Source organism: Pongo pygmaeus, chromosome 4 (genome assembly GCF_028885625.2).
Source record: "Pongo pygmaeus isolate AG05252 chromosome 4, NHGRI_mPonPyg2-v2.0_pri, whole genome shotgun sequence".
Taxonomy (NCBI): domain Eukaryota; kingdom Metazoa; phylum Chordata; class Mammalia; order Primates; family Hominidae; genus Pongo; species Pongo pygmaeus.
In genome coordinates, this window is record NC_072377.2 from 139,115,705 (window position 1) to 139,168,485 (window position 52,781).

Sequence of the window (52,781 nt, forward strand, 5' to 3'; positions counted from 1 at the left end):
CAGAAAGTGAGACCAAGCACCCAAGCCAGAATCTAACACTTCAGCACAATTGGTTAAATCTCTGGTGATAACCAATCATTTCCCTTATGTAAGGTTTTGTGTGTAAGAGACAGAGAGAAAAGAGACAATCTTGTGAGCAGGGACATTGCCCCTTATTTTGTCCAGCCCAGCACTGTCATAAGGAGTGGGCAAAAAGGCCACCCAGTCCCAGGTCATCAGAAGGGTCAAGATATCACTTTTCCAAGGAGGAAGGCAGATTGAGTAAATCCAAGAGGGGCTCCACTGCCACCCGACTGCCAGAGGATTCAAGGGACTCATGATTCTGAGCCTGGCCCTAAATAGAAGCTGGGGTGGGAAAGAACTCAGAGTGTTCTCTAAATAGCTTCATGCCCTTGCCATCTGCTGCCAGGCAGTCAGGAAAGAAATCATCACATGGTTTCCTTCAGAAACTGTAAGAGTTGTGTTCTCATACAATGGAGCCCCCAGTCACAAACAAGCTCCCACCTACTTTTCCTCTCTGGGACCCAGAACGGGGCTAGAGCTCACCTGTTCTGTCCATCACCCAAAGAAGGGCTCCTGGACTCTCAGTTCTCAAAACTGAAGTCCTGGAATGGAAGAAAGTCAACTTGCTTCTCTCCAGACTGCAATCAATCTGGTTTGGTTTCTGATTAGTAAATCAGGAGATGGATCTAGTGACTTCAACTCAAACCCAGGGTCTTGGAGAGAACCCCAAGAATGGTGCTGTTACTTTGTAATGTTTACCGTCTCTCCAGCTTCTGAGATGTTACTAATCACACATGAAACAAGACTACAATACCATCAACTTTTGCATTAAATTCCTTTTTTTTTTTTTTTTTTTTTGAGACGGAGTCTCACTCTGTCACCCAGGCCTAAATTCCTTTAACTCAAAAAACCAGGGAACAGGCTGGGCATGGCGGCTCATGCCTGTAATCCCAGCACTCTGGGAGGCTGAGGCAGGTGGATTGCTTGAGGTCAGAAGTTCGAGACCAGCTTGGCCAACATAGTGAAACCCTGTCTCTACTAAAAAAAAAAAAAAAAAAAAAAAAAAATTCAAAAATTAGCCAGTTGTGGTGGTGCACGCCTGTAGTCCCAGCTACTTGGGAGGCTGAGGCACAAGAATTGCTTGGACCCAGGATGCAGCAAGCCAAGGTTGCACCACTGCACTCCAGCCTAGGTGACAGAGCAAGACTGTCTCAAAAAATGAATAAATAAGTTCCTTTAACTCAAGAAACCAGGGAACAGGCGGGGCACAGTGGCTCACACCTGTAATTCCAGCACTCTGGGAGGCCAAGGCAGGTAGATCACTTAAGTCAGGAGTTCAAGACCAGTCTGGCCAACAGGGCAAAACCCCGTCTCTACTAACAATACAAAAATTAGCCAGGCATGGTGGTGTACGCCTATAGTCTCAGCTACTCAGGAGGTTGAGGCAGGAGGATCACTTGAGCCTGGGAAGCAGAGGTGCGGGGAGTCAAGATCCCACCACTACACCACAGCCTGGGCGACAGAGTGAGACTCTCAAAAAAACAAAAACAACATACACACACACGCACACACACACAAACCAGGGAACAAAAATCTCTGTTTTATGCCGCTCCCCCCATGCCCCAGCAAGTTGCTTCTCTCTCTTCCATCCTTACCTAACGTCCAGTGCTCTTTCCCCATGACATCCATATGACATGCTTCATGCAAAGTTTTTTGACTAAAGGAATCTGTTACCCATTATCCCAAACCTCTTCAACACAATCAAGCAAAAAAACTATTCAGTTTCTTTTTATAACGTTGTCAGCTTGTTTGTAGTAGTATATTGCCATCACTGAAGTCACAGTGACCTTAATACACATCTTAGGCCAGGTGCCATGGCTCATGCTGTAATTCTAGCACTTTGGGAGGCCAAGGCAGAAGGACTGCTTGGGGCTAGGAGTTTGAAACAAGCCTGGGCAGCACAGCGAGACCCTGTCTCAACAACAAAAAAAATAAAAATATTAACCAGATGTGATGGTGTGTGCCTATAGTCCCAGCTACTTAGGAGGTTGAGGTGGGCTGATCCCTTTACTCCAGGAGGTTGAGGCTACAGTTAGCTATGATTGCAGCTGCACTCCAGAGACTCTCTGGGTGACAGAGAGTCTGTCTTGGAAAAAAAAAAAAAATCTCAGATTGTTCTCCATAATGCCCTCAGAATAAAAATCCACATTCCAAGGCAAGGCTTAATTTGTTTACTAAGTAGTAGCAAGAAAAGTATTGAGCCTTGATGTCTAATTTTAAATAAATTAAGAGGCTTTATAAACATAGGTCTTGACTTTTGTCAATTAGCTAAACCCCCAGTTGAACCCTGTATAAGAGACTCTGCAGAAATAGAGCCTATTTTAGGATCTTTTTGTTTTAGAATCTTTGTTTTTAATCAACAGGCTACTAAACTTTTGTCCCTACCTTTCAATTAGGAGGATGGTGGTCACCACCCAGAGGGCTTCATTTCCATTGTTTCCTAGGAATTGTCCCTATTCCCAACAAAGTGCCTTTCAACTCTGCTGGTAGCTGTGACACCTACATTACTTGTACACTATTAGTTACAAATGTCCGACAGTCTAGTTGATACAAACATCAGATAGTCTAGTTGAAATTATGTATGTATCTAAATTCAATAAAATGAGCTAAATTAACTGGACCTTATTTTCTTTATTCTTTTTTTTTTTTTTCTGAGAGAGGGTCTCACTCTGTCTCCCAGGCTGGAGTGCAATGGCACAATCACCATTCATTGTGGCCTTGACCTCCCTGGGCTCAAGTGATCCTCCCAACTCAGCCTCTGGAGTAGCTAAGATTACAGGTACATGTTACCATGCCCAGCTAATTTTTGTGTTCTTTGTAGAGACGAGATCTTGCTATGTTGCCCAGGCTGGTCTCAAACTCTTGGGCTCAAGCAAGGATCCACCTGCCTTGGCTTCCCAAAAGTGCTGAGATCACAGGTGTGAGCCACTATGCCCAGAGATTTTTTTTTTTTTTTTTTTTTTTGAGACAGAGTTTCTCTCTGTCACCCAGGCTGCAGTGCAGTGGCGTGATCTTGGCTCACTACAACCTCTGCCCCTGGGGTTCAAGTGATTCTCCTGCCTCAGCCTCCCAAGTAGCTGGGATTACAGGCACGTGCCACCACACCTGACTAATTTTTGTATTTTTAGTAGAGATGGGGTTTCACCATGTTGGTCAGGCTGGTCTCAAACTCCTGACTTCAGGTGATCCACCTGCCTCAGCCTCCCAAAGTGCTGGGATTACAGGCGTGAGCCACTGCGCCTGGCCCCAGAGATTTTTTTTAAGCATTGGTCCCTTCAGTGCATTCACTATTTCTATCTACTTGTTAGTTTCTTTTTTTCTTTTTTTTTTTTTTTGAGACAGGGTCTCACTGTGTTGCCCAGGCTGGAGTGCAGTGGCACAATCACAGCTTACTGCAGCCTCGAACTCCTGAGCTCAAGCAGTCCTCCCACCTCAGCTTCTGAATAGGACTACAGGTATGTGCCACTATGCCCAGCTAATTTTTTTTTATAGAAGCAGGGTCTTGCTATGTTGACAAGGCTGATCTTGAACTCCTGGCCTCAAGCAGTCCTCCTGCCTCGGCCTCCCAAAGTGCTGGAATTGCAGGTATGAGCCATTGCTCCCAGCCTCTACTTGTTAGTTTCAACTCAACAAATAATGTAAGGGTCCATAGGTAAAATTCTTTTTTTTTTTTTTTTTTGGAGACGGAGTTTCACTCTTGTTGCCCAGAGTAGAGTGCAATGGCGCGATCTCGGTTCACTGCAACCTCCACCTCCTGGGTTCAAGCAATTCTCCTGCCTCAGCCTCCTGAGTAGCTGGGATTACAGGCATGTGCCACCATGCCTGGCTAATTTTGAATTTGTAGTAGAGACGGGGTTTCTCCATGTTGGTCAGGCTGGTCTTGAACTCCCAACCTCAGCTGATCCGCCCGCCTCGGCTTCCCAAAGTGCTGGGATTACAAGGTGTGAGCCACCGTGCCCGGCTCCATAGGTAAATATTCTGATAGGCCCAACTGTAATAGAGTTGTGATGGATTATACTGAAGAGCTAGCACAAAGCTTGTTGTCATTGCTGTACATTGTCAGTGGGAAGGTTAAAGGGATGGCTATAGAAAGGTTTTATATTTGGATTTAAATCTCTAACTTGATAATCCTTACCAAAATCATTACTTCTTTTTTGTTTCACTGATTGGCTAAGGATCATTTATTATTAGCAATATTGTTATATCAATATTTCTCCTAAATGAAAAATTCAGACTTCGGCATCAGAAAAAGCTGAGAGATCAGGTGCGGTGGCTGATGCCTGTAATCCCAGCACTTTGGGAGGCTAAAATGGGAGGATACCTTCAGCCAGGAGTTCAAGACCAGCCTGAGCAACATAATGAGACACTGTCCCCACAAAAAAAAAGAAAAAAAAAAGAAAAGAAAGGGAAGAAAGGGAAAGGAAGGGGAAAGGGAAGGAAAGGAAAAAGAAAAGAAAAGAAGGCTGGGTGCAGTGGCTCATGCCTGTAATCTCAGCACTTTGGGAGGCCGAGGAGGGCAGATCACCTGAAGTCAGGACTTCGAGACCAGCCTGGCCAACATGGTGAAACCCCATCTCTACTAAAAATACAAAAAATTAGCCGAGCATGGTGGCACGTGCTTATAATCCCAGCTACTCAGGAGGCTGAGACAGGAGAACCACTTGAAGCTGGGAGGCAGACGTTGCAGTGAGCAGAGATCATGTCACTACACTCCAGCCTGGGCAACAAGAGCAAAACTCCATCTCAAAAAAAAAAAAAAAAAAAAAGGCCGGATGCGATGGCTCACACCTGTAATCCTAGCACTTTGGACTTTGGGAGGCCGAGGTGGGTGGATCACGAGGCCAAGAGATCGAGACCATCCTGGCCAACATGGTGAAACCCCGTCTCTACTAAAAATATAAAAATTAGCTGGGCGTGGTGGCATGTGCCTGTAGTCCCAGCTACTCGGGAGGCTGAGGCAGTGAGCCTTGAACCTGGGAGGCGGACATTGCAGTGAGCCAAGATTGTGCCACTGCACTCCAGCCTGGGCAACAAGAGCGAAACTTCATCTCAAAACAAAAGAAAGAGAGAAAGAGGGAGGGAGAGAGAGAGAAGAAAGAAAAAAGAGAGAGAGAGTATGTAAAAAAGAAAAGAAAAAAACTGAGAGGCTTGTTAAAGAGTCAGATTCCTGCCTCCCACTTCCACCCCCAGATCTACTGAATCACAATCTCTGGTAGGAATTTTTTTAAGCGTGTGTGTGTGTGTGTGTTTTAAAGCTCTCCAGGAGATTCTGTGCATACTAGAGAAACTTAATATAGATAAAATGGTTGTCTTATTTTTCACATTTCAACTGAGTCGACATTGTGTACTACTTCAGTTTGTCCATAAGTTGTTTTCAGTTTTACCACACAAATTAGGCCTTGGTACTTGAGCAAAGGTACCTTAGAATCCTTGCACTAAGAAAAAGTTCTACAATCTTTGCAATTTTCAAAGTCCAAGAAATTTCTAATGAACAAAATGAAAATTATGGTTGAATAATAAAAATGGAACTTGACACTAGAGTTCTTCAAGACCAGATTAGTATTTTATTTTTCCCTTCCTAACACTCAAATTCATGGCAGGTGAAAAGATAATAGAACATAATCAAAATAACACATAAACACAATTCAAAAACGTTTAACCATTTTTATAGCTCTTTGTTGTAAAACACACAAAGTTAAACAGAAACATCTTTATATAAATTATCCTTAATAATCTGTATACACTGTAAAACAATTGAAAATTCACACAAGATCCTAGTGCAAGCAGTGGTGTACAAAAGTGCAAACAAGGTTAGTGATTAACAACGTACCATCAATTTTCCACTTCAACATACTTTACATTCAGCCAAATACTGAAGGTTTCACCATGGAAAAACACTTTTATCACTTTTAAAGTAACTTGACTATGTTCACCCTGAGTGCTCTTGCCTCAGTATGGCAACTGATTATGAGTTCAGGTTAGGAGCAACACCAGGGAATACAGAAACCCATGTTAAGTTGGCCATTCTGACATGAATCTATACTTGAAAATGAAAACAATCCCAAAGAAAACCTGTATGTCAAAAACAGAACTGTTCCTGCCTTTCACCCCCAAAATATTTAAAACTAAATCTAAGCCACTATTTAAAATGCATGCTGGCCGAGTGCAGTGGTTCACGCCTATAATCTAGCACTTTGGGAGGCTGAGGCAGGCGGATCATGTGAGGTCAGAAGTTCGACAAGCCTGGACAACATGGTGAAACCCTGTCTCTACTAACAATACAAATATTAGCCAGCTGTGGTGGCGGATGCCTGTAATCCCAGCTACTTGGGAGACTGAGGCAGGAGAATCACTTGAAGCTGGGAGGTGGAGGTTGCAGTGAGTGGAGATCACACCACTGCACTCCAGCCTGGGTGACAAAGCAAGACTCCATCTCAAACAAACAAACAAACAAGTATGCTGAAGAAGAATCCATCTACTCCAGTGTAGCTTTTCCAAAAATAGTTCTGTGTAAACTCAGTTTTCTATTTCTGCCCTAAAATCTATCTGGGGCAGGGGACACACCTGAAACAAAGTTGGCTTTGGATAACTTCACTTACTTTCCTTTGAATACTTTGGATTCTGTTTAAAAGTATGATGAAAGCTGTGAACGACAATTAGTGCCGTTAAATATAATAGATACTTAATGCTCTAAATTATAAGGACAAAAATTAATTGGTTCAGAACTGCATCTTTAATAGACTCTGTGGCTTCCCTTGACACTGGAGGATCTTTAAAATCCAGGTGTTGGGTGGGGATTTGTGAGAGGGAATGGTAACGGGTTCAGAAGTGGAAACATGGTTTTAACAAAATTCCAGTCACTTTATACAGAGGCAGAGTCACATATCCCAAGAGCTGGTTCTTCTTTTATTTGGTTAAAAAGCACTAACTTGAATTTCAAAAGAAGGATAATAATGGAAATGACCAGAAGCATCAACATGTAGTTTTAGGCTGGGCACAGTGGCTCGTGTGTATAATCCCAGCACTTTGGGAGGCCGAGGCGAGTGGATCACTTGAGGTCAGGAGCTGGAGACCAGCCTGGCCAAATGATGAAACCCTGTCTCTACTAAAAATACAAAAATTAAGTGGGCATGGTGGGGTGCACCTGTAATCCCAGCTACTCGGGATGGTGAGGCACAAGAATTTCTTGAACCCGGGAAGCAGAGGTTGCAGTGAGCCAAGATCGCACCACTGCACTCCAGCCTGGGCAACAGAGTGAGACTTCATCTCAAAAAAAAAAAAAAAAAAAGAAAGAAAAGAAAAAACAAACATGCAGTTTTGATAATTTAGTCCTTAATTGAAGCACACTGTTTTTCTAAACTCTTATATTTATAGCAAAGCCTCTGGCTTTTAATGTAGGCTATCTTTTATTCACTATTAATTTTGCATTAAGAAACTTATGTTTGCTAATTTCTATTTTTTCATTGTTTCTTGAAGATTTTTTAATGCTTCAACTTTTTACATATGTTTAAAATGATTTAAACAATATGCTCCAAATTAAATGAACAGAAGGAATTTTGAGAGATTTCCCTTTATGTAGCTATTCTCAGTGCACTCTGGTCAAATTTTACTTGGCAATAAATCCTTGCAAACTTCAGTCATTTAAGTGACTAACAAGACTGAAATACCACATTGAGTCACATACCAAATACAGTTTCAGAAAATGTAAACCTTTCCCCTGAAACTCTCCAATCATGTTAACTAGAACTATACTGTTTCTAATGATGGAACCTGTGAAATGCTGGGTTTTGAATGTAGTTAATAAAATAATTTTCTAGAATGCAAGAAACACTTTTATCACAGTTATCACCCTATTTTAATGATTTATAAGTAGTTTATGTGCTTTCCATCACTATAAAGTATGAGCCAGTTGAAAATTGGCTGGGCACGGTGGCTCATGCCTGTAATCCCAGCACTTTGGAAGGCTGAGGCGGGCAGATCACGAGGTCAGGAGTTCGAGACTAGCCTGGCCAACATAGTGAAACCCCATCTCTACTAAAAATACAAAAATTAGCCAGGCACGGTGGCACGCGCCTGTAGTCCCAGCTACTCAGGAGGCTGAGGTAGGAGAATCACTTGAACCCAGGAGGTGGAGGTTGCAGTAAGCAGAGATTGTGCCACTGCACTCTAGCCTGGGCAACAAAGCAAGACTCCGTCTCAAAAAAAACAAAAAACAAAACAAAAAAACAAACAAAAACAAAAGATGAGCCGGTTGAAAACTAAGAAAAGAAACAATGTTCTGCTTTTATGCTATAAACCACAAAAAATTTGTATATGGATCCAGGTACACAAAACTAAAATTTAGGTCTACACAGGCAGTATCTGTGTTCATATATCTTTGGCACTCATACAAAGATACTGGTTTAAACCAACAGTGAATAATTTTTTTTCATATACTTTAGGAAATGTCTGTTCTCCAATTAAAAAATGCTATAATCTCCATTCTAAAAATTCACTGAGATAAACTGAAATCTATCAATTTAACCAGCTGTGATCCAAAAGTGTAATTAACAGCAGTCAGTGAAACAGGTATGGGATAAGAATCTCTTTAAAAGTGTAAAAGTGGGTTGAGACCTTATATTTTTACATTTCAGACTTCAGATTTTAAAAAATCTTTTGGACAGTGCCTGATTTGTATGTATACCACAGTGTTAACTACGCCCTAGCATCTTGCAGTGTGGGACACACAATTAGCCTATGTCCCCAGTACTAGTATTTACCTGGGAAATACTCCATGGATGCACACATTCACACAGGCACATGCAGAATTGTCTTTCCTCTGTGCTTCTACTGTTTCTTGCCATCCTCTTAATTTGATCTCTTGAAAAAGAGCAGTACCCAGTGCATATACTCTGGAGAGGTTCTCAAAGCTGGACAGTAAGTCCTCTGGCTCAGGAACTCTGCCCCCTAAAGCTGGGAGGAAAGCTTGGTTGCTCCTAAACATGGCTTCCTTTCTAGAGGCTCGGGCCATAAAAATCTTCTATCTTTGGGAAAATATCCACAGTTTAGCTGTGGTCCACAAAGTGACTTTGTTTCTTTGATCCTAGTGTTACAATTAGAATGAGGGTTCTGGAGCAAGATATATTACACCAGAAAGCATTTTTCCTGGCTAGAAAAACCAGTATGTTTTTTTCCTTTATACCAATTTACAACACAAATAATTAGCTTCTTCATTATCATAATAGATACTCTAGGAAATACTTGAAGAAAGGCAGTTCCCTGAAGGTACTGAAGACAGATAACATGAACAAGAGGCAGTTATTTTTAATAAGGCTTAGTTCTATTTAGTCAGAACTTAAGGAGTACTTTAAACCTATCTGGAAGAAGAAATCAATAGGCTGCAATGTCATGTTCTACTTTTCCCGTAGTGTTACTGATGTTTCCAGGAAGGGAGGGAGCACTTTTGTTTTCATTTAGAAAGAAGATGAAAGTGAAAACAGAATAGTCAGATTACTGAAACCAAATGTCATCTTAAGAAGTGACCTTGTCAGCTTAGCTAAATAGTAATTCCTTCCAGTCATATTCCTCAATACTTATCTGCTTCATAGGTTATATTATCAATGACAAAAAGGACTGTAACTCTGACATGGACAATGGCTACAGAAAACACTAATTTTTGATATTAAAATTATTCTTGATGGAATTGGTTAAATATACTATAAAACTTGGCTTATAATCAAGATAAATCTTAAACTTGAGGGTCTTTAAAAATACATTTTTGGCACTTACCTTTCATCTTATATTACTAATGATGGGAATCTCAAACATATAAAAAAAGAATTCAGTTTCTTAGGAAATTATAATGATTTTGAAAAACTAAAATTTTCTTAGCAAGCCTAGCAATGAGGCTTGCAGGCCCTATCACATGGCAAGCATAATATCTAAAAACAAAAGTCAGGTCAGGCATGGTAGCTCACGCCTGTAATCCCAGAACTTTGGGAGGCCAGGGTGGGCAGATCACTTGAGGTCAGGAGTTTGAGACCAGCCTGGGCAACATGGTGAAACCCCGTCTCTAAAACAAAATGAAACAGAGCAAAAAAAAAAAAAAAAAAAGCCAAACAAACAAAAAGTCTTTGTTGTATGAAGTAAGAACTACCTGAGAGCAAATAAGAAAAAAGAAAATTGGAAACAAGCACTTGTTTTCTTCTACCAGGATATAAAATATGCCAAAGAATACAAAAGAGCTATAGGATAGGAACAAAATCTCCACATATCTCAGACTGACACAGAACAAGCTGTTTTATTCCTCAGATATACACGTCTCTACAATGAAACTGCACACAAGGTCCTACTTATTGCTTGCCCCAGAGAGTACTGTTAAATGTAAAGAGACTAGGAATATATCTAAATGTGGAGAGACTGGTGCCTGTCATTGTTTTTGGGGAAGAGGCACAGATTACCCCATTGGGCACCAATAAGACTGGAGCACTTCAGAATTAGACAACTGGGATGGAACTATAGAGCCTACCAAACTGAGAATCAACCTTGTATACCATAAACGTGCTTTTCTTCAGAAGGCCAATCCCACAGGGACTAGGACACAGACCCCATCAGCAATGGTAGTGGCAGCATTACTAATAAAAATACACATGATTCAGGGATACATGGTATCAGGTGCAACTGACCACAACCGTCTCAGGGTAAATACCTAAGCCTTGAGAGGCTATTCTAAATATTCTAAATATTCTGAAGGAATCTCCTTTCCCAACAACCACTTCATATGCCTAATATTAAATACTCAAATTTTCAGGGTATACTAGCTAGATAAGACACATTTAAATGAAACATTTGCCCAACAAGGATGCCAAACATTAGAGTTTGTTTATTGCATGACGTTTGTATAAGAAAAAATGTTATTGAAAACTGTAAGGCATCATGCAATCATTGAATAAGCTAATTATTAACTGTACACTTAAGATAGGTGGACATATAATCTAAAATTTAAAAACTAGTTCCAGAAAAGTACATAAAAAATTTAACATGATGAGCTTTTAAATATGGTTTATAGTTTCATGTTGTTAAAAAGTGCTTCAAATGTACTGCTGGAAAGTTGCTCTTTAGAAATGGCGCTGGGGTGATGTCAGATTATAAACTGTAAAAACCAATTACTTTTATGGAATTAGAGAGCTAACATTGTGATACTCAAACTTACTTGAATCAGTTTTCAATTCTCACTCAAATTAAGTTGATTTAATATTAATAATCTAAAAAACATCGTTTTATAACCAGCAAAAGTCTATTGAATTCAAGTTATGCATGTTGAGCAATAAAATCTCTGAGTAAGCCTGAACGTTGAGACCTGGAACCAATGTGAGTTTGTGTTAATCAATGTACTGTGCCATCCAGCGGAAGCCTTCTCCGTAACCTTGTCTTTTGAGCACACTACACATGAAAACTTCTAAGGGTCGGGCATTCAGTTCTTTCAGAGATACACTCCCCTAGAATAGAAGAGAGACATTTTGTTGGAATTTTATGAAATTAATAAAGCCCCACATCCCAGCAGAATTATAGGTTCTATTTTAGAACAAAGAATGGCTGTGATAAATCCATGACTGTGATAAAGTCGTGGCTGCTTGGCATCCAAGCCCCATAAACACACAAGAAGCCTCCTTCTCTCACTCTACCTTAGGACAGGATGGCCACTCAGTGGGAAAGAGATTAGCTTGCAAGATACCCAAGAATAAAAATAATCTGATTTAGAAAAAAATCCAAACTGGCTTCACTAATATTAAAGACAAACATTCCCTGAGAAGGTTTATGACCAAACAAAGCATTTCCTAAAATTAATATCAAGCTAATTTATAAAAAAGAAGACAGAAAACAGACCAAAGTCTACTTTGTCTGACTTAAGAGCCTCCTGCGGAATGGGCGTGGTGGCTCATGCCTGTAATCTCAGCACTCTGGGAGGCAAAGGCGGGTGGATCACCTGAGGTCAGGAGTTCGAGACCAGACTGACCAACATGGAGAAACCCCATCTCTACTAAAAATACAAAATTAGCTGGGCATGGTGGCACATGCCTGTAATCCCAGCTACTAGGGAGGCTGAGGCAGGAGAATCGCTTGTACCTGGGAGGCAGAGGTTGCAGCGAGCCGAGATCGCACCATTGTACTCCAGCCTGGGCAACAAGAGCAAAACTCCATCTCAAAAAAAAAAAGAGCCTCCTGCTATATGCTGCAGTATTTCTCCACCCTGAAATGGTATGTGTAAACTAAACAAATTTTGTAAATCTCTGGGGTTCTTCCATTGTTTATCTGGATTTTTTCAATGCTGATGTTTCCCCCAAAGTAAATCCTAGGAAAAGTGAATACCAAAACAATCCATCTTAAAGCTTATTATAAAGTGTATGTTCAGAAAACCCTAAAATATTCCTATGACCAAGTTTATGTCTTATTTATCTCTGGTAAACTCAGGGCCTAAACACACTACTGGTATACTTAAACACTCAAATATATCGTTTGGTGGCTAATTCTGAAAATGTATGATAAATAACTTTGAAAGCTTTAATTTAGTTTCCTATAAGCACAAGCCTTAGGCATAACTGATCCTTGACATTTTTGTTGTCACCAAGAAAAGGTTTCATTCCATGATAGAAAGAAATGAAGACATTAAAAAGACCCACATGTATAAATGACAGTTTTCTTTAAGAAAAATGATAATGGGCTTGTATAGTTGGACAATGGTAATTTAAGAAGACATTTGTACTGTAGAATTAAACACACCCATCACCATTTTTTTTTTTTTTACCTTTCCTGTTGTCTGACCATATAAACCAAACATTTCTCGCAACCTCTCTTCACTGATGGCTTCAGGTCTGTCGATCTTATTCCCAAGAATCAGTATAGGCACATTAGCAATGGTTTCTTCTGTCATTAGTGACTGAAGAAAACAAAATACAAAACAAGCGTTGATATGAAACCATCCAAAGAGCTTATTTTGATATGATAAAACAATAAAGGACTCATTCTCTACCATATCATGTCATACCAACGTTCTTTGTCAAACTTTCCCCACATTTTAAAGTGACCTCAATGAAACCATAAGCTAAATTCTTCTGTCTTCCTAAGGCTCTTCCTGTAAATGTTTACTCTGCTTATCCTTTAAAGCAGTGACATAGAATGTATAGAGCCAGCGCCTTAGAGGTGGACAGATCTGGTTTCACTTCTGGCTCCACTGCTTCTGAGATGTGACTTTGGGCAAGTTAGCCTGACTGAAGCTCTAGAGAGAATTAGGAACAGTAGCATCCACCCTATGAAGTTGAGAATTAAATCAAGTAATACGCACAGTCTCTGGAACAAAGTAGGAACTCAGGCATTCTCTGTCCTTGTTTTGTAACCATAGAACCTACCTGGACTTTTCCACACATACAAGTATTTGTTTGCCTGCTCTGGGCACAGCCATGGTAGGATCAACCTTCAATCAAATCATGGACCTGCTTACTCTGTGGCCCCAGATCTGGTGCTGACCTTGCCTGCTGCTGTTGGGCCCCTTTACAAAGTATCTGACCTGGGATACTGGAGGGGAGGTAGCTACATATGCCTCGGCTCACTCCTGGGAGTAGTGTCAAAGATGGCATGTCCTATCATTTCCAGGTTGTGGCTTAAGAAATAGCATCTTAGCATGACCAGGGACTCAAGATCAACCCACTCCAGGAATATAGCAGACATGAAATATACTAAAAGGGTACATTCTGTACAGGGTGAGCTTCTTAAGTCTTCATAAAGGATGTCTGTGTTAGTACTTCCTCAATAGCTACAATTGCTCTGTTACTCCCTCTGCATTCTAAGTAATCACTACTTAAAGCAATCACTGAGCTCAACAAATGGCCAAGAGTTTCATCAGAGACTGCAGAAAAGCTGCACTCTGATACCTATATCTCTGACCTACTTCTGCAGGCTTACCAGAGTGATTTGACTATATTTAGTTTCAATTATTTAACTTACATCAAGTTCTTCTTTTGACTCTAACAGCCTTTCATGGTCTGCACAATCCACCAGAAATACAATGCCATTGATAGCAGGAAGGTAGTTTTTCCACACTCTTCGAGCTAACAAAAACAATCAGGAGTTAGAGTTTACTTGTTGGTCAAACCCAGCAGATGGTTTAAGCAAAGAGTCCAACCAGATATCAAGTGCAGTAATCCCTTAGCTGCTGGTACTTCACAATATATTCAAGTTAGTCTTTTACCCAATGGTGCCAAATTCTTCTGAGAATAACTAAGAGGGAATTTCAGGCTTCCCTTGATTGTGGGCAAGTCAAATACTTTAGTCTCTTCCAATTATCATATGTAAGAAGTAGAATATTAAAAATAAAAATAAAAATAATACACGTTAAGTTCATTGGAGGACTGCTACTAGATCTAAAATATAAGCAGTAAAAAAACTACATATATGTAATTATATATACATAAAATGTGTGTATTTATGTTACATATATATGTAGTGTTCATTTTTTGACATTTCTAGTTATCAGATTTTTTTGGCCAGTGATAAATTTGGAATGAGTGACAGAAGGAAATTAATATCAGGTACAAGCTTGCTAAAATAATAAGGCCAGGTGTGGTGGCTCACACTTGTAATCCCAGCACTTTGGAAGGCCAAGGCAGGTGGATTGCTTGAGCTCAGGAGTTCAAGACCAGCCTGGACAACATAGTGAAACCTCATCTCTACAAAAAAACACAAAAAATTAGCCAAGCCAGACACAGTGGCTCATGCCTGTAATCCCAGCACTTTGGGAGGCTGAGGCAGGTGGATCACCTGAGGTCAGGAGTTGGAGACCAGCCTGGCCAACATGGCAAAACCCTGTCTCTACTAAAAATACAAAAATTAGCCAGGCTTGGAGAATCACTTGAACCCGGGAGGTGGAGGTGGCAGTGAGCCGAGATCACGCCACAGCACTCCAGCCTGGGTGACAGAGAGACTCCGTCTCAACAACAACAAAAAAAATTAGAAAGTGTGGTGGTGTGTGCCTGCCCAGCTACTTGGGAGGCTGAGGTGGGAGAATGGAGCCCAGGAGGCAGAGGCTGCAGTAAGCCAAGATCATGCCACTGCACTCCAGCCTGGGAGACAGAACCAGACTCTGTCTCAAAAAAAATAATTAAAAAAAACCCAAAACAAAACTGTTTTACTCAGAAAAGAAGCTCAAATGTTAATAATTAACTGAAGTCTATGAAATCATAAGAGTAATTTTTTCCATAACATAACTTTCTTCACTGACTTGAGTTTTACGACATACCTTTTTTTTTTTTTTTTTTTTAAGAGACAGGGTCTTGCTGTGTCATCCAGGCTAGTTCATCGCAACCTCAGACTCTTGAGCTCAAGCCATGTTCCCATCTCAGCCTCCTGAGTAGGTAGGACTATCAGTGTCTATCACTATGCCCCACTAATTGTTTAAATTCTGTGTAGAGACAGGGTCTTGCTATGTTGCAAGGCTGGTCTTGAACTCCTGGCTTCAAGTGATCCTCCCAACCTCAGCCTCTCAAAGTGCTGGGATTATAGGCCTGAGACCCCACACCCAGCCATTATGACATATCTTGAAAACGACATAGAAATGAAGTCTCAGACAAATTCCATTAGATTCCATTTCTAATAATCATATTCCAGAAATTATTTTGTGTATATGCCAGACAATTACATGTCTCAAATGTGCTTTCACTAGCCAGAACCATTTACAATCTTTTCAACTATATGTCGCATCAGGTCTTTAGAATGCCCACCAACTCAGTAATATTGGTTAGTTATGACTTACTATGAGGTAGATGTTGCCAAGTACTTTTGGGGATATAAAAAATGAACAGACCAGGTGTGGTGGCTCACACCTGTAATCCCAGCACTTTGGGAAATTGAGGTAGGAGGACTGCTTGAGGCCAGGACTTCAAAATCAGCCTGGGCAAGATTGTGAGACCCCATCTCTAAAAAAAAAAATTTTTTTAATTAAAACAAAACAAAATAAAAAACAGGATTTTAGTCCCCGCAAGTTTAATGTAAGAGATAAGGCAGTCTTTCCAAACTTGTTGTAGACATGTACACAAATATACTAAGTGCTATGAAGTACAGCTGAGAGCACTCCAACTGAGAATGGCTTCCCAAGGGAGGTAGCAGGGCATATGTTGGGGTCTGAAGGGGTTACTTACGTGCGGATGGGGATGGCATGAACAAAAGAAAAGCACAGAGGCAGGAAAACACCAAGAAGGTCTGATTTGGTTGAAGTAAAAAGAATGGGAAGGGGAATAGAGGGAAATAAAAGAAAAGTAGGCCAGACGTGGTGGCTCACACCTATAATCCCAACTTTTGGGAGGCTGAGATGGGAGGATTGCTTGAGCCCAGGAGTTGGAGACAAGCCTAGGCAACACAGTGAGTGAGACCCTGTGTCTATAAGATAATTTTTAAAAGCCCAGAAAAGTAAACTGGGACCAGATCATAGAGATCCTGAATGCCAGGTTAATGAGTTTGGCCTTTATTTTATAGGTAATGAGTTAGCCACTGAAGGTTTTCGTGTTTTGTTTTGTTTTGTTTTTGTTTGTTTGTTTTACAGAGCAGTAACATGTTCATAACATGATTATGACAGTGAGAGGTAGATTGAAGTAGAGAGAATGGAAGTTAATTTTACCCATACACTTTACCACCAAAAGCAATTCCCATTTGAATTGGCCAGAAGTATCATGAAAATCACCCTTTGCTTTTAAAGTATTTATCGGGGAGTAATAATCCCTAAATTTTAAATCTACTCTGGCCTTGCGTGACTAGAATGAGATTTCATGCACTAGAACTAATGGCCACATTTTTAAGTTAAAATAAAACAAAGTGACTGTAAGAGTAAGAGAATCTTACCTTGAACATGGCGAAACCCCATCTCTACTAAGAATACAAAAATTAGCTGGGTACGGTGGCACATGCCTGTAATCCCAGCTATTGGGGAGGCTGAGGCATGAGGATTGCTTGAACTCAGGAGGCAGAGGTTGCAGTGAGCTGAGATTGCACCACTGCACTCCAACCTGGGAGACAGAGTGATCCTGTCTCAAAAAAAAAAAAAAAAAAAAAAAAAAAGAATCTTACCTTGAACATGTCCACCCAGATCAAAAGTTGTAAACGTCATGCCAGCAATGGTCAATTCTTCTGAAGCTAAATAAGATTTTAAAATATTTTTACATGAAAATCAGAAACTCATTAATAGTGTAAAAAGTAAAGTAGAGGTTCCTCTTCAAAGACTTTCCTCCCTATCTAATTAGGAATAAATAGTAACTTCTTTTAGAAGCAAAATTAATTCAAAGACCCGTGCTAACCTTCTTAAATATCTGCCAGCCGTAATAAAGAAATCAATGTACTTTATGTTCTTAGCTCCCACAATTTAGCCTAAATATTTGCCCTGGCATACTTATACTGGTCCAAGCAAACATTAGGTCATAGCCTGTTCCTCTTCCTTATTTGAAGGTGTTTTTACCTTTCTCAGCATTCCACAAGTTACTTCCTCCTTCCTTTGTTCTCCTCTGCCTTTGCCTCTTTTAAAAAGTTCTAAGTTGCTAGCCAATCGGGACAAATACAGAATGTGAGGTCCTGTTCCAGCCAATGGAAACTGGACTCAGCAGTAGGGTGGACGCATCAGATTATAAATGACCCTGTCTCCTTTGTTCGGTGTACCCTTTCTGCAGAAAGTAAAAATGGCCTTGCTGAGGAAATTAAATTTATGTTCAAGTGCTATCCTTTACAGCACCAGGGAACAAGCATTTCTAGCAATAGCTTATATTACTACTTAATGTCTGATTTACTTTTATTGCAAATAAGGTCAAATCAAACATTTAGGAACTGGTACAATAATACTTTTTTGTAATTAGATATATACCAATTCATACTGACAATATAACAAATAATTGTAATATTCAGTTCTAGTATTCTACTCACCACAAATCCAACATTTATTTTTCCTTGTCTATTCTTCCTGCTGAAAATCTTAATCTCTTCAGACAATTATTTGCTATGAATTCAAATAACTGTTCCAATCTAATAATTGTTCATATAATTCATCTTAAATGATACAGGTGAAATAATTTTCTCTTATGGCTGACATAAGACAGTCTTTAATTACAAAAACAATTACCATAAAAAATTGTGGCCATTATTTCCATAACTATCTTTCTTCCTCCTCCCTTCCACCTCTGGGACTTCAGTTGCAGGTTTGTTAGACTGCGTGATGTTGTCTCACCGGTCATTGAGGCTCTGTTTATTCTGCTTTCAGTCACTTTTCTCTCTCTGCTTCATTTTGGATAGTTTCTATTGCATTGAGTTTAGTGGTCTTTCCTTCTGCAGTACTGGCACTATCTAATTTACTATTAATCCTATCCAGTGAAATTTCCATTTCAGGCTGGGCATGGTAGCTCACGCCTGTAAGCCCAGACTTTGGGAGGCCAAGGTGGGAGAATCACTTGAGCCCAGGAGTTCGAGACCAGCCTGGGCAACACAGGGAGACCCTGCCTCTATTAAAAAAAAGAAAGAAAGAAAAAAAGAAATTTTCATTTCATATACTGTATTTTTCATTTCTAGAAGTTTCATTTGATTCTGTTTTATATCTTCCATTTCTTTCCTCATGTTTGTGTTTTCCTTTAAATCCCTGAGCACATTCATAACGACTGTCTTAATGTCTTCATCTGCTAATTCCATCATCTTTGTCACACTTGTGTCTGTTTCTACTGACTGAATCACTTTCCTGTTTCTTTGCACGTCTAATAATTTCATATTGAGTGCTGGATTTTGTTGTAGTCTTTTGAAGAAGGTTGAACTTTGTTCTGACAGTTCACTTGCTTGCAGATCAGTTTTTAAGATTTGTTAGAAGGCTAAATGGGATTAAACAATTATTCCTGGCCCCATGAGAGCTCTAGTAATTATTTGGCTAACAGCATTCTTGCAATTGTTCTTTGACTAGCCTTTTGGAGTTTTACCCATTGCATGCACAGATTGGTATTCAGCTATGTAAATTTCTAGAATCCTTTCTCTCCAGAGATCCCTCCTCTCTGGTACTCCCTCCTCTCTGTCCTAGCAAAAAAAATTCTAGTCCTGTTAGCCTTTCCAAATTCTGGTCTACATCTCCTCAACTCAGCAAGACTATTGGACTATGTTTGGGCATCCTCTCTTTGCACCATGGTCTGAAAATTACCTCTTGGCATAAAACTAAAATAGAGTTGTTTCCTTTCTCTCAGGAATCACAGTCCTGTGGTAGCTGTTGCCCAATGTCTGAAAACAGTTGTAGCATCTTTTTTGTCCGGTTTTCTGGTTGTGTACGGTGGGAGGGTAATTCCAGAACCAGTACTCACTTATGGCCAAAAGCACAAGTGCCCCATAATGACAACATAAGTTTTAGTGTAGCTACTTTAGCCCAGAGTATTTTATCTTCTTAAGAAATTCTGGGGGCCGGGCGCGGTGGCTCACGCTTGTAATCCCAGCACTTTGGGAGGCCGAGACGGGCAGATCACGAGGTCAGGAGATCGAGACCATCCTGGCGAACAAGATGAAACCCCGTCTCTACTAAAAATACAAAAAATTAGCTGGGTGCAGTGGCAGGTGCCTGAAATCCCAGCTACTAGGGAGGCTGAGGCAGGAGAATCGCTTGAACCCTGGCGGCAGAGGTTGCAATGAGCCAAGATCGCCCCACTGCACTCCAGCCTGGGGAACAGAGCAAGACTCCATCTCAAAAAAAAAAAAAAAAAATTACCCAGGCATGGTGGCAGGTGCCTGTAATCCCAGCTACTCAGGAGGCTGAGGCAGGAGAATCACTTGAACCCAGGCGGCGGAGGTTGCAGTGAGCCGAGATTGCGCCATTGCACTCCAGCCTGGGCAACAGAGAGAGATTCCGTCTCAAAATAAAAAGAAATTATGGGCCGGGCATGGTGGCTCACGCCTGTAATCCCAGCACTTTGGGAGGCCGAGGCGGGTGGATCACGAGGTCAAGAGATCGAGACCATCCTGGCTAACACGGTGAAACCCCGTCTCTACTAAAAAAAATACAAAAAATTAGCTGGCGTGGTGGCAGGCGCCTGTAGTCCCAGCTACTCAGGAGGCTGAGGCAGGAGAATGGCATGAACCCGGGAGGCGGAGCTTGCAGTGAGCCAAGATTGCACCACTGCACTCCAGCCTGGGCGACAGAGCAAGACTCTATCTCAAAAAATATTAATAATAAATAAAGAAATTCTGTATGTAGGCCAGGTGCAGTGGCTCATGCCTTTAATCCCAGCACTTTGGGAGGCCGAGGCGGGTGGATCACTTGAGACATCAGGAGTTCTGAGACCAGCCTGGCCAATGTGGTGAAACCCTGTCTCTACTAAAAATACGAAAATTAGCCAGGCGTGGTGGCAGATGCCTGTAATCCCAGCTACTAGGGAAGCTGAGACAGGAGAATGTGGCAGGCGGAGGTTGCAGTGAGCCGAGACTGGCCACTGCACTCCAGCTTGGGAGACAGAACGAGACTCCATCTCAAAAAAAAAAAAAGGGCAGGGCACGGTGGCTCACGCCTGTAATCCCAGCACTTTGGGAAGCCGAGGGGGGTGGATCACCTGAGGTGAGGAGTTTGAGACCATCCTGGCAAACATAGTGAAATCCTGTCTCTACTAAAAATACAAAAATTAGCCGGGAGTGGTGGTAGGCTCCTGTAATCCCAGCTACTCGGGAGGCTGAGGCAGGAGAATCGCTTGAACCCGGGAGGTGGAGGTTGCAGTGAGCCGAGATCACGCCATTGCACTGCAGCCTGGGGGACAAGAGCGAGACTTTGTCTCAAAAAAAAAAAAAAAAAAAGAAATTCTATGTGTAGATTGCCAAATGAATAAAATATTTAATACAATCTATATTCAAAGTCACTGTTCATAAGGAAAAGATAATGCTTAGTTAGCAAACCATCTCTATGGTAATAATCCCCAATATACTTTCTGCTTTATAAAAGAAGTCTGAATTTGACTATTTAAGATACAGAACACTGTTAACATCCCAGAAAGTCTCCTCTAGCCCCTTCCCAGTCAATCCCCATTTTCATCTCTGGAAGGAACCACTGATCTGAATTCTATCACCACAGGTTAGTTTTGTCTGTTCTAGAATTTCATATAAATGGTATCATACAGTAGATAACTTTTTATGACCAGCTTCTGCCATGTAGCATAATATGACTGAATGTATCAGTGGTTTATTCATCTTTCTTGCTAAGTAGCATTCCATTATTTATAAATTTCTTTTTTGATGGACATTTGAGGTGTTTCCAGTTTTTGGCTATTACAAATAAAATTAGTATAGGCTGGGTATGGTGGCTCACACTTGTAATCCCAGCACTTTGGGAGGCTGGATGGGAGGATCGCTTGAGCCCAGGAGTTCAAGACCAGCCTAAGCAACATGGTGAAACCCTATCTCTACAAAGAAATTTAAAAATTAGCCAGATATGGTAGCATGTGCCTGTAGTTCGAACTACTTGGGAGGCTGAGGTGGGAGGAACACTTGAACCTGGGAGGTCGAGGCTGCAGTGAGCCGTGATTGTGCCATTGCACTCCAGCCTGGGCCACAGAGTGAGACACTGACTCAAAAAAAAATAAATAAATAACTCACCACCAACAAATAAAGCTAGTATAAACATTTTTGTACAAGGTTTTTGGTAAATGTATTTTCTCATTTCTCTTGGGTAAGTAACTAGGAGTAGAACTGCCAGATCATAGGATATATGTAGGTTTTCACATATGCTTTTTTTTGCCTTTTCGAAAATGTTTTCTTTTCCACACCAGAACAGATCACATATGCTTTTGATTAATTAAAAAATATGAGTTGAAATGAATGTGAGCTGAAGGAAAGGTTGAGATAGCATCTGTTTTCCCCTAGTATCTAGAACAATGTCTGACATAAAGTAGGTGCTCAATAAATATCTGAATAAATGAAGGAGAGTAACATCAAAAAATTAAAAAAGACTTACACCTAATATTTAAGACCACTCTGTAGTCTCTTCCAGTTATGCTGGTTTTTGTGTTTTTTTTTCTGTGTTTTTTGTTTTTTTCGAGACAAGAGTCTCGCTTTGTCGCCCAGGCTGGAACGCAGTGGCACAATCTTGGCTCACGGCAACCTCCGCCTCCTGGGTTCAAGCAATTCTCCTGTCTCTGCCTCCCGAGTAGGTGGAATTACAGGCACGTGCCACCGTGTCCAGCTAATTTTCATATTTTTAGTACAGAACGGGTTTCACGATGTTGGCCAGGCTGGAAATTATGCTGTTTTTGCAGACAATTTTATCTACTCAATTTCACCATGATCATTTTTTCTTTAACAGAATTGTTCTTGTATCAGAATCTTACTTGCCAAGCCCCACTTTTTTCTCCTAATATAAAAAAAAAGATTTGTTGGCCGGGCGCGGTGGCTCACGCCTGTAATCCCAGCACTTTGGGAAGCTGAAGCGGGCAGATCACGAGGTCAGGAGATCGAGACCATCCTGGCTAACACGGTGAAACCCCGTCTCTACTAAAAATACAAAAAATTAGCCGGGCGTGGTGGCGGGAGCCTGTAGTTCCAGCTACTCGGGAAGCTGAGGCAGGAGAATGGTGTGAACTTGGGAGGCGGAGGTTGCAGTGAGTCAAGATCGTGCCACTGCACTCCAGCCTGGGTGACAGAGCGAGACTCCATCTCAAAAAAAAAAAAAAAAGTATTTGTCAATTTCCTTTTCCGACCTCACTAATTGTTTTATAGATAAAATACTTTATTTTGTTCTATCCTCATTCTTTGTTCTTTGAACATTTACTGAACTAAATAATTACAGTATTATCTACTTTTTGGTCCAGTTCTCAATTTTATATTCATTATTAAGGCTACACTTACTATTTCATAATTAATCTATAGATTAACTTGTTTTTAAACTCTATGTCTATCTGATTCATAAAATTTTCACCTGTAAAAGTAAGGTCACAGGTTAAATTAGGTTTCTGTTTCTAATAATTTTCTCACTTTAACATTAACTTTATTTTCAAATTCATTACATAACCTTAAATACAAAATAAAATTTATTAAATAATTTATAGAGTCAGCCAAGTGTGGTGGCTCACGCCTGTAATGCCAACACTTTGGGAGGCCAAGGCAGGTGGATCACTTGTGGCCAGGAGTTCCAGAACAGCCTGGCCAACATGGTGAAACCTGGTCTCTACTAAAAATACAAAAATTAGCTGGGCTTGGTAGCACATGCCTGTAATCCCAGCTATTCCAGTGGCTGAGGCAGGAGAATTGCTTGAGCCCGGGAGGCAGAGGTTGCAGGGAGCGGAGATGGTGCCACTGCACTTCAGCCTACGCAACAGAGTGAGACTCTGTCTCAAAAAAGGAAAAAAAAAATTACAGAGTCATTATTTAAAAACATTATTTTTTGGCCAGGCGTGGTGGCTCACGCCTGTAATCCCAGCACTTTGGGAGACTGAGGTGGGCGCATCACCTGAGGTCGGGAGTTCGAGACCAGCCTGGCCAACATGTTGAAACCCCGTCTGTACTAAAAATACAAAAATTAGCTGGGTGTGGTAGCACATGCCTGTAATCCGAGCTACTTGGGAGGCTGAGGCAGGAGAATTGCTTGAACTCAGAAGGCAGAGGTTGCAGTGAGCCGAGATCATACCATTGCACTCCAGCGTGGGCAACAGAGCGAGACTCCATCTCCAAAAAAAAAAACCTCAATTTTTTTGGTATTTTTTGTTTCTTTAGAGACAGGGTCTCACTCTGTTGCCCAGGTTAGGAGTGCAGTGGTGCAATCATAGCTCAGTGAAGCCTTGAACACCTAGGCTCAAGTGATGCTCCCTGCCTCAGCCTCCCAAGTACCTAGGACTACAGGTGTATGCCACCATGCCAGACTAATATTTTGTTTTTGTTTTTGTAGAGATGGCGTCTCAGTATGTTGCCCAGGCTGGTCTTAAACTCCTGGGCTCAAGTGATTCTCCTGCCTCAGCCTCCCAAAGTGCTGGGATTACAGACAGGAGCCACCACACCCATCCCTGTTTTAAAACTTCCTGTGTGTCGATGTATGCCTTGTTTTCTTTAGATTAATTCTGTGGTGTACATTAGATATTGTTGAGGTTATTAAGACTAGAAAAATAACTGGTTAACAAATTGAGTTACCAGCCATGTATAAAACTGTAATGTATCTACTGAATTAGTGCTTAAAATAGTACAGGGTGCAATGGCTCCTATCTTTAATCCCAACACTTTGGGAGGCAGAGGCAGGAGGATCACTTGCACCTGGGAGTTTAAATGGTGCGCTATGATCATACCACTGCACTCCAACCTACATGACAGAGCAAGACCCTGTCTCTACACAAATAAAATAAAGTAATATGGCTTTAAAATCTGAAAGAAGGCTGGGCGCGGTGGCTCACACCTGTAATCCCAGCACTTTGGGAGGCCGAGGAAGGTGGATCACGAGGTCAGGAGATCAAGACCATCCTGGCTAACACGGTGAAACCTCGTCTCTACTGAAAATACAAAAAATTAGCCAGGCGTGGTGGTGGGTGCCTATAGTCCCAGCTACTCGGGAGGCTGAGGCAGGACAATGGCGTGAACCTGGGAGGTGGAGCTTACAGTAAGCGGAGGTCGTGCCACTGCTCTCCAGCCTGGGTGACAGAGTGAGACTCTGCCTCAAAAAAAAAAAAATCTGAAAGAAAAAATTCAGGTTATGTAAACAAGGCAATGGTGGACTATTTACCAATCATGTCACAATCCCTCAGACAACAACTTTTTAATTCTCAAGCTAGAGAAGGGAGTACTAGTTGATAAAAAGGTATGAGTACTAATTCAAGATCTAAATATTTTCTCTGGGAGCCAGGTCACCTATAATTTATTATTTTAGGAACAGGTCAAATCACCTGATCATAATTTATCTACCAGAAAACGCCCCCCAAACAAAAAACTTGGCCAGGTGCGGTGGCTCACGCCTGTAATCCCAATACTTTCAGAGGCTGAGAGAGGCTGATCACTTGAGCTCAGGAGTTCGAGACCACCCTGGGCAACACATTGAAACCTGGTCTCTGAAAAAATATAAAAATTAACTGGGCATGGTGGCACATGCCTGTAGTCCCAGCTACTTGGGAGGCGGGAGGATGGCTTAAGCCCAGGAGACAGAGGTTGCAGTGAACTGTGATCATACCACTGCATTGCAGCCTGGGCAACAGAGAAAGACCCTGTCTAAAACAAAACAAAACAAACCACTTTTGGTTAGTGCATATGACTCAGCATCATTTGATCAAGTATCACATTTTATGTAGGAATATACTTACTGGGATGTAATGTTGGGACATGTTGTCCAAGTCTGTCATCTTTTAGCATGTGTAGCAATGTTGTTTTTCCTGCATTATCCAATCCAAGAAATACCAATTTACCAGTTTTCTTATATAATCCTGCAAAGCAAGAGCTATGATTGGTCAAAGTGATATCTGATACTAATTATCCAAATGAATTTAAATTTGGCCCAATTAAGCTTGAAGTTCTAAACCTAGTTTCAGTTTTAAAAAAGCTATTTTAAATCTATTCATGGCCAGGCACAGTGGCTCACACCTGTAGTCCCAGCACTTTGGGAGGCTGAGGTGGGCGGATCACCTGAGGTAAGGAGTTTGACACCAGCCTGGCCAACAGGGTGAAACCCCGTATCTACTGAAAATACAAAAATTAGCCAGGTGTGGTGGCGTACGCCTGTAATCCCAGCTACTTGGGAAGCTGAGGCAGGAGAATCACTGGAACCCAGGAAGCGGAGGTTGCGGTGAGCTGCGATCATGCCATTGTACTCCAGCCCGGGCGACAAAGTGAGACTCTGTCTCAAAAAATAAATAAATAAATAAATAAATCTATTCATGATTTGGGACTTCAGATAATTATAAAACCAAACTTCAACCTAGTCAATAGAATATGTGTGTTGCCTTAACATATCTACAATGCCAAAATGCTGATTACTTTAATTTTAGAAGTATCAATCAGGTATTGATTGATAGATTTGATAGATAAATTGATAAATAGAAAAAAGGCGGCATTGATCAATTTATAATAGACTGGAATTGAACTGCTAAATTTCATATTGAACTTAATTAATTGATTTATTTAGAGACAGTGTCTTACTCTGTTGCCCAGGCTGGAGTGCAGTGGCATGATTACAGCTTTCTGCAGCCTCAACTTCCTGGGCTCAAGTGATCCTCCCACCTCAGCCTCCTGAGTAGCTAAGACTACAGGTGTGCACCACCACGCCCGACTAATTTTTGTATTTTTTGGTAGAGATGAGGTTTCACCATGTTGGCCAGGCTGGCCTCAAGTGATCTGCCCACCTTGCCCTCCCAAAGTGCTGGGATTATAGGCGTGAGCCACACGCCCAGCCAAACTTTATTTTTTACATGTTTAATTGTCTAACCTCCACAGAATTACATGTGAGCCACCACACCTGACTGAAATAAACAAACTTTTAAAGACATTAGGCAATTATAGTTTCAGGCCATCCGTTTTCAAATAAATTCATACTAAAATAACACTTCCTCCTTTGTCCATGCTTAAGTCTAAGAAGTAAATTGTTTGATGTCCTAATCTTTTAGTTTTGGGGGGAGAACTATATATATATATATTTTATCATTAAGGAATCTACTTCTATGACTGTCACTACTATGAGTGTCACGAAAAAGTAATTTGCCCAAGATTACATAATTTAAAAGGGATGCAATGAATAATTGAACATATTTGTATGATTACAAAGCCCATATTCTTTTTTTTTGAGACGGAGTCTCGCTCTGTCACCCAGGATGGAGTGCAATGGCACAATCTCGGATCACTGCAACCTCCGCCTCCCGGGTTCAAGTGATTCTCCTGCCTCAGCCTCCCAAGTAGCTGGGACTACAGGCACGTGCCACCATGCCCAGCTAATTTTTTGTATTTTTAGTAGAGACAGGGTTTCACCGTGTTAGCCAGGATGGTCTTGATCTCCTGACCTCGTGATCCGCCTGCTTCGGCCTCCAAAAGTGCTGGGATTACAGGCGTGAGCCACCACACCTGGCCTTAACTATTGTTAACTATTGCTTCATATATAAAGAGGCTCAACACAAATAAGCACTATTATATAAATAAAATTAAAGGAGATAACTATAGAGAACAAACGACCAGTATTACCTAGAAACTGTAGCAAGGAGGCTGGGCACAGTGGCTCACGCCTGTAATCCTAGCACTTTGGGAGTCCAAGGCGGGTGGATCATTTGAGGTCAGGAGTTCGAGACCAGATTGGCCAACATGGTGAAACCCCATCTCTACTAAAAATACAAAAAATTAGCCAGGCATGATAGTACCTGCCTGTAATCCCAGATACTCAGGAGGCTGAGGCAGGAGAATTGCTTGAACCAGGAGGCGAAGGTTGCAGTGAGCCGAGATCGCGCCACTGTGCTCCAACTTGGGCGACAGAGTGAGACTCTGTCTCAAAAAAAAAAAAAACTGTAGCAAGGCTGGGCACAGTGGCTCACGCCTGTAATCCTAGCACTTTGGGAGGCTGAGGTGGGCAGATCACGCGAGCTCAGGAGTTCAAGACCACCCTGGCCAACATGGTGAAGCCCCATCTTTACAAAAAATACAAAAATTAGCTGGTGTGATGGCACACACCTACAGTACCAGCTACTCAGGAGGTTGAGGCAGGAGAATCGCTTGAACCTGGGAGGTGGAGATTGCAGTGAGCCGCGATCGCGCCACTGCACTCCAGCCTGGGTAACAGAGCGAGACTCCATCTCAGAAACAAACAAACAAACAAAACACCAGCCTGGGCAACATAGCAAGACTCCGTCTCTATAAAATTAAAAAAAAAAAAAAAAGAACTGCTGGGTAAAGAAGTCTGATTTGGCATATTATAAACTGCTATTTATGGTGTACAAGCTACTTTATGGAACGTGCATTTTAATAATAATCCTGTAAGGATTAAATGACATAAAGCATTAAAGCACATAGGTAAACTAGCTAATAAATGATAGATATTTCTGTTAGTAATATTCCCAACACCTTAAGAGGTAGGAATTATTACTGCCATTTTACAGATAAGAAAACTCAGGCTAAGGTGAAAAAAGTAATTTGCCAAAGATTACTTAATTTAAAAGGGATACAATGAGTAATTGAATATCTATGTATGATTTCAAAGCCCATATTCTTAATTATTCTTAACTACTGGCTTATATATAAAGAGACTTGACACAGATAAGCACTATTAAATAAATAAGACCAAAGGGGATAACTGTAGAGAACAAAGGACCAACATTACCTAAAAACTGTAGCACACTGCTGAAACCACTGTAAATCCAATCAAATATGAAGGACATATCCAAATCTGATAGGGTCTGAAAAAAAAGAGTTTGAATTTAGTAGTCAACATTAAACACCAACATACATTAAACTCCAATACTGTTAAACACCAACTCTGAGTAGATAATCCTACAGCAACTTTACTACAAAGAGTTACACACCCTTATCCAGGCTGGTCTAATATGATCTATACTGTGCATAAAAAACAAAATGTGGGCTGAGTGTGGTGGCTCATGCTTGAAATTCCAGCACTTTGGGAGGGCTAGGCAGGAGGATCGCTTGAGATTGGGAGTTCAAGACCAGCCTGGGCAGCATGGCGAAACCCTGTTTCTACAAAAAATAAAAAGTTAGCTAGGCGTGGTGGTATGCACTTGTAGTCCCAGCTATTTAGGAGGCTGAGGTGGGAGGCTCACTTGAGCCCAGGAGGTTGAGGCTGCAGTAAGCCCTGATCAAACCACTGCACCCCAGCCTGGGTGCCAGAGTGAGACCCTGTCTTAAAAACAAAACAAAACAAAAACACAAAATGACATCAAAATATCAAGTAGAAACCATTCTTTGTCCATTAAAGTAGCAAAATGAAAAAGAATTATAACAGCCAGGACCAGAAAGGATGTGGTAAGAGGCACATTTGGTGGCAGTATAAATTGGTACAAAATAAATTAGGCAATAGTATATCTGTTAATATCATTTGACCCAAGAACTCTACTTTTAGAAATTATCTTAAATATAGGCCGAGTGCAGTGGCTCACACCTGTAATCCCAGCACTTTGGGAGGCCAAGGGAGTGGATCACCTGAGGTCAGGAGTTTGAGACCAGCCTGGCAAACATGGTGAAACCCCCTCTCTACTAAAAATACAAAAATTAGCTGGGCGTGGTGGTGCACGACTGTAGTCCCAGCTACTCCAGAGACTGAGGCACGAGAATTGCTTCAGCCTGGGAGGCGGAGGTTGCAGTGACCCGAGATTGTGCCACTGCACTCCAGCCTGGGTGACAGAGTGAGACTAGTCTCAAAAAACAAAAACAAACAAAAAAAGAAATTATCCTAAATATAGAGGGTGGGCGCGGTGGCTCACACTTGTAATCCCAGCATTTTTGGAGGCCGAGGCGGGCAGATCACTTGAGGTCAGGAGTTCAAGACCAGCCAGGCTGGCAACATGGTGAAATCTGGTCTCTACTAAAAACACAAAAATTCGGCCGGGCACGGTGGCTCACGCCTGTAATCCCAGCACTTTGGGAGGCTGAGGCGGGCGGATCACGAGGTCAGGAGATTGAGACCATCCTGGCTAACACCGTGAAACCCCATCTCTACTAAAAATACAAAAAATAGCTGGGCGAGGTGGCGGGCGCCTGTAGTCCCAGCTACTCTGGAAGCTGAGGCAGGAGAGTGGCGTGAAGCCGGGAGGCGGAGCTTGCAGTGAGCCGAGATAGCGCCACCGCACTCCAGCCTGGGCGACAGAGCGAGACTCTGTCTCAAAAAAAAATAAAATAAAATAAAAAATAAAATTTGCTGGGCGTGGTGGCGCGTGCCTGTAATCCCAGCTACTCGGCAGGCTAAGGCAGAATTGCTTGAACCCGGGAGGGGGAGGTTGCAGTGAGCCGAGATCGCGCCACTGCACTCCAGCCTGGGCGACGGAGCGAGACTTCATCTCAACAACAACAACAACAAAAATTAGCCGCTCATGGTGGCTAGCACCTGTAATCTCAGCTACTCGGGAGGCTGAGGCACAAGAATCGCTTGCACCGGGGAGGAGGAGGGTGCAGTGAGCCAAGATTTCACTACTGCACTCCAGAGTGAAACTGTCACAAAAAAAAAAAAAAAAGGAAATTATCCTAAATATAGAAAAGTTTCAAGTTTTATGTATAAAGATATGTATCACAAATGTTACTCAAGAAAAATTTTAGGCTGGGTATGGTGGCTAGCATCTGTAATCCCAGCACTTTGGGAGGTACAGGCAGGAGGATGGCTTGAGCCGAGGAGTTCAAGACCATCCTAGGCGATATAGTGAGACCCTCTCTCTATAAAAAATGAAAAAAAAAAGTTAGCTGGGCATGGTGGCTCACGCTTGTAGTCCCAGCTACTTGGCATGCTGAGTTAGGAGGATCCCTGGAGCCTGGGAAGTCAAGACGGTAGTGAGTCATGATTGTACCACTGTATGTCAGCCTGGGCAACAGAGCAAGATACTGTCTCAAAAAATAAAAAAATACATTATAGTATATACGGCCTATGAGGTATTTATCAAACCTCATTGTGGGTGGTTGGGGAGAGGGAGGAAGAAACATAAGGAGAAGAGAAAGAGGAGAAGAAGAAAGGTTATATTAATAAAGTAAGTTTCCAAGTCTAATTATACCTGTGTGGAATAAAAATACTTTTTCTCTTTATGTTGGTCTTATTAGCAATTGGTTCCAGGTGGTAAGTTTCTGGGTGTTATCTTTCTGTATCTTTCAAAGTGTAATTACATTATCAATTTTTTTTTTAAGAGACAGGGGTCTCACTATGTTGCCCAGGTTGGTCTCAAAGTCCTGGGCTTAAGCCATCCTCTCACCTGTGCCTCCCAAAGTGCTGGAGATTACAGGCGTGAGCCACCATGCCTGGCCATTACTGAATGGTATAAAAAAAATCTTTTAAATCATAGTAGAAAACTTCAGTATTTACTTGATATATCCCTTGATAAACCAATAGGGTAATATGGAAAATTAAGAGGGAAAAAAGCCTCTTAAGAAAGATCACATCCCAGCCTGGCCAACATGACAAAACTCCATCTCTACTAAAAATAAAAAAATTAGCCAGGCGTGGTAGTGCACATGTGTAATTCCAGCTACTAGGGAGGCTGAGGCAGGAGAATTGTTTGAACCCAGGGGCAGAGGTTGCAGCGAGCCGAGATCACGCCACTGCACTCCAGCCTGGGCGACAGAGTGAAACTCCGTATCAAAAAAAAAATTTTTTTTAAATCACATATATAAAAATATACTTTTGACTGGGAGTGGTGGCTCACACCGGTAATCCCAGGACATCGAGAGGCCAAGGCAGGCAGATCACTTGAGGCCAAGAGTTCAAGACCAGCCATGGCCAACATGGCAAAACCCCAACTCTACTAAAAATACAAAAATTAGCTGAGTGTGGTGGCACATGCCTATAATCCTAGCTTCTCGGGTGGCTGAGGCACAAGAATTGCTTGAGCCCAGGAGGCAGAGGCTGCAGTGAGCTGAAATCCAGCCACTATACTCCAGCCTGGGCGACAGAGTGAGACTCTGTCTTAAAAAAAGAAAAAAAAAAAAAAAAAAAAATTTCTCTCCCTCTCTCTTTCAGGGTTGGGTGTGGTAACTTATGCCGGTAATCCCAGCTACTCAGGAGGCCAAGGTGGGAGGATCACTTGAGGCCAGGAGTTCAAGACCAGCCTGGGTAACAAAGCAAGACCCCTGTCTCGACAAAAAATTAAAAATTTGCTAGGCATACTGGCGTGCACCCGTCCCAGCTACTCAGGAGGCTGAGACAAGAGGATCGTCTGGGAGGCGGAGGTTGTGGTAAGCTGAGATTGTGCCACTGCACTCTAGTCTGGGTGACAGAGTGAGACCCAGTCTCAAAAATAAAAAATAAAAATAAAATAAAATCACTCCAGCTCATGACTCTGACAAGTAATTCCTTCACCTCCCTCATATTCCACATCCACTCATCCCTAGTCCTTTCAATTTCTTGCAGTGAAGACTCATGCTTTCTTTGGTTCTCACAGGAACCACCTGGTCAAGAACCTTATGTCACATTCCTAAACAACCATCTTAACCTCAAAATTTGTCTCTACCCTTCTTGTTTTTTTTTGAGACACAGTCTCCCTCTGTCACCCAGGCTGGAGTGCAGTGGTGCGATCTCAGCTCACTGCAACATCCACCTCCTGGCCTCAAGTGATTCTCCTGTCTCAGCCTCCCGAGTAGCTGAGATTACAGGTGCCCGCCACTATGCCTGGCTAATTTTTGTATTTTTAGTAGAGATGGGGTTTCACCATCTTGGCCAGGCTGGTCTTGAACTCCTGACCTCATGATCCACCCGCCTCGGCCTCCCAAAGTGCTGGGATTACAGGTGTGAGCCACCGCACCCGGCAACACATATTACTTTCTTACTTGCAGCTTTCCCTAGGTCAAAGTAAACTGCTTGCCATTCACTGTGGGTAACCCATATTTTGCCATCTTAAAACCTTTGCCCTTATGCCTGTAATCCCAGCACTTTGGTGCTTAAAGCAGAGCAGAGCCTATCTCCAGGATTCATAAAGTGTGTGACCTTGGACAAGTTATAAATTTCTCCTGAAAAATCTCTCAGGGTGTATAAAGATCAAATGAGGTAAAATGCACAAAATAAGCCTGGTTGTTGTTATTATTAAGAAGTGAGGCAACTGGGTGCAGTGGCTCATGCCTGTGATCCCAGAACTTTGGGAGGACGAGGCAGGAGGTCCCAAGGTCAAGAGATCGAGACCATCCTGGCCAACATGGTGAAACCCCACCTCTACTAAAAATACAAAAATTCTGGCCGGGCACGGTGGCTCACGCCTGTAATCCCAGCACTCTGGGAGGCCGAGGCGGGTGGATCACGAGGTCAGGAGATGGAGACCATCCTGGCTAATACAGTGAAACCCCGTCTCGACTAAAAAATACAAAAAATTAGCCGGGCGTAGTGGTGGGTGCCTGTAGTCCCAGCTGCTTGGGAGGCTGAGGCAGGAGAATGGCATGAACCTGGGAGGCGGAGCTTGCAGTGAGCCAAGATTGCGCCACTGCACTCCAGCCTGGGCGACAAAGCAAGACTCCATCTCAAAAAACAAAACAAAACAAAACAAAACAAAAATTAGCCAGGCATGGTGGCACGTGCCTGTAGTCCCAGCTACTCGGGAGGCTGAGACAGGAGACTCGCTTGAATCTAGGAGGTGGAGGTTGCAGTGAGCCAAGATCGCGCCACTGCACTCCAGCCTGGGCAACAGAGTGAGACTCCATTTCAAAAAAAAGAAGTGAGGCCAGGTGCAGTGGCTCATGCCTGTAATCCCAGCACTTTGGGAGGCCGAGGCGGGCGGATCACCTGAGGTCAGGAGTTCGAGACTAGCCTGGCCAACATGGTGAAACCCCGACTCTACTAAAAATACAAAAATTAGGCTGGGCGCAGTGGCTCACTCCTGTAATCCCAGCACTTTGGGAAGCTGAGGCGGGTGGATCATCTGAGGTCAGAAGTTTGAGACCAGCCTGGCCAACATGGTGAAACCCCAACTCTACTAAAAATACAAAAATTAGCCAGGCGTGGTCATGGGCCCCTGTAATCCCAGCTACTCAGGAGGCTGAGGCAGGAGAATTACTTGAACCCAAGAGGTGCAGGTTGCAGTGAGTGGAGATTTTGCCACTGTACTCCAGCCTGGGTGACAGAGTGAGACTCCATCTCAAAAAAAAAAAAAAATTAGCCAGGCATGGTGGTGCACACCTGCAGTACCAGCTACTCAGGAGGCTGAGGTGGAACGATTGCTTGAGCCTCGGAGGTAGAGATTGTAATGAGCTGTGCACCACTGCACTCCAGCCAGGGTGACAGTAAATGGGATAAGAGGTTAATAGGTGAGGCAGTGAGGAGAGATTCCGATTTCAAAAAATTTCAAATGGTAAAAAACTAAAATCGTTTAAAAAAATGTTGGAAATGGGAAATGGGATAAGGGAAGTGAGGTTTTTTGTTTTTTTTTTTTTTTTGAGACAGAGTCTTGCTCTGTCGCCCAGGCTAGAGTGCAATGGCTCGATCTCAGCTCACTGAAACCTTCTCTTCCCAGGTTCAAGTGATCCTTCTGCCTCAGCCTCTCGAGTAGCTGGGATTACAGGCAGGCACTGCCACGCCTGACTAATTTTTATGTTTTTAGTAGAGACTGGGCTTCACCATATTGGCCAGGCTGGTCTCCAACTCCTGACCTCAAGTGATCCGCCTGCCTCGGCCTCCAAAAGTGCTGGGATTACAGGCGTGAGCCACCCCACGCCTGGAAGTGAAATTTCCTTCTCAAAGAGGGTGAGGCTTGAGTATGATGATAAACTGAAGAGAAGGAGCTAGTGGAATGGAAGAAGTAATAGGGAAGAAAGGAATTAACCAAATGGGACAAAGTCCCAAGAGGAGCTTGGACTGATAGCATATCTCTCTGTCTAAGATTAGGAGGAAAGATGGCCAGAAAATTTGTGGAGGTGGTGGGACTCTGACTCCAAAAGTGAAGGGGTATAGAGAATTTTTGAGGAGCAGAGCAAGCATTACAATAGCTACTATGGGGAATGAATCAAGTTAAAAGAGTGCCAAAAAAAGCCAAGGACTCAGTTGGAATTGAAACTCAAACATTCACAGCAGTGCCAATCTGTGCTGATTTCCAACTTCCACCCTCCACCAGCAGTGCTCAACATGGAGTGACTAGAGATTAGGAACATCCAGAATAGAAATGAAAAAGGACAAGGGGAACAGGATTTTGAGAGTACTAGTGAGAGGGGCTGTAGGGATCTGATCAGAAGTTCAAGTTGAGTGGACAAAAGTAAAGAAAGGTAGTATACAGAGATGGGGCGGTGATCAAAGGCAGGCTTCTCACAGAACAGAATTGGGAAAATAGGGTAGAAAAAGTCCCTAAGCCAAAAACAGAAAAGGGTGAGAGAGGTGAAAGGTGGGCCAGAATTGTGCCAGCAAAGTGGAAGAGAATATAGGGGGTTCAAGAATTCAAGAGAAGTTCAGGGTTGGGTGGTGGCAAACTCCAAGGCCTGGCTCTGGCATCGACAGATAAAGAAAAATGGAGGTGAAAGATACTGGAAGCCAGGCTAGAGGGTACACTGTCCACATTGACAGGCAGTGTAATCACCTGGAAGACTGGAGGGCACTGATACAGACTGTGAATCAAGTGGCAAAGTCCTCACTGAAGATGATTGTTGGTAGGTGAGAGCTAAGGAATGGTGAAAAGCCTTCACAGAAAAAGGATTTTTTGCATAAGGATGGTACCAATTTGCTGTTGTAAAATTTGTCCCAAGAGAGATAATCTAAGAAGACACAGACAAACTCTGCTTGGGAAGATAATAATATATATGTTTCTCTAAAATTGTGGTTTCAGCCAGGCACAATGGCTCACACCTGTAATCCCAGGACTTTGGGAGGCTGAGGCGGGTGGATCACCTGAGGTCAGGAGTTCAAGACCAGCCTGGCCAACGTGGCAAAACCCCATCTCTACTAAAAATACAAAAATTAGCTGGGTGTGGTGGTGCACACCTGTAATCCCAGCTACCCAGGAGGCTGAGGCAGGGGAATCACTTGAACCCGGGAGGCAGAGGTTGCAGTGAGCCGAGATCGAGCCACTGCATCACAGCCTGGGCGACAGAGCAAGACTCTGCCTCAAAAAAAAAAAAAAATTGTGGTTTCTAGGAACCTTAAAACAAACTAGAAGTAATTAGAAACAGAATTAACTTTTTTTAATTGTTGTTTTAAGTAGAAGTAAAAATGCCCAACTAAGAATAAAAGTTACTTAGCTGCAAACAGATACCTGAGCCCAGAAAACAGGTTACACAACACCATGAACACACTATTAAGACATGTGAAGAGCAAAGGTCAAGAACAAGGAAACATACACACGTCAGCAGATTTATTTATTGCACCAGTACCAAACAGGAAACGTCTCTATGCAGATTAGAAAAGTGATCTACTCAAGTAACATGAAAACCAGTGCAAAGGATGTAATGGAACAGAATCTCAGATTACAAGTAACTTCTTAAAGCCTTGTTCCATTAAACTTACATGGATGGCTCATTTAAATGAAATATCCTGGATAGATAAATCCATAGAGTAAGTATATTAGTGGTTGTCAGACTGAAGGAAGGAAAAATGGGGAATGATTGCTAATGGGTACTGGGTTTCTTCTTGGGATGATCACATGTTCTGGAATTAGATAGTGGCGATGTTTACACAACATTGTGACTATACTAAAAACACTTAATTGTACAATTTTAAAAGGTCGATTTTATGGTATATCAACTATATCTCAAAAAAGCTATTATAGAAAAATTTTAAAAAGCTTATATGGCATTTAATATTTAAAACTGATTTACATGAGTAATTACACAAAACCATTTACTTTTTTTTTTGGGACAGAGTCTCGCCTGTCGCCCAGGATGGAGTGCACTGGCGCGATCTCCTCTCACTGCAAGCTCCACCTCCCAGGTTCACGCCATTCTCCTGCCTCAGCCTCCCGAGTAGCTGGGACTACAGGAGCCTGCCACCACGCATGGCTAATTTGTTATATTTTTAGTAGAGACGGGGTTTCACCATGTTAGCCAGGATGGTCTCGATCTCCTGACCTCGTAATCTGCCCTCCTTGGCCTACCAAAGTGTTGGGATTACAGGTGTGAGACACCGCGCCCCGCCACTTTTTATTTTTTTGACACAGAGTCTCCCTCTCACCTAGGCTAGAGTTCAGGAGCGCCGTCTCTGTTCACTGCAACCTCAACCTCGGGGACTCAAGCAATCCAATCCTCCCACCTCAACCTCCTGAGTACCTGGGGCTACAGGCATAGGCCACTATGCCCGGCTCATTTACTTTTTAAAACCGGCTGGGCATGGTGGCTCACGCCTGTAATCCCAGCACTTTGGGAGGCCGAGGCGGGCGGATCACGAGGTAAGGAGATCGAGACCAACCTGGCTAACTCGGTGAAACCCCATGTCTACCGAAAATACAAAAAAATTAGCCGGGCGTGGTGGTGGGCGCCTGTAGTCCCAGCTGCTCGGGAGGCTGAGGCAGGAGAATGGCGTGAACCCAGGAGGCGGAGCTTGCAGTGAGCCGAGATTGCACCACTGCACTCCAGCCTGGGCGACAGAGTGAGACTCCATCCCCAAAAATAAATAAATAAATAAATAAATAAATAAATAAATAAATAAATAAATAAATCCACACATTAAGGGCCGGACGCAGTGGCTGACACCTGTAATCCCAGCACTTTGGGAGGCCGAGGCGGGCAGATCACCTGAGTTCGGGAGTTTGAGATCAGCCTGACCAACATGGAGAAACCCTGTCTCTACTAAAAATACAAAATTAGCCGGGCGTGGTGGCGCATGCCTATAATCCCAGCTACTCAGGAGGCTGAGGCAGGAGAATCGCTTGAACCTGGGAGACAGAGGTTGCAGTGAGCCGAGATCGTGCCACTGCACTCCAGCCGGGGTGACAGAGCAAGACTCCGACTCAAAAAAAAAAAAAAAAAAAAAAAAAAAAAATATATATATATATATATATATATATATATTTAGTTTGTGACCAGCCTTGGCAACATGGAAAAACCCCATTTCTATAAAAAATACAAAAATTAGCCAGACGCGATAGCATGCACTTGGTGACAGTGAGACCCTGCCTCAAAAAAAAAATAAAAAATTAAAAATACACATTAGTTCTCAGGGGTCCTGTAAAAAAAAAAAAAAAAAATACATATAAGATGACAAAATACAAATACCCAAAAAGTACTGTTGGGAGAAAATAAGGGAAATAATAGTCTAAAGAGGCAAATATGACATCAGAGTATGATTGTAGAATCAATGCACTAATAACTTTGGGATGCAAAGCATGGTAATGCTATGGTGAAATGGGTGTAGTAACTGTCCTAGAATACAAATATCCAGGCTGAGCACAGTGGCTCATGTCTGTAATCCCCGCACTTTGGGAGGCCAAGGCAGGAGGATCACCTGAGACCAGGAGTTAAAGACCTGCCTGAGCAACATAACAAGATCCCATCTTTAAAAAAAAAATTTTTTTTTTTTGAGACTAAGTCTCACTCTGTCGCCCAGGCTGGAGTGCAGTGGCGCAATCTCAGCTCACTGCAACCTCCCCCTCCTGGGTTCAAGCAATTCTCTGCCTCAGCCTCCCGAGTAGAAGGGATTACAGGCACCCGCCACCATGCCCAGCTAATTTTTTTGTATTTCTAGTAGGGACGGGGTTTCACCATCTTGGCCAGGCTGGTCTTGAACTCCTGACCTCGAGATCCACTTGCCTCGGTGTCCCAAAGTGCTGGGATTACAGATGTGAGCCACCATGCCTGGTACAAAAAATTTTTTAAATTATCTGGGTATGGTAGCAAGAAACTGCAGTCCCAGCTACTCAGGAGGCTGAGGCGGGAGGAATGCTGGAGTCCAAGAATTCAAGTAGTGAGCTATGATCACACCACTGCATTCCAACCTGGGCAACAAAGTGAGATCCCGTCTTTTTTTTTTTAAAAAAAAAGGACGAACTGGGCATGATGGCTCATGCCTGTAATCCCAGCACTTTGGGAGGCCAAGGTGGGGGGATCACTTGAACCCAGGAGTTTCAGACCAGCCTGGGCAACATGGGAAGACCCCATCTCTACAAAAAAATACAAAAATAGGCCAGGCGCGGTGGCTCATGCCTGTAATCCCAGCACTTTGGGAGGCCGAGATGGGGGGATCACTTGAACCCAGGAATTTGAGACCAGACTGGGCAACATGGGAAGACCCTGTGTCTACAAAAGAAAAAATACAAAAATAGGCCAGGCGCGGTGGCTCACCCCTGTAATCCCAGCACTTTGGGAGGCCGAGGCGGGCAGATCATGAGGTCAGGAGTTTAAGACCAGCCTGACCAACATGGTAAAACACCTTCTCTACTAAAAATACAAAAATTAGCTGGGCGTGGTGGCATGCACCTGTAATCCCAGCTACTTAGGAGGCTGAGGCAGGAGAATCGCTTGAACCCGGGAGGTGGAGGTTGCAGTGAGCCAAGATCGCGCCACTGCACTCCAGCCTGGGTGACAGAGCAAGACTCCATCTCAAAAAAAAAAAAAAAAAAAAACAATTAGCTGGATGTGGTGCTGGGCACCTGTAGTTCCATCTACTCGGGAAGCTGAGGTATGAGAATTGCTTGAACCCGGGAGGCAGAGGTTGCAGTGAGCCAAGATCGTGCCACTGCACTCCAGCCTAGGCAACAGGGCAACATTCTGTCTCAAAAAAAAAAAAGAAAAAAAAGAAAAAGAAAACGATGGATAAAACCATGACAAATATAAATAGTAGAACATTTTTAAGAGTGGCCAAGGTGAGGGCTGGGCACAGTGGCTCATACCTGTAATCCCAGCACTTTAGGAGGCCAAGGCAGGCAGATCACTTGAGGTCAGGAGTTCGAGACCAGCCTGGCCAACACAGTGAAACCCCGAGTTGGGATGAGTATTTAAAGTGAGTGAGCGTAGAAATACTATGCTCAGCCAAGTGAGTACTTAACGAAATGAGTGTAGAAGGCTGGGGGAGGTGGCTCACGCCTGTAATCCCAGCACTTTAGGAGGCTGAGGGGGGCGGATCACCTGAGGTTGGGAGTTCGAGACCAGCCTGACCAACATGGAGAAACCTCGTTTCTACTAAAAATACAAGATTAGCCGAGTATGGTGGCATATGCCTGTAATCCCAGCTACTCGGGAGGCTGAGGCAGGAGAATCGCTTGAACCCAGGAGGCAGAGGTTGCAGTGAGCTGGAGATCGTGCCATTGCACTCCAGCCTGGGCAACAAGAGCAAAACTCCATCTCAAAAAGAAAAACAAAAAAAAGTAAGTGTAGAAATACACCTATAGCAGGACACAGTGGCTCATGCCTGTAATCCAAGCACTTTAGGAGGCCAAGCCGGACTGATCACTTGAGTTCAAGACCAGCCTGGCCAACATGGTGAAACCCCATCTCTACTAAAAATACAAAAATTAGCAAGGGTGGTGTGGTGCATGCCTGTAATCCTAGCTACTTGAGAGGCTGAGGCAGGAGAATCACTTGAACCCTGGAGGTAGAGGTTGCAGTGAGCCTGGAGCCACTGCACTCCAGCCTGGGTGATAGAGGGAGACTCCGTCTCAAAAAAAAAAAAAGAAAAAAGAAAAGAAATACTAATTTAGCATTCTAACTTGTAAGCTTCAAATGATGTGGCAATGACTTTCATTTCTTTTTCTATTTCTTTTTTTTTTTTTTTTTTTTAGCAACAGTGTCTTTTTCTGTCACCCAGGCTGGAGTGCAGTGGCATGATCACAGGTCACTGTAGTCTTGACCCGGCTTCAAGCAATCCTCCCATCTCAGCAGCGGAGTAGCTGGGACTACTGGCCTGCTAGCCAGGGCCCTGCACCCAGCAAATTTTTTTTTTTTAATGTAGAGACTGGGTCTTGCTATGTTGCCCAGGCTGATTTTCATTTCTGTTAGGCTCATCTTTTTTCTTAATTCTTGCTTGAATTTCTATTCCAGTACAATAATGCAAGTCAAAGGAAGGTTAAAATGTACCTTATTTAAACTGCTAATCTTTGTAATTACTGACAGTGCATCTCTGACATTTCTAAAATGAAGACACCTTCCTTTTCTACAAACTCAGAAAATGCCAATGAACTATCTTAACATTTTTTAAGTTCAAAACATTTTGGTGACAGACACAAGTCTACTGAAAGGTATAATAGTAGATATTCATGTTGCTTTGCTATACTGGCACCACCATTTATTTGTCATCTGTAAAATGACAGCTAGTGCCTTACTCATAGTAGTCAATAAATGTTCCTTTTCTTTCCTTCTTTCATTGTTTCAATGTGACTTAGTCTTCACTGATACTTTAACACAGAATATAGGACGTCTTCAAAGACACTTAGTAATATAGAGGCTGATGTAAGAACACACAAATAAATAATACTAGGTTTAATTTTTCAAGTTAAAAGGACTTCTTCACCTCATTTTGTCCACTGTACCAAACACCTTAAATTGCTGACCAACTTGGTTCTTTCAGCTAACAATGTCAAAGTTTTAGCTGTTTTAAAACAAATCTTCTTGGAAAAGCTTCAACACCTTAAAAATCAGTACAGTGGCCCACTGAGGTGGCTCATGCCTTTAATCCCAGCAGTTTGGCAGGCCGAGGTGAGCAGATCACCTGAGGTCAGGAGTTGGAGACCAGACTGGCCAACATAGAGAAATCCCATCTCTACTAAAAATAGAAAAATTAGGCCGGATGCGGTGGCTCACGCCTATAATCCCAGCACTTTGGGAGGCCGAGGCAGGCGGATCACGAGGTCAGGAGATAGAGACCATCCTGGCTAACACAGTGAAACCCCATCTCTACTAAAAAATACAAAAAAAATAGCCGGGCGTGGTGGCGGGCGCCTGTAGTCCCAGCTACTCGGGAGGCTGAGCCAGGAGAATGGCGTGAACCCGGGAGGCGCAGCTGGCAGTGAGCCGAGATCGTGCCACTTCACTCCAGCCTGAGCGACAGAGGGAAGACTCCGTCTCAAAAAAAAAAAAAAACAAAAAAACACGCACACAAAAATTAGCCGGGCGTGGTGGCACGCGCCTGTAATCCCAGCTACTCAGGAGGCTGAGACAGGAGAATCGCTGGAACCCAGAAGGCGGAGATTGCAGTGAGCAGAGATCGTGCCACTGCACCCCAGCCTGGGCGACAAGAGGGAAACTCTATCTCAAAACAACAACAAAAATTTTAAAAATTAAAACAAAAATCAGTACAGTTTTCTCAACAGTGTATCTTTTTTCCACTTAACTGGGACTTTGGGCTACGGAAAACGTTAACCAGTACTAGCAAAGAAGCTCAATTTGCCTCTACACTAATTGGGACCGCTGAAAACTCCAGGTCGTGTCATAGCCTCTTCAGCTGTCAGTGAGACCCGCCACCTTCCCCTTACCAGGTAAGGAAACTTAGGCCCAGGGGAAGGAAGGGGCTTGCCTGCAGCCACCTCGTTCTTTCCTGAAAAGACCAAGGGTCTGACAGCAGCAGTGTTCTGCCCCGAGGGCTATCAGACGGCCCCGCGGAGCATGGATGAGACCTGTCCTCCCTCGCGCCGCCTAACCCCGGGGTGAAAAACAGGCGCCCATTCACGCAGTGCCACAGGCAGGGACCCAGAGTAGGACTTGGCCCTAAAAGTGCGCCTTCTAGGGGATCCATAGCTGCTGCCCACCGGTCCTCCCAGAAGGAGGGGCTGTCACTCACCTGCGACTGGAGAGAACGCAATCCCCTACTTGGCGTTGGCCGTACACCAGGAGACCGAACTGCAAAGCGCGATGGCTGCCGTGGCCCCAGTTCGCATCAGCCCCTTCCGGGCCGGCGGGTGCCTCACTAGCGACAGTCCGCAGGACCGCGTCGCCGAGCGCCCTAGGTTCCGCCTCCTGGCAGTCTTGCCGCCAATTCCCCAGTTGAGCGAGCCTGCTCGCAACCCCTATCACCGCCCGGGTCTCCCAGCCGCCTGGTCTCCCCACACCCGCCCGCCCGAAGGGATTTTAGGGGCCTGCGTGCCGAGAAGGGAACATCCCGTGCCTCCCTAGGGGAAATTACTTTTGGCATTTTTTTTTTTTTTTTTTTGAGACGTTGTCTCGCTCTGTCTCCCAAGCTGGGGTGCAGTGGCGCAATCTGGGCTCACTGCAGCCTCCACCCCCTGGATTCAAGCGATTCTCCTACCTCAGCCTCCCGAGTAGTGGGGACTACGGGCACCCGCCACCACCGTCCGGCTAATTTTTTTTTTTTTGAAACGGAGTCTCGATTTTGTCGCCCAGGCTGGAGTGCAATGGCACGATCTCAGCTCACGGTAACCTCCGCCTCCCGGGTTCAAGCGATTCTTCTACCTCAGCCTCCTGAGTAGCTGGGAGCACAGGCGCGCACCACCATGCCCGGCTAATTTTTGTATTTTTAGTAGAGACGGGGTTTCATCATGTTGTCCAGGCTGGTCTCGAACTCCTGACCTAAAGTGAACCGACCGCCTCGGCCTCCCAAAGTGCTAGGATTACAGGCGTGAGCCACTGCGCCCGGCTAATTTTTGTATTTTTAGTAGAGACCGGGTTTCACCATGTTGGCCAGGCTGGTCTCAAACTCCTTAGCATAAGTGATCCACTTGCCTCAGCCTCCCAAAGTGCTGGGATCACCACCGCTCCCTGCCTAAAATACATTTTCAAAGTACACGTGTTTATTGAATTCATTTTTTTTCTTTTTTTGTTATTTGTGCTTATTGAATTCACCAGTGATTTACACAATGTAGCTATGTACCAGATAATGTGTTGGATGCTGGTTATTCAGCTTTTATTCAGCTGGTTATTCAGTTGTTTTATAGATGGTCTTGGCCAGGCGCGGTAGCTCACACCTGTGATCTCAGCACTTTGGGAGGTCAAGGTGGGTGAATCACCTGAGGTTAGAGTTCAAGACCAACCTGGCCAACATAGTGAAACCCCATCTCTACAAAAATACAAAAATTAGCCAGGCATGATGGCAGGTGCCTGTAATGCCAGGTACTCGGGAGGCTGAGGCAGGAGAATCACTTGAACCCGGGAGGTGGAGGTTGCAGTGAGCCGAGATCACACCATTGCACTCTAGCCTGGGCGACAGAGCGAAACTCTGTCTCCGTCTCAAAAAATAAATAAATAAATAAATAAATAAAATTAAAAATAAATTTAAAAATTATATATATATAAAAATATATAGAGACGGTCTTGCTCTTTCTCCCAGGCTGGAGTCCAGTGGCGCTATCATGGCTCACTGCAGCCTCAATCTCTTGGGCTCAAGGAATCCTCCCACGTAGCTGGGACCACAGGCATGTGCCACCAGGCCCAGCTAATATTTTAATTGTTTTGTAGAGATAGGGGTCTCATTATGTTGCCCACGCTGATCTTGAACTCCTGGGCTTAAGCAATCCTCCGGCCTCTGCCTCCCAAAGTGCTGAGATTACAGGAGTGTAGTCAGATAGTCAGCATTTTTTTTTTTTGGAGGCGGAGTCTCGCTCTGTCGCCCAGGCTGGAGTGCAATGGTGCGAGCTTGAGCTCTTCTCACTGCACCTCCGCCTCTCAGGTTCAAGCAATTCTCCTGCCTCAACCTCCCAAGTAGCTGGGACTACAGGCGCACTCCACCATGCCTGGCCAATTTTTTGTATTTTAGTAGAGACAGGGTTTCATGGTGTTGCCCAGGCTGGTCACGCCCGACTAATTTTTTGTATTTTATTAGAGATGGGGTTTCACCGTGTTGCCCAGCCTGGTCTCAAATGCCTGAGCTCAGGCAATCCACCTGCCTTGGCCTCCCAAAGTGCTAGGATTACAGGCGTGAGCCACCGCACCTGGCCATAGTCAGCCTTTTTGTATGTTTGTTTTACTATGGAACAGTTCATGAATTTGCCTATCATCCTTGTGCAGGGGCCATGCTAATCTTCTCTGTATCGTTTCAATTTTAGTATATGTGCTGCCAAAGAGAGCACACAGGTATTCAGCTTTAAACAAGACTGTTTTGACACCAATGTTCTTTTCTAATGGATTGGCGTTGCCTTCTTTAAATGCATCAAGAGCTGTTTAGGGATTCTCAGCAAAGCCTATCATTGGCTTTGCTGGATCTCCTCTTTCTGCTCCAGCCTCAGGAAGTGCTTCACTCCATGCGCTCTCCCTTGACACTAGGATTTCCCTCCGCCAGAAAAGCTTCTACCCACCACTGCATTTCACCCGGCTAACTCCTACACACTTTTCAGGTCTCAACTCTTCAGGTCTTCCTCTCATCAAGGCCTTTCTCCCAGATTTGGTTAAGTCCTCTGTTACAGATTTTGAGATGGAGCAGGGACCCCTCTTAGGGGCCTGCCTGGCCCTCCCAACCAAGTGTAGAAATAAGGGAAAATCTCGAGTTCCTTTAAGGGAAATTCCCCACACCTAGGTAGCCCTGAGCAACTTGATAAGCAAGAAAGTAACAGTAGCTCAAAACAACAGCCTAAGAAGTTTGAGTCATAAGATGTTTGGTTCTTTATAAAAACTAAAGATAACATCTTAACATATGTCCCTGAGTTGTTTTTCAGAAACCCAGACCCACATCAAATGGATCCACTGGAGCTGGGTGTGGTGGCTCATGCCTGTAATCCCAACACTTTGGGAGGCTGAGGCAGGAGGATTGCTTGAGCCCAGGAGTTTAAGACCAACCTAGGCAATATAGTGAGACCTCATCTCCATAAAAAATAAAAAAATTAGCTGGGCATGGTTGTATGCCTGTAGTCCCAGCCACTTGGGAGGCTGAGGTGGCAGGATTGCTTGATTTGAGCATGGGAGATCCAGGCTGCAGTGAGCTGTGATCCCACCACTGCACTCTAGCCTGAGCAACAGAGTGAGACCTTATCTCCCCCACCAAAAAAAAAAAAAAAGATATTCCATCTTTTTAGGCCAAACCAATGTATAACCTCATTTACTGATATACAATTTTGCCTGTAACTTCTGCTTTTCTGAAATTTACTCCTCCCTTTAAAAACTCTTCCTTGGGCCAGGCACAGTGGCTCACACTTGTAATCCCAGCACTTTGGGAGGCCGAAGTAGGCGGATCGCCTGAGGTCGGGAGTTCAAGACCAGCCTGGCCAACATGGTGAAACCCCATCTCTCTTTAAAATACAAAAATTAGCCGAGTGTGGTGGTGCACAACTGTAATCCCAGCTACTTGGGAGGCTGAGGCAGAGAATCACTTGAACCTGGGAGGCGGAGGTTGCAGTGAGCCCAGGTCCCACCATTGCACTCCAGTCAGGGCTAGAGAGTAAGACTGACAAAAAAAAAACAAAAACAAAAAAACACTCTGCTTGTAAGCCATTGGGGAGGTCAGGTCTTAAGTGTGAGCTGACAGATTCTCCTTGTTTGGTGCCCTACAAATAAACACCCTCATGTAAAGCCTCCATATAGATGTCAGGCCTTACTGCATTGGGAAGCAGACTCCAGTTTGGCTGGGTAACAAGCTTCTTCAGCAACTTTACGATTTTTTTTTTGAGACCCAGTTTCACTCTTGTTGCCCAGGCTGGAGTGCAATGGGGCTATCTTGGCTCACTACAACCGCCACCTCCTGGGTTCAAGCGATTCTCCTGCCTCAGCCTCCAGAGTAGCTGGGATTACAGTTGCGCCCCACCATGCCTGGCTAATTTTGTAGTTTTAGTAGAGATGGGGGTTTCACAGTGTTGGCCAGGCTGGTCTCGAACTCCTGACCTCAGGTGATCCATCCGCCTTAGCCTCCCAAAGTGCTGGGATTACAGGCATAAGCCACAGCGTCCGGTTTACAATTTAATCACTGAAGTTATAGAATCATATATGTGTGATTATTTGTTTAAATAATCACACCATCAGCAGACATTTCATAAGCTTCCTGAGGTTATGGCCCCTATATACTTTTTTCCCTCCTGAACCTATTTTCAGGGCCTGGCACAAAATAGGTACTTAATAAATATGATTTGTAACATGAAGGACTCCTAGGAACATTTTTGTCCTCTGGGGGTTGAAGGGTTTCCTTTTTTTTGAGACACAGTCTCACTCTGTTGCCCAGGCTGGAGTACAGTGGCACAATCTCTCCTCACTGCTGCAACCTCCGCCTGTCTGGTTCAAGCGATTCTTGTGCCTCAGCCTCCTAAGTAGCTGAGACTACAGGTGCCTGCCACCACGCCTGGCTAATTTTTTTTTGTGTTTTTAGTAGAGACAGGGTTTCACCATGTTGGCCAGGCTGGTCTCGAACGCCTGACCTCTAGTGATCCACCCGTCTCAGCTTCCCAAAGTGCTGGGATTAGAGGTGTGAGCCACTGCACTGGGCCAGAAGGGTTTCTTTAGAGTTCATTAATCTGCGGTGGAAGAGCCTGTTGTTCCAGTCTGGGTTTCCCTCTACACTCTCTCTACTCACCTAGTCTTGAATTGTTTGGTTTAATAAACACTAATATGGCCTGAGGCAATTCACAAGGCTCCTCGACTCTTCAAGATTACAGCTATTGTCCTAGATAGGCTTTCTTTCCTGATATCCCTGGCATTTTGGTCCGCCTTTTAAAAATTTGAGGTAGAGCTAGCTCCCTGACACATTTGTCATCCCAGCACTTTGGAAAGCTGATGTGGGAGGATTGCTTGAGACTAGGAGTTGGAGACCAGCCCGGACAACAAAGTGAGACCCTATCTCTGAAAATAAATTTTTTTAATTAGCCAGGTGTGGTAGTGTGCATGTGAAGTCCCAACTACTTCGGAGGCTAAGGCAGGAGGATTGCATGAGCCCAGGAGTTCAAAGATGCAGTAAGATATGATTGTGCCACTGCACCACTGCACTCCAGCCTGGGTGACAGAGCGAGACCCTCCCTGTCTCTTAAAAAAAAAAAAAAGATTATAACATTCTATACACTTTTATAAAACACTTAAAATGAAAAACTTAATCTAGCTACAGACTACAGGTTAAAGACTGGTTCCAACATTAGCCACTCAAAGTTTCAGTTTCTGCATCTGTAAAATGAGGACTAATATCCCAAAGGAATGATATCATGAGAAAATAACATACAAAAAGGAATAGATACAGGGAAAGCACCAGGCAAGTATTATAGTTTAACTGAATCGATTTGGCCTAGCCCACTGGGGGCCTTGACTCCCAAACTGCAGAACCTTTTGGGGGTTTTGAGCAGAACAGAAACATGGTCAGAATTGTGTTTTTAAATGTTTCCTCTGGCAGCAGTGTGCAGATTTTATTGGAACAAATCAAGACTGAAAGCTAAGATAAGTAATGAGGCTGCTGCAATTACGCAGGCGAGAGGTAACAAGGGCCTGGGTTAAGTCAGTGGGTACAGAGAAATAGGGAATCCTATGAGAAACTGTAAAGGCTGGAATCTGTAAGATTTCATGGCTGGGCGCGGTGGCTCACATCTGTAATCCTAGCACTTTGGGAGGCCCAGGCAGGCAGATCACGAGGTCAGGAGTTGGAGACCAGCCTGGCCAGTATGGTGAAACCCCATCTCTACTAAAAATACAAAAATTAGCTGGGCATGGTGGCACGCACCTGTAATCTCAGCTACTTGGGAGGCTGAGGCAGGAGAATCACTTGAACCCGGGAGGCAGAGATTGAAGTGAGCCGAGATTGCACCACTGCACTCCAGCCTGGGTGACAGAGCCAGAATCCATCTCAAGAAAAAAAAAATGATTTCATAATTGACCTGGCACAGTGGCTCACACCTGTAATCCCAGCACTTTGGGAGGCTGAGGCGGGCAGAGTTTAAGACCAGCCTGGCGAACATGGAGAAACCCTGTCTCTACAAAAATACAAAAATTAGCTGGGCATAGTGGTGCATACCTGTAGTGACAGCTACTAGGGAGGCTGAGGCAGGAGAATCGCTTGAACCTAGGAGGCAGAGGTTACAGTGAGCCAAGATCGTGCCACCGCACACCAGCCAGAGTGACTGAGCAAGACTCTATCTCAAAACAAACAAACAAAAAGAAACAATTCATGATTGATTGCATGTGGCTAGCAAAAGCAAAAGAGGTAGCAAAGTCCAAAGTTTTAGTAAGTCTACTTCTCTCTATCTCTAGTGCAAACACCTTACTGCAGGCCACCATCAGCTCTGGCCCAAGTTATAGCAACAACTCCATTATTTCCCCTCCAATAACTTATCCTCACAGTGGTTGGATAGATTTTTTTTTTTTTTGAGATGGGATCTTGCTCTGTTGCCCAGGCTGGAGTGCAGTGGTACGATCATGGTTCACTGCAGCCTCAACCTCTCAAGTGATCCTCCCACTTTAGCCCCCCCAAGCAGCTGGGACCACAGGTATGCACCACCATGCCCAGCTAATTTGTTAAAATTTTCGTAGAGATGGAGTCTCCCTATGTTGCCCAGGCTGGTCTCAAGGTCCTGGGCTCAAGTGATCCTCCTGCCTTGGCCTCCCAAAGTGCTGGGATTACAGGCATGAGCCAACTTGCATGGCCTGAGTTTTTGTTAATGGATTCATCTTAAATCATACTTGGACCAAGTTATTCTTCTATTTATAAATCTTCAATTGCTTCTCCAAACCTCTAAACTCCTGAAAATGGCTTATAAGTTTCTCATGGCTCTGTCCCCCTCTACTATTCCAATCTCATCTCACACCATTCTGCCTTGCCAACCACAGCAAGCTGATTCCTGGCACTGGGCCTTTCTAGATGCTCTTCCTGCCAGGAGCCCTTTCCCCAACCCAGCTCCTCTTTTCGCATAATTTCCTCATCCTTTGGATCACAGCTCAAATGTCATCTCCTGTCCTAACCATCCCATCCAAACTGGGTCCTTCCTTGCTATTTTCTGCCTCAGCACTGATTCCTCAATAGCACTTACCAATTTAAAAGTTTAAAATATATATTTATCTACATTATTGTTTCTTTCAACTATAAACTCCACAGATCCACAGAAGGAAGAGATCTCTGTCCTGTTCCTTTTTACTTGGTTCCTGGCACATGAAACGTATTTAGTAAGTATTTTTTCCTGCCAGGCACGGTGGCTCATGCCTGTAATCCCAGCACTTTGGGAGGCTGGGGCAGGTGGACCACCTGAGGTCAGGAATTCGAGACTAGCTTGGCCAACAAGGTGAAACCCCGTCTCTATTAAAAATACAAAACTTAGCCAGGCATAGTAGTGGGTGCCTGTAATCGCAGCTACTTGGGAGGCTGAGGCAGGAGAATCACTTGAACCCTGGAGGTGGACATTGCAGTGAGATGAGACGGTGCCATTGCACTTCAGCCTGGGCAACAAGAGTGAAACTCCATCTCAAAAAAAAAAAAAACAAAAAAACAAGTAAATACTTTTTCCAACATGGGCAATATAGCGAGACCATGTCTGTACGCAAAATTGTAAAAATTAGCTGGGTGTGGTGGCACATGCCTGTAGTCCCAGTTACTCGGGAGGCTATGGTAGGAGGATTGCTTGAACTTGGGAGGTTGAGGATGCAGTGAGCTATGATCACACCATTGCACTCCAGTCTGGGCGACAGAGTGAGACTCTGTTTCAAAAAAAAAATGTTTTTTTAAATGAATGAATGAAAGAGATGGTGAAGTTATTCATGAGAAAGTGTCATGAGGAAAAGGTAGGTTTAGACGGGAAGGTATACATCTTTAATACTGTGGTGTCAGGGTATCTGTAGGTAAATAGTTGGGGTTAGAAATGGAAAAAGACACTTTGGGAGGCCAAAGCGGGTGGATGGCCTGAGGTCAAGAGTTCGAGACCAGCCTGGCCAACACGGTGAAACCCCGTCTCTACTAAAAATACAAAAATTAGCTGGGGTCAGCCACTCATGCCTGTAATCCCAGTACTTTGGGAGGCTGAGGCGGGTAAATCACGAGGTCAGGAGTTTGAGACCAGCCTGGCCAACATGGTGAAACCCGGTCTCTACTAAAAATACAAAACATTAGGTGGGAGTAGTGAGAGGCACCTGTAATCCCAGCTACTTGGGAGGCTGAGGCAGGAGAATCACTTGAACCCGGGTGGCAGAGGTTGCAGTGAGCTGAGATCGCACCACTGCACTCCAGCCCAGGCGACAGAGTGAGACTCCATTAAAAAAAAAAAAAAAAGCAAAAATTAGCTGGGCGTGTTGGCGGGCGCCTGTAATCCCAGCTACTCGGGAGGCTGAGGTAGGTGAATTGCTTGAACCCAAGAGACAGAAGTTGCAGTGAGCCACGATCACGCCACTGCACTCCAGCATGGGTGACAGAGCGAGACTGTCTTAAAAAAAAAAAAAATTAGCCGGGCACGGTGGCACACGCCTGTAGTCCCAGCTACTCTGGAGGCTGAGGCAGGAGAATCGCTTGAACCTGGGAGGCGGAGATTGCAGTGAGCCGAGATCGCGCCATTGCACTCCAGTCTGGGTAACAGAGTGAGATTCTGTCTCAGAAAGAGAAAAGGAAAAAGAGTTGGCATTTGATACTGTACCTCTAGCCCTTCCCAGGTGAGCTGGGCCTGAACAGGGGCTAGCACTACTTCAACTACAGTATTAGGCCTTATCACAATATAACATAACAGTCGAGAACCTAAAAGAACTTGAGACTTCTCGTTACTAAGCACTCAAGTGAAAAAAAAAAAGAACTTAGACCAACATAGTTTAGAAACAAGTGCTAGTGATGTGGTTTAGGCTATAAGTGCAATAGTAACTTATAGTAATGAATTAATGAGGGTCAAAATAGTCAGAATAGGCCTAGGGCAGTGGTTCATGCCTGTAATCCCAGCACTTTGGGAGGCTGAGGCAGGCTGATTGCTTGAGTCCAGGAGTTTGAGACCAGCCTGGGTAACATGGTGAAATCCCGTTTCTACAAAAAATACAAAAATTAGTGGGTGTGGTGGTGTGCGCCTGTAGTACCAGCTACTCAGGAGGCTGAGGTGGGACGATAATTGAGCCCGGGAGGTTAAGGCTACAGTGAGCTATAATCACGCCATTGCACTCCAGTCTGGGTGACAGAGTGAGACCCTGTTTCTAAAAAGGAAAAAAAAAGAAAAAAAAATTAAAATTGTCAGAAGTCTGGAAGATAAAGACACTTTAAATTTATTCCTTCAAAAATGTTTACTGAATATCGTACCTGTTAAGTGTGAGGCCCCAAGCCAAGTGCTGAGAATACCCACACTTGTGGTGAATAAGACACAGTTCTTGGTTTCTACTCATTGATGGTCTAACGGAAACAGACACGGTTACCTTGGAATTGACAGGCTATGTATAGACTTATAGTCCATTGAAAAAAGATAAACAGGCTGGGTGCGGTGGCTCACACCTGTAATCCCAGCACTTTGGGAGGCCAAGGCAGGCGGATCACGAGGTCAGGAGATCAAGACCATCCTGGCTAACACAGTGAAACCCCACCTCTACTAAAAATACAAAAAATTAGCCGGGCGTGGTGGCAGGCACCTGTAGTCCCAGCTACTTGGGAGGCTGAGGCAGGAGAATGGTGTGAACTTGGGAGGTGGAGTTTGCAGTGAGCCAAGATTGCACCACTCACTCCAGCCTGGGCGACAGAGTGAGACTCCGTCTCAAAAAAAAAAAAAAAAGAAAAGAAAAAAGAAAAAAGATAAACATAGACACGAATAGGGCTGGGGTCAGTGGCTCACACCTATAACCCCAGCACTTTGGGAGGCTGAGGCAGGAGGATCACCTGAGGCCAGGAGTTTGGGAGCAGCCTGGGCAACATGGTGAGACCTCATTTCTATCAAATAAGATAATAAAAAAGACACAAATATATAACAATAAATAAGTGTTATGAAGAAACATAAGCAGAGTAAGAGGAACACAGAGTGAGCTGTGTCATGTAGGATATTTAGAGAAGCCCTCTTCAATTAAAGTAACATTTGAACAAGGGCCTAAAGGAGTGAGAGTTTGAGTTCCCTGGATGTCTTGGGGAAGAGTATCCCAAGTAATGGAAATAAGTGTAATGGCAGGCTTGTGCTTGAATAGCTAGAGAAATAGCAAATGTGTCTGGAGTGGAGTGAGTGGGAAGGAGTGTGGAAGTCAAATAGGTAGCAAGGCCAGGTCACGTGGGGCCTGGGTAGCACTCTGGATTTTACTTAGCTTGAGATGAGAAAAGTCATGCAGAAAAATTTTAACTTGATGGAGCAAGCAGAGGGAGTAATCACAGATCTGGGAGTATAGGAAAGTAAAAATGGAATCAGTAGTTCAGGAACTCAGTTCAACATGTGGGATGGATTAGA

At 43.6% G+C, this 52,781-nt stretch overlaps 1 protein-coding gene and 1 non-coding gene across 2 annotated transcripts; both read right to left on the minus strand.

Moving 5' to 3' along the window:
* Positions 1–5,604: 5,604 nt before the first annotated feature.
* On the minus strand, positions 5,605–42,471 carry SAR1B (secretion associated Ras related GTPase 1B). The gene is made up of 7 exons (XM_054489005.2): positions 42,338–42,471; positions 28,340–28,415; positions 25,350–25,469; positions 17,155–17,220; positions 14,044–14,147; positions 12,848–12,979; positions 5,605–11,540 (listed from the first exon to the last, which is right to left on the minus strand). Exons 2-7 carry the CDS (start codon positions 28,395–28,397, stop codon positions 11,424–11,426), a joined length of 597 nt encoding a protein of 198 aa, XP_054344980.1. The 5' UTR covers positions 28,398–28,415; positions 42,338–42,471; the 3' UTR covers positions 5,605–11,423.
* A 2,001-nt stretch (positions 42,472–44,472) lies between these two features.
* On the minus strand, positions 44,473–44,579 carry LOC129037612 (U6 spliceosomal RNA). The gene has a single exon (XR_008502857.1). It is a non-coding gene; the product is annotated as a U6 spliceosomal RNA (small nuclear RNA).
* Positions 44,580–52,781: the final 8,202 nt, after the last annotated feature.

Bases quoted from the DNA above. Each gene is read 5' to 3' on its own strand.
- SAR1B (XM_054489005.2), bottom strand. From the start codon at position 28,397: ATGTCCTTCATATTTGATTGGATTTACAGTGGTTTCAGCAGTGTGCTA. The intron at 17,221-25,349 runs GTAAGTATATTC...AATCTTATTTAG, and splicing joins TGTCCCAACATTACATCCCA to CTTCAGAAGAATTGACCATT. The intron at 12,980-14,043 runs GTAAGTTAAATA...TGTTTTCTTCAG, and splicing joins AGTCAAAAGAAGAACTTGAT to TCACTAATGACAGAAGAAAC.